The 72089-nt window shown below is 38.8% G+C and overlaps 1 protein-coding gene across 2 annotated transcripts; it reads right to left on the bottom strand.

The window, feature by feature from the left end:
- Nucleotides 1-23088: 23088 nt before the first annotated feature.
- On the bottom strand, nt 23089-61926 carry TMEM26 (transmembrane protein 26). Of its 2 annotated transcripts, none has more exons than XM_079794248.1 (6): nt 61789-61926; nt 45422-45500; nt 41309-41422; nt 39413-39633; nt 30296-30372; nt 23089-27489 (listed from the first exon to the last, which is right to left on the bottom strand). In XM_079794248.1, exons 1-6 carry the CDS (start codon nt 61863-61865, stop codon nt 27065-27067), a joined length of 993 nt encoding a protein of 330 aa, XP_079650374.1. In that variant the 5' UTR covers nt 61866-61926; the 3' UTR covers nt 23089-27064. The 2 variants fall into 2 exon arrangements, with proteins under 2 accessions (XP_079650374.1, XP_079650373.1); XM_079794247.1 differs by lacking the exon at nt 61789-61926 and adding an exon at nt 61225-61766.
- Between the last annotated feature and the right edge of the window lie 10163 nt (nt 61927-72089).

The raw sequence follows: 72089 nt of genomic DNA, 5'->3' as shown, positions 1-72089 counted from the left end.
TAAGGTATGGCTTAAATATATATATATATATTTTATGTTTACACACACACACACACACACACACACACACACACACATAGCTATAGTAAACTTACTTTGTTATAGTACTTAAATTAATATTTTTATAAGCTTCTGTCTGGCTAAACTCATGAGTTCCTATAATGTACTTTCTTGAAATTTGAAATCATTTCTGAGGACCCTTTGGTAAATAGCCTCATTATTTGTTCTAAAATGACCTCTAAGAACAGAGAGATATTATTGCAACACAAGCTGAGACTGATTTTTTAATTCCTTCTTTAAAGATACTTCCCCTCTGGTAACTCCACAGATGAGACAAAAAACAAGGTCATAATTACAGAATTTTACAACTGTTCTAACGGACCCCAGAGGTCATTGACTAAATGTTTATATGCTTTTTATTGTAACCTGTAATAATCAATTAAAAGATGCTTGTAACATGCATCACTATTTCTGATGACTTTTAAATAAAACAAGCACTTTCTTGTGATTAATTTTCCTGCCTTTTGCATAATTTCTCTCCAGGCATCAGAAAAAAATAAAAGAAGAAACCACTATAGTTGTATAAAGTCATTTATTTAGTTCTTAGTTCTTTAATATGCTCTTCTCACTCCCCCAATCTTCCCCTAGTTCCCCCCAAATAAAGGAGGATTTGAGTTGGCTTAAGGGAGAATTAAGTAAGTTTAGACTTCAGACAACCCCTCCCCATGATCTGACAATAACTTATCCTTCCAGTTGCAACTCTCATGACCCCTGTCATGAAATTTATATTCTAACAGGACTTAATCTCAGGCAGTTGACACATTTCTTATTGCTCTATCTAATAGGAATGATCTTTCTTCCTACCATGGCCTTCTTGTCTCTTGGCCTGGGGGACTCCCACTTGTCTTCTAAGACTCCCTAAGCAAACCTTCACCAAAGGCTTGGGTTGATAAGTACCTTTTCTTGACTCTCATAATATCCCATGAAAATATTTGCAATTTATGAAATGTATTATGTTTATGTGGTTTCTCCTCCCTGCTTAAAAAAAAAAAAAAAGCTGCGTCTTATTCTTTCTGTCACCATTGGAGAGCACAGTAAGTGTCCAGTTATTATTTACTGGGTTCATCAGTGTCATGTGTGATGGTATCATGTGTGATAACATTAAAATATTTTGAAGGGTAGGTAAACTGCACAAAAATAAGGATTGGAAAAACTAAGCTATGTAAAGCAAAAAAGAAAGTTTGAAAACTTGGAGATAGAAATTTCTAAAGACTTTGGTGCAGGATAATTGCTCTCTTGCATCTATGAGGCATTGAAGGGTTTCCATATAAATGATAGTATTTGTCATTCATGACATAGTTGATAAATGACATACTAAGTAAGATAAGAAGTTGGCTCTGTTTTGGTGCTCTTTATCCCAAACTTCATTGCCTTATGGTTCTCTGCTATATTCTGTATCTCAAATGTAAGTGATTTTTATTTTCACGTATTTTCGGGGTATGCCGTGCTGCACAGTCTCTCTGGTTTACAGATTGGTTTGGAGAGTGGATATGCTGTAAGTTAAATTATGAATATGGTGGTGGAAAAGAAACAAGACATTTTGCAAATTTACAATTTATTTGAGTTGACTTTGGGAATATGCCAGATTTCATTCTTTCTGCTCTAAACCCCTTGAAGGCAGGGACTGAGCTTTATTAGTCTTACCCCTGTTAGGCTATACTAAGCAGCACAAAATTAGTGCTTGATAAATGTTCAATGACTGCTCTGTTCATCTAATAATTCATGCATCAAGAATAATTTGTTAATTATTATCAGATATGATCTCTCTATTTGTTTTCTGACTCAGAAGTCCCAAGTCTTTCCAATAAATATATATATATAGATATAAAATATTTTGCTACTGATCATAGTTTCTTCAAAGATAAAAAATTGTTGAACGAAATTAATTACAGAAAGCCAAAAAAGGTCATTTGGGGTTTTAATTAATTCTCTTGCTTCCCTTCTAAACACTTTGATCTTAAAGTATCATGCTATCTAATCTCCTTAATTCTAAATCCCACTGACTGAAAATATTAATCTTATAGCAGACCCATGTGGGATGCTCCTTTGGTGGTAAAAGGGGATTGTGGGAAGGAGGCAGGAATATACACCATATCTCCAGTTTAGAGCTCTCTCGCAACCTCCAATCTCACATATACAAATTCTTACTTGACTTTTCTACACAATGTCTAATAGTTACCATATCCACTTATTTCCCCCCACTTAAATCATTCCTGGTCCTGTAGTCTTCCCCCATCTTACAACAACATCTATATCTTTCTATTTGGCCAATATCTTTATTCTTTTTTTTTTACATTTGTCTTTTCTCAGATCCATCTCTAAGCCATCAGGAAACTCTATAGGTTTTGCCTTCAAATGAAATGAGAATCTTGCACTTCCTTATCCTCAATAGCCAGCATTCTTATCCAAACCACTAACATCTCTGACCTGGCTTCAGAATATATTTCCTTGCTTCACCTTTCCCTTCTTATATCTAATCTTAACATGGCATCCCAATAATTTCTGTACAATGGAAGCCAAATCATGTCATGTCTCTGCTCAAAAGCCTCCCATAGCTTCCCATCTCATCTGGAGTAGAACTAAAATCTTTACCATAACACAGCAGCCACTACAGAATCTCATTTCCTACTGTCACTCTGGTCTTTCTGTTCTACAAACATAACACATCCACTCCTTCCTCAGGGCTTCTGAATTTACTTTCTCTCTGCTGGAATGCTGTTGTCCAGGTGTCCCCCTATCTCACTCCCTAATTTCCTTCCTGTCTCAGATGTTATTGCATTATTGAGGCTGCACATGATGGATGCCCGTTAAACATTCGTTGACCAAATGAATGAGCTTGTCAATGGTTAAAAACAAAGAATGTCCTTGTTTATCAACTTAATTTCTCCTCACAATAAGCCTGTGATGATAGTGGGTCAGGAATTCCTGGTTCTGTGGTAAAAAAAAAAAAGAAAAACCAAGACTTCAAAGTGTCTTAGTACTCTTGTGATTGCAGGAAACAAAGACACACAGGATCTAGACAAACAATAGAAAGGTCTCAGCATTATGACATAGGGTGTCTCACAAACCAGACTGTACATGTGCAGCCAAATCCCAGGTAGGATCTCATATCTCAGGTAGGATGGGAACACTGCCAAGATGACTCTCCCCCTTGCCCAGGATGGCTCAAGAATGCACTAAGCCTCAGTCTCCCTTTCCTATATTCGCTCTTCTCTTCCTCTCTGCCACATTATTTTCTCTTTGCAGATTAGGCTTTTCTGCTCCTTTGCCCACATGGCAGAATGAAGCTTTCCACATTTTCCTTTTATCAACCCTGCTGCGGGAGAAAATCTGATGGGTCAGATCCAATTAGCTATGAGTAAAGAGTATGCAGACAGACAGACATAGTTCCCAAAGAAGTGGGGATCATTCTGAGCTGACCAAAAAACCCTTCAAACTATCTATTGAAAAGTGAGAAAGACATTTTGCCAAAGTAACACATCTAAGTAGGCTGGACTTGAACAGGGGTCTTCCTTTCCAAATTTTGGACTTTTTTAACTTGCCCACACATACTCTTTAATGAGTCACCCATGACGCTTCTACTGGTATATCCCTTTAATGATCATAAGCAATAATAATTAGGTTTTTTATTTTTAAAAAGTTCAAAATAAAATAAAATGGACTTAAAGGAAGAACAATATCAGTGTATAAGGATGGGGCCCTTGATATTCTGAGAACTACCCACAGTTACCCTGCTTCTGGGGAGACAGCTGCTGCAGCCAGTTTGTTCAGCCTGCTCTCGCATATCCGTGGCACTGGAGAACTTGGGGGAGAGAATTACTAGTATTTGCTTCTTTTGTGCTTCCAGAGAGTGTGCCCACCTAGTGGAGCATCAAGGGCATTGGTCTGGCATAATCCCACCGCTGGTGAGCATCAGCCTGCTCTGTAAAATATTTATGTTATCAAATGTATTTCAAATTCATTTCTCTGCAAAAAAAAAAGAAATGAAGGTAGCTCAGTGCTGCTATTGGTTTTTATTTTTTAAAAAAAAGTAATGTACTTTACTTTCTGCCCACAGTTAATTTAGCCCCATTGTGTCCTTGCCCCAAGTTCATGGAAATGTGACTTCACTAGGGAAGAATCCATGTAAAGATTGTACATTATACTTTAATGTCAGCAAGGTGGATGAGTTGACATCGTATAATGGAGAGTATATCACCCTTTTACTCAGAGATGTAATAGCAGAAACTGTCTTGACTGTGGCAACTGCCATAATAACTGCTCTGCTCATTTTTTATTGATGATGGATAAAAATTCTCATAATACTGAAGCACAGTAAGTTGCTGGAATATAGCTTCAGGCTGCCCCTGGGGCAGACTTTATTTATGCATCCCTACTTTCACTATTTGTAACGATAATAACAGTATTAATGATAATAATAATAATAAATATCAGTACTTTCTGAATTACAGAAAGAACAAGAAGTTTCGGCTATTTTCACCTCACTCCCCTGGCCCCTTGAATCTTCTTTCAAGATGTAATGCAAGAAAAACCACTATAATTCTCACCATTGTTCAGGTTGCTAATAGACCTGTGCTAACAATTTGAAACAGAAAGTAAAATCTGCCCACTGTGGGTTTTGCAACTATTATTGTAGGCTTTTTAAAAATTATTAATTTATAAAGTGCCCTGAGCCTTACAGCATATAAGCAACTGAGCAGGCTGGGGAAATAAAGTTATGTAAATCGCTATTAGATTAGTAGCACAAACCACAGTGACCCTATAATGGCTCAATACAGTAATTTCAGGAGAACAGACACAATAAGGAATTTTCAAACCCTCAAAAAACAAAGTATATTAAAAATAAATAAGCTTGTCTAAAGGCTTATAAAGGGAGTGTCAAGTGGAGATTGCTGGTGATCCCAAAGAATCATACAAAAATTCCCATACGGATAATTTGTGAAATTCTCCTTTGATATTTTGATGACTTTATTAAAAAAAAGTAATGTACTTTTAGAAATTAGAAATATTTATGAGAGAATAAAATTACAAATAACATAAAAAGGACAATTCACAATTGATAATCATGCTTTCCCTGAGCTGGACATACAAACACCTGGTCTTGTCATCACTACATTTATTGTTTGAAAGCTATTGAGGATGCTGTTCAGTACACTATGTTCAGTGTAACTCTGTTAGGCACAATGAGAGAAATTTTTCTCTGATCTTAGTATCAGGAACAGTGGTACTTCTGGGTAATGAAATTTGGTTAATTTTATTTTTCCAGTGGGCACTGGGAACTGTATAATTGACCAGGTTTTTTTTTCAGACTGGTTATGAGACAGAAAAATTCTCACTATTTGTAATGATAATAATAGTATTAATAGTATTAATGATAATTAATATATATTACTTATAGCCATCTATAAGTCCTTATACTGTTTTCTCATCATCATTTCTGAATCCACATTTTATTATATTTAGTTAGCTTTATACATTTACTTAGCTGTCCTACCTAAATCCCCACTGGAAAGAGTGTGGGGTTAAGGAAGAAAGTTGAAAATTTTTAACTCAGATGTAATTATAACCTATGATAAATTATACAATCAAATTTTTCTATATTTACAAAAAAAATTACTAAGTTCCTTTTGAGGGATCCATATCTCTAATGGTAAATAGCTTTGATAGTAGCTGTCAGTTCTAATTTGTATCATGTTTGTGGGTATAAGCATATTAATCCACATCATATATCACTTCACAATTTAATATTATGGGATTCTTGCTAAGTTTCTTAATATAAGTTTCAACTTATTCATCTACTAGTATAAAATGATGGTAGTTGCATGTACATTGAAGGCTTGTTGTGAGAACTTTAAAGAGAATCTGTATGAAGAGTAAGTCTTAATCTTGTTTCTCAGTTTTCTCACCTGTAAAATGGGTATACAATAGTACCTATATCACAAACAGGTTATGAAGATTAAACAAGTAGGCATGCATAATATTTTTAGGAAAATTTCCAGCACTGAATAAATACAACTGTTATTCTTGTATTTTTATTTTACAGAGATATTATCCTATACTAGTGACCTGGCACGCAAAATTGCGCGAGACCCGGGACCCCAGGGCTCCTCGATGGATTGCCCCAAAGAGGTAGGCCAGAGCCGGGGGCCCTGCCTCTGCAGTGCACCGAGCCGTGGGCCCCCCAGGCCTCGTGGGAGTGGCTGCCAGGCCCCGCCTCCACAGCGCACATGCAGCGTCAAGTCCCCGCCCACCCACGTGTGCCTCGTCATGCACACAGCCCCCCCACCCACACATGCCCGCTGCGCACACATCCTCCTTGTGACAACGTGAAGGCATCATGGCGTGAGGGCGTGACGACCACCTACGCTATTATTAGTATAGATAATAAAGAGTTAATATGCTGATTAGACTGAACAGCAGAACAACCTGCCAGATGACCCTTCTAGATAAAGCCAGGGCTGTGAGGGCCGAGCCTCTTACACGAATTTCCTGCATCAGGCCTCTAGAAAATATCCTAAATTGATTTTTTTCAACTTAAGATTTTAAAATATAGATTTACTCAAATCATGAACTACAGTAGCTTTCTTAAATGGGCTTAAAATGGCCATTTTAAAAAAATTGCATGGTCCACCATTGTCTTCATCAGAGTCTTTATTTACATTGTCCCTAAATGCTACAAGATTAGCTGCTGTTACAGCAGTAGTTCTCAACCAGGGAGATTCCCCCTTTACCCCAGGAGCCATTTTTGGCAATGTCCGGAGTCATTTTTGGTTGTCACAGCTGGGCAGTAGTGTTAATGGTACCTAGTTAGAGGCCCATGAGTAAGGCCAGAGAAGCTGCTAAAATCCTATGATGCACAGGACAGGTCCCACACACACACATACACAAAAATGATCTAGCCTCAAGTGTCTACAGTGCCACAGTTGAAAATCCCTGTTGGAGAGAGTTCCATGGCCAAAAGGAGAATAGCAGAGGGGACTGTCATGGAGCTGGTGGAAATCAAAATCTTTCTTACTCAATTACTGGTGTTTCTGGGTTATTTTTTCAGATTTTAGTTTTCATTTTTTTATTTTTTTTTTGTCAGAAGCCTGACAAAGATGGGGAGAAAATAAGGAAATGTGACACTACATATTTTAAAGAGTGCTAGAGGCTGCTTTAACCACCTTCCTCTAAATTAACAAACAATTCAATTTTAAAAAGTCATATAGGCCTGGCCTGTGTGACTCAGTGGCTGAGCATTGACTCATGAACCAGGAGGTCATGGTTCAATTCCCAGTCAAGGCACATGCCCAAGTTGCTGGCTCAATCCCTAGTAGGAGGTGTGCAGGAGGCAGCTGATTAATGAATTATCTCTCATCATTGATAGTTCTATCTCTCTTTCCCTTCCTCTCTGAAATGAATAAAAATATATTTTATTAAAAAATAAAAAGCCACTTTGACCCAAATTAAGACTCTCCAAAAGATCCATCAGAGTCCACATATAGCATATATTCTAGATAAACTCGTGTTTGTGAGTCTGTGGCGGTCTATGCAGAATAATACCCTTTGATAATGATGAAACATAACATATAATCTAAATACTCATAAAAAAGAAATAGTCATGGGGATGTACAATACAGCATAGCAGATATAGTGAATAATATTGTAATATCTATGTGTGGTGTCAGATGGGTTCTAGACTTAACGAAGTGATCACTTTGTAAGGTGTGTAAATGCCTAATCACTATGTTGTACATCTAAAACTAATATAATATCAAATGTCAACTATAATTTAAAAATAGAATTAAAATTAAGAAAGAGAAATGGATGAAAAAAATAAATTTAAAAGTAAATAAACTAGATAGGTATCAAAATGGAGAGAGGTCAACCACAATATTGAGTGAAAAAAGCAAGATGTAGAACAACTTGTAAGGGTAACACCATTTCTATAAAAATTCTTAAAAACAGAACAAAACATTACCAATTAGGATTGTGTTTGGCTGCATTTAAATAAATTTAACAATGGTGGCTTAACCAAATAGGGGTTTATAATTTTGTCCTGTAAGAGTTCAATTGAAGGTGATCCAAATGAAGGTGTCTCCAAGATGTCATCTGTCAGGGAGGGAGTGAGCACTCATACAGTTAACCATGTCTATTGGTCCAGAAGGGCAACAGAGTATATAACATGTGTAAATATGCTTAATTAGTCTACATTTGCTGGGGTGACCTGAAAAGTTATTTGCAGGTGGACTCAAACCTGCAAACCAGTGTCCCTTTCTTAAGGCTCATGGCTCATTCTAGCTTCTCTTTTATCCTCAGGGTTACAAGACAATAGCTTTGGCATGGCATTGCATCCTTGCTGCAGATCCAAAGAGAGAGACCTTAAAAGATGAATCTGAATATACCCCCTGTTATCAAGAAAACAATGGTTTTTTTAATAGCCCCACCTTTTAAACTTCTTTTTTTAGCCCCTTGACCAAACCTAGATCACATACTTCTTACCCACCCCTCCACTCTTTAGCTGCAACAGACTCGGGAGCAGGGATGAGTAGACTTCCTGGGCCACTGTTTCCTGGACAAGACCAGTGTTCAGATAGAGTGCAAAAAGGGAATTACAGCCCAACCGCCGTGGCTCAGTGGTTGAATGTTGACCTGTGAACCAGGGGGTCACAGTTCAATTCCCAGTCAGGGCACATGCCTAAGTTGCAGGCTGGATCCCCCGTGTGGGGTGTGTAGGAGGCAGCCGATCAGTTATTCTCTCTCATCATTGATGTTTCTATCTCTCCGTCTCCCTTCCTCTGAAATCAATAAAAATATATTTTTTAAAGGGAATAACAATGACTAGGTGAGCAATTAGAATCTTTAGCCTCAAATATGACATAATGTTTGAAGATAAATAGTAAGATATAAAAAATGGAATTTATGAAAGTGTGTGCTTCTAGGAAGGTAGAAAGAGGAATACAATTGAGTAGGAGTACAAAGAATATTTTCACTTAATTCCTGTTTTATTCATGTATTTAATATAAAAAAATACGAAGCAAATGGGATGAACTAATACAGGTTTTTTTTGTGTTTTTTTTTTTTTAATCTGAGTTTTAGGTGCATGAGTCTTACACTCTATCTTTTCTGTAATTTTTTAACATTAAGGAAAATCTCACAACCTTTGTTAACCTTCAAAATACTGGGGCTCGTGGTAAACACTTTTTGCCTTGAGAGAAAAAGAGACATGAAAGTATTTGCCCAAATAATGAGAGGAGAGACTGAGATGAAAATTCATGGAGCTCTGGTCCCACTGGCCACTGAACTGGACAATTCTTGGAAGCTCCAACTCCCAAACTCATATTGCATACAGTGTCTCCCAGGTGCATACTCTGAAACAATTAAGCTAGGATTTAAGCAGAACCATGGGGAAAAAAATTTAAGTATTCATGATTCATCTTGTTCTCACTGAAAGTCAGCATAAAAGCTTGTACGTACAATGTTTCCAAATAGCTGACTGTCCTAACGTTTTCTTTCATAAGAGATAGGTCATGCAGGATACTCATACAAGAGGTGCTTTTATGAAAGGCACTTTATCCACCCCACCAGAAAAAAAAAAGTGTAATGAATTATTTTCCAAAGCTGATGGTTTCAGAGCATTCATTTTCATGAAAGTCAAAGTCACCCCACTCAGTAATGAATTCCTTTTGGATGTGATTCAGACTTTCCAAGGTTACCAATTCAGGTTTTACAGAAAAAAAATTCTCTCTCTCTGACAAGAGCTATCCATGGGAAGTTGAGGGACAAAAAGTTAAGGAATTAGAAGACAGGATGCTGTGACAGGGCATTTGATGAGCACTTAAAGAACTTACTTTCATGCCAAAGAAAGAAGCCAGTTTAGAATAGGTTTTAATTTATGCAAATGAAGAAGTCAGAGAGAGGAAGACTTACTGTTTCAGTTTCACTTTTACTTGCTGCAGACTCTTGTCCCCAGTGACCTAAAGTGCTTGTTTGAAAGAGGAAGAGCTGGGAAGGGAAGGGAAAGGAAGGGAGAGGGGAAGTCTGTGTCGGAGAAACTGAGAATATCTTCTGTAAAAGACCCCACATAGTCCATGTCGCTATGTCTTTCTCTTATTATCTTAATTGTCTTAGAAAATGTGGTAAGGGTTTCAGTGTGGGAAGGACAAAAAAAAATGAGTTTTCTTTTTCCCAGCTTCATTCAATATAGAAAAGAACACAGAGACATAATGAATCCCAGTGCCACAGAAACTCAGCAGCAGTTTTCTTTGAACAAATGTGCACAACCTACATCTCTCTTTGATTACTCTAACATTCCTAAAGATGGAAGCTGTGGGAGCAAAGCAGCCCATGCCCAATGAAATAGAGTGGTAATTTAATCACATTTCAATTATGCCAATAGATGTTGTTGTCATCTTATGAAAGTGGCTTTGGACCCACTGTCAGGGACAGCAGAACCCACTTTGCCAGTCAAAGCTAACTTTGGAAAATTTCAGACCAATGGGAAAGGCGAATCTTCTCAGCTTTTTAAGTTGGTTTGTGCTTGCTGGTGGAACAGAATCATTTCATAATGAATTCCTGCCTGGGGATCTTAACCTTTGGACTTGAGCCCCTGATCAGCAGCTCCAAAGACATGACCTTTGCAAATCTTTTTACCCCTCTGAGCATTCATTTCCTCATTGGACTAAAAAACAAACAACTTTTCTTCTGAGTGGTTGTGAGATAGAAAGGACTGATGTGAAAGCCTATAAACTCTAAAATGTTGGGCAGGTAAAATTATCTTAAGGGTATTACAGATATTACATGTTATTAGCAGAAAACTGAACATGTTTAATTTTTTTGTTTTATTTATGAATTTGTTTGTATTTTGCTCTTATGACAGGTCATTTTGGTCTTGAATTTGCCATCCACTGGAGTACAATTAGAACAACCTGGCCCTTCTCTTCTCCCAGCTTTTATTCCTCAGCTTTGAAAAAGGTAAGATCTAACATCCCTTCAAGCTCAAAGGCTCCAAAGGTATGTGACTCAAAATACAAATAAAGAGCAGAATCTATCTTGAGTAAAATCCTGTGTGGGCAACATTTGAAAGGAAGTCAATAGCATGATACGAAGTGAAAGAGCATTTTTTTAGGTACTTGAAAGCTAAAAAATAGAAATTATAATCATTTGCTCTGGCTTCTCCAAGAAGTTGGAGAAATGAGGTCTGTATTCTTTGGAAGGTTCTGATTGAAAAGAAGGTTTTTATTAAGTTTTAGAAAAGCCATAAGGCAAGGATGAATTCTGTGATAGCTGCTCAAATATTTCCTGGACATTATCCCTTTCGAGGGACGGGAGCTTTGATGAATGTGGCTGTCATCCCCAGAGTGCCATGTTCTGTCTAATAAATGGATCCGTGCCTGGATGTTTAGTCTTCTATGGAAGAACACAAAGATTTGAGGGTAAGCTTAGTTGGCTTGGTGCTGATTTTACATCAGTGCAGGTGGGTGTGCGGTTTTATTTTTTATTTTTATTATTTTTTAAAATTTCTTTATTGATTAAGGTGTCACATATTTGTCCTCATCCCCCCATTCCCATCCCACACCCCTCCCCACGGATGCCCCAACCCCCTGTTGAACTTAACCATTGGTTAGGCTCATATGCATGCAGGGTGTGCGGTTTTAAAACACAGATTAGCAGGCTGCTGTAGACAACCAGTGCTCAGGAGGTGTGTGCAGCAGAACCAGTGATGTCCGAGTTCAGTCAGATCTGACTCCACTGTCTCCAAAGTGGAAACAGCGGCGGATCCAGAAATACCAGCCGTTGCCACTCATGCCTTGACTCTCAAGCCAGAATAAACTGGGCTAGATTTTTTTTTTTTTTTTTGTCACGTCTGATTCAGCAGCATGCAGCTTAATGGGCTGCTTCCCCAAAGAGAGAAGTGGTGGACATCTGCTCTTAAAAATGACTGGCATGTTCCCCAACCTAGCATTTCCTCTAAGGCTTTTATGCCACATATCACTTAAGTATAATTTTAAACTTTTTTGAAAAATTGCTTGCAAAGAGTTCATGAAAGAGATTCTAATCTTCAAGTATAGACCAAATATGTCTTTCTTCTAAGATTGTTTGGCTATCATTGAGATTTCTAGAATGGGATGACCCCAACTACTCTTCCCTTCAGCCCAGTGAATCTGTAAAAAAAAACGCTCACTGCCCCTCACATGTGATAAACAAGCATCCTCTACCTTGGACATCTACTAGGAATACACTTTAGATTGTTGTGAAGGTCCATACAGTGCTTTTAAGATTTCCATGGTGCTTTCACATGAATAGTGTCCCACCACGTTAAGCACAGAACTATAGCTATGTTCAGACAGAAGCCTCTCCAAAATAGCTGCATCCTTTGAAAAGAAGACAGCAGATTACAGCCAAAATTGTTATAGGTGCAAGATGAGCTCTTGCAATGTTTGAGGGATCCCTACAGTGGCCAGCCCACAGAGATCAAGAGCCATCAACCTACAAAACCTGTTTTCAAAAAAACAAACAACTTTCATTTCTTTCAAATCAGCCCTCTCAGATCCCCTTTCTTTTTTACATCCCTCTCATATTTCAAAGTGCATGTTGGGAGCAAGGCTGGGGTCTTCAGGTTCTACACAAAACCCATAGAGAACCAAAACAAGTCCTTCACTGGCGTGAAGATAGGTGGTAGGGACCAAAGTTTATGGAGGGTATAGCAGCATTTTTTTTTCAAAGACTGTGGATATAAATTTTCTCAAAAGATAGGGCAATATCTTACTCATTTGTGTATCCCTCACATAGCTAGCAGTGGCTTGTATGTAAAAGGCATTAAAGGATATTTGTTGATGCCATTGATCATCCACAGAATAAACCATTATTTCACATGTATCATTAGAGCCTCTATGGGACACAGAAAGATGAATAAAACAAGGTCCCAATTCCAGAGTCTATCACAGCACCATTTAGTCCAGACTTCAAATTTACAAAAGGTCTGAACCATAGACATTTTTCATTTCTTCAAATGAAGATATAAATGCCTTCATAGAAGTAATACTGACTAGATTGGGAGCAGAAGTTGTCCATCAAACAAATTTAAGTTAAGCCACAACTTTTGTAACATTTTTATGTCTTTTATATTTAAATATTTAATTTGGAAATTACCCCATTTATGTAAACTTTATCTACTTATCTATTATCTATCATTTTTCTATCTATTTTTATATGAAATGAAATATTCATGAAAGAATGGCCTCCAAAGTATTCATAATGTCCATTGTAGTAAGGTGGACTTTCAAGTGATTTTTACCCTCCCCCTTTTATTGTTCTGTACATTTGAAATCTTACATTGGACACATATGACATATAATCAGAGAAAAGCAACAAAAGTGTGTTCATTATGCAAAACAAGAAATAGGATTCAGCAAATGTGTGAATGAGGCAAGTCAATCAAAATGCTTGAGCCAAAATGACTGGGATGGTGGTTCTATTAACAGAACAGAAACTGAGGGTTCAGGAAAAGGAACTGAATTGGAAGAGGACATATTCCAAATCTAACCATGGACATGTTGAACTGGAAGTGCCAGAAAAGCATCTCCTTGGAAATGTGGGAGAGGATTGGGAAAAGCTGGTGATATACACTTAAGGGGCCATTGATGGGAGTGAAATGGCAAAGGGAGAGATTAATCCAAATGGACAAAATAAAAATTGTACATTTAGAGAGTGAAGGAATGAAACAGACCCATAGCTATAGAAGGAACCTATCACCAAGGGAGTGGAGGAGGCCACAAGGAAAAGGCATTTCACAGCACCGAAGGCAGAGGGTTAAGTGAATAATGGCTGTGAAAGCCTGTGGTATTTGAGGATTAGGCCTTTTTCTACACTCATGCAGAGGAGTAGGTGGCATAATGTCCTCAAGAATAGTTAACATTAGGAAAAGCTTAAGAAATGATAACAAATGAGTAAATCAGAATATATATAGTACGGATTTAGTTTTGTAAAAGAATTCTAGATATAAATAAGCACAGAAATAAGAATGCACTCAGCAGTAGTTTTGGAGCAGCTAGTCACTGGGGACAGAGATGAACAAGACAGGTACCCTTGACCTCTACATTATAGGTAGGGTAGACAGTGAATAAATACACATATAAAGATAATGTTGACTAGCAATACATGCTATGAATAAAATAAAGATCGATGTGATGGAGATTATTGGGAAAGGGGGAAATTGGTGACCTTTCTGAGGGCCTTGCATTTAAGCTGGAATCCAAATGAAAAGAAGAATCCAGCTCTCAGAAAATGGGACTTGGAGCTGGGGGCTCTTCCAGGAAGAACAAAGTCTCAAAGACAGAAAGAAGCTTGTGAATTCTGGGAACAGACAACATTTCAGTGTGTCTGGAGCTACATGGTTATTATAAGATATGGCTCATGCCCTCAGACAGATGACAGGCTTGGCGGAGACAGACATATAAACAAATTGTTCCATATATTATGATAAATACTGGGACAGAGAAAAGTACAAAGTGCTGTGAAAGGAGAAGAGTCAGTTCTGGAAGCAAGCAGATGTGATCGTTGAGCTAAGCTTCTGAAGCTTTTGGGGAGGGTTGCCAAGTTGGTGACCACTGAGTGGGAAATATTGCTAGAGGGAGAATTTTTGTAAGGAGCAGGGATGGTGTCACCAAGGCAATATAAATAGAAGCTGTTAGGTTAGTAAATACAGGAGAAACTGCGTAGTTCCACCAGACCTGAGAAGAAGAGGGGAAATCTTCTGGGACCCCTGACCCATTGCTTATCCTGTAGACCCTAGTCCAAGACCACGATAAGTGATAAATCCCACAGCTCTACACCTGCATTGTCTTACCTGGTGTTCTCATCAGCATTGCTTCTTCTTCAAAGGAAGCCCTAGAAATTAGGAACCCAGGACCAGAGAATGTCTCTGCTATCAGATGATGCCCACACTCACTCTCCTGGGGTTCCCATAGGGTATAGAACAGTCTCCTCCTCCCCTGGCATCAACTCTGCCTGGAGAAATGGGCCACCCCTGAGAAGTGAGGGGTGGATAAACAAGAGTCGGTAACAGAGTGGTGGCAATGAGGACATTGCTGAAAAAGAAACAACAATTTACACAAACACATAGCACTGTACAGAATAAAGACGAGTTTAGGGGAGCATGAGTAGTATGTTATGGTGGCAGCTGTGTGTGGAGGGAAACCAAGTTTAAAGGTTTGTGACCAGCTTGTGAAAGGTGTTAAATGATTTCCTTGGAACTTCGTGCTTGATCTTGTTGGCACTGAGGCATCATCAAAGCGTTTTAAATAAAAGAGACATATGCTCAATTGTGCATTTTAGAGCAGCTCTGAATGCGGTTTGAAATATTATTATGGGGTATAAAACCAGGAGGTTGGATGACCAGCCGAAAAATGACTGCAGTCACTGAGGCAAGGAATGATGAGACACTGAATTAGGAGAGTAGCAGTTGAAGTAGAGAGCGTGGCTGCAAGACTGAAAGGAATTATAAGCAGCATAACTGAAAGAATTTGGGGATTACTTTCATAGGAGGGATAAGAAAGAAGAGCGAAGGGTCAGTGTTAGCATAGGGGCCTAAGTGGCTGGAGATGCTGCTAACATTGTATGGGGTACAGAGAGGGGAGGGGAAGGGAGTACACGGGGCATTGGGCGTATTAAGATATGTATTCTAACCCAGCCGGCATGGCTCAGTGGTTGAGCGTCGACCTATGAACCAGGAGGTCATGATTTGATTCCCGGTCAGGGCACATACCCCGGTTGTGGCTTGATCCCCAGTGTGGGGCATGCAGGAGGCAGCCATTCAATGATTCTCTCTCATCTTTGATGTTTCTATCTCTTTCTCCCTCTCCCTTCCGCTCTGAAATCAATAAAAATATGGATATATTTTTAAAAGATATGTATTCTATATATAGAGTGTATGATACTTAAAGAACATCCAAGACTGGGGCTGCAAATTCAGGCATGGAGTCCAGGAAAGGTTGAAGTTAGATCCCAATAAAAAACCAATACTTATAGGAGTTTGTTGAAACAAGAGAGCTGATAATATAATTATAGCTTTTGACCCAGCTGTTAGCTGTCACTCAGGTCATATGGGAACCTTTGAATAATAGGGAAGAACATTCTTTGCCAGAAGGTAGAAACAACCCCCAATACCCCAGAACCAGAGCCATCTGAATTCTCCTGCTATGCACTTGGCAGAAGCTGAACAACAGCATCCACAGAGAAAACATATTTTGTCATGTAGATCCAATTTTCCTTGCCCAAATTCTTAGTTTGGATAGAAAGACTATATGATATCTGACATATGGTTGGTTTAGGAATTTTTGTTTTCTTCAATAATTTGATCAGATCTGCATATGATCCATTTGATCACTTACCACAATCAATTGTAAATTTAGTAAATATTTAACAAAAATCTAAAAAGCTTACATACACACAAGTTAGATGGGCTATGGCTACAAACTTGGAAACAGATGCACATATTCTTTCAGAAGTTTTCTCTTTCAGGGTTCCTTCATTTCTTATCTCTCCCGGGGAAATCAGCTTGACTATGAAATTCAATGTGAAATTCTTCTATAGTTTGTTTTAGTGGCACCATAAATGCCTGAGAGGGTGAAAGTGTCAGAGCAGTTGTCACAAAGTATCACATGGTACTCATCAATATCCAATGAAGTGTTTTGGTCAGTTTGATTTTCCTGTGGTCTTAAAGGTCTAGTCATTATTTCACTTCCCTGGGCTTGTTGCTTCCCAAGATAAGTAGTATTTGGCATGGGTTAAACTTTTGATTTATCTAAAGCTCCTAAAAATCATCCTTAGTTATAAAAGTAGTCTTTTGCTTTGGTGAAAGTGATGTGTTTTGGCTTTATTTACAAAATGCTATCAGAATACCCTGTACATGGCAGTAGGCTCTGTAAGTTGGTGAGGTTTCCTTTTATTCATAATTGTTTTCAAAATTATTAAAGGATCACATACTTAAAACCTGCAAACTATAAAAAGTATAAAGGTAAAAAAAAAAAGAGAGAGAGAGAGAGAGAGAGAAAAGGTGAGAATGTCCAGGATCATTGGACACATGAGCGTTATTTCATACACTTAAAGCTATGGATTATTTATAAAAAGAGTGACATTCTAACCTCATGGTTTGTACTCTTACGTTTACAATATCTGTAGTTGTTCCTCATCAGCACTTATGGATCTATTTTATTCCTTTTGAAAGCTACATGGTAATATGTTGTATAAATGTCCCACAACTCAATAATGACCCTATTGGTGCTACTATAGAAATTACTATTGGTGGATACTATACTGCTTTGAACAGCCTTATAGACACATTTTTGCATACATTTATCTGTAGAATATATTCTTAGAAGTTGAGTTGCTGGCTCAGATGATAAATGAATTTTTAATTCTGACTGATATTGCCAAATTGTCTACCAAAGAAGTTGTAACAATTTGCATCTTCACTAGCAGTGAATAAAAATGCCTGCTTCCCCCAATCCCCTTTAATACAACATTCTAAAATATTTTGAATCTTTGCCAAACTGATGATTCAAAAATGGTATCTGTGGTTTAGTTTGCATTTCAGAAGTGGTATTTCATTGTGATTTGATTTGCATTTCCTTAACTATTTCTTTTTCAGTGAACCATATACTTATATATTTGGCTCATTATTTCAATGTGTTGTTTTTTTTCTAATTTGTAAGAACCCATTCGCTCATCAAGAAAATCAATGCTTTGTTACATTTGTTGCAAAAATACTCAGTTCAACCTGTGAATTCACTTATGGTGTTTTTATGATGTTAAAAGTTCAACTTTGCAACTTGAAATTTATGAATTGTCTAAAGCTTTATAGTTTTATGTTTTTCTTTGAAAACATTCTCTATATTGTAAATATAAAAACAAAGTTTTCTATGGTTTTTATTTTTTCATCTTAATGTTAAATTCTTTGATCCATCTGAAAGTGTTTTGGATAAAAGGATTGAGGTAAGGGTCCACTTTGATATTCTAAAAACCTTAAACCAACTAGAATACTCTAGCACACCCTCATGATTTATCACATAGCAAAATCCTTATGTAATTTAGTCTATTTCTTGACCTTATTCTGTTCCATTTTTCTGCCTGACAGAATCAAATTCTCTTGGTTATTGTAGCTCTATAATATCCTACCTATGCCGAAACCGGTTTGGCTCAGTGGATAGAGCATCGGCCTGCGGACTGAAGGGTCCCAGGTTCGATTCTGGTCAAGGGCATGTACCTTGGTTGCGGGCAAGTCCCCAGTGGAGGGTGTGCAGGAGGCAGCTGATCGATGTTTCTCTCTCATCGATGTTTCTAACTCTCTATCCCTCTCCCTTCGTCTCTGTAAAAAAATCAATAAAATATATTTAAAAAAATATATCCTACCTAATAAAAGAGTAATATGCAAATTAACCATCACTCCACTACACCCACAAGCCATGCCCACCAGCCACACCCACCAGCCAATCAGAGCGAGTATGCAAATAAACCCAACCAAGATGGCTACAGCCACAGAGAGCAGGAAGGAGGCTTGGGTTTCCCAGGCAATGGAGGAAGCCAAGCTTTCTGCCTGCCCTTGCCCTCCACTAAAGGCTACAAAGTTTCAATTATAGAAGGTAAACAAATCCAAACAGAAATGGCGGCAGCCACGGAGTTGGAAAGAGCGGTGGCTAGGGTTGCCCCCTGGAATGGAGGAAGCCAAGCTTTCTGCACACCCTGGCCTGCCCAGGCCTCCGCTTAAGGCTACAAAGTTTCAATTATAGAAGATACATAAGTCCCAGGAGAAATGGCTGCCGGCCATGGAGCGAGCAGGAGGCTTGGCTCCACTCCAGGCTACAAAGTTTCAATTGTAGAAGGTAAATAAATTCCAAATATCAGGGCCTCCGCTTGGGTTGCCAGGGGGTGTGGCTGGCCTGCAAACCACCACAGGCCCCTCGCCCAGGCTGCCCCATGCCCCAAGTGAACCCCCACCCTGATCCAGGACACCCTTCAGGGCAAACCAGCTGGCCCCCACCCGTGCACCATGGCCTCTATCCTATCTAATAAAAGAGTAATATGCAGATTGACCATCACTCCAACACACAAGATGGCTGCCCCATGTGGTCAAAGATCCTGCCTCCATGTGGACACAAGATGGCCACCACAAGATGGCCAGCAGGGGAGGGCAGTTGGGAAGGACCAGGCCTGCAAGGGAGGGCAGTTGGAGGTGATCAACCCTGCAGGGGAGGGCAGTTAGGGGTGACCAAGCCGGCAGAGGAGGGAAGTTGTTGGCAAACAGGCTGGCAGGGGAGCAGTTAGGCATCAATCAGGCTGGCATGGGAGTGGTTAGGGGGTGATCAGACTGGCAGGCAGAAGTGGTTAGGGGCAATCACAAAGGCAGGCAGGCGAGCAGTTGGGAGCCAGCAGTCCTGGATTGTGAGAGGGATGTCCAACTGCCCGTTTAGACCCGATCCCAGATTGGAGAGGGTGCAGGCTGGGCTGAGGGACACCCCCCCACCCCCATGCATGAATATCGTGCACCGGGCCTCTAGTATTTAAATATAATGAAAGCTCTCTCTCATTTTTTCTCCTTTTAGTATTTTCCAGGTATTCTTCATGCTTATCCTATCTAATAAAAGGGTAATATGCAAATTGACCATCACTCCCAGACACAAGATGGCCGCCCCATGTGGTCAAAGATGGCTGCCCCTGTGTGGAAATGAGATGGCCGCCACAAAATGGCCTGCAGGGGAGGGCAGTTGTGGGCAGTTAGGGGTGACCAGGCCAGTAGAGGAGGGCAGTTGGGGGAGTCCAGGCCAGCAAGGGAGGGCAGTTGTAGGCAATCAGGCAAGCAGGGAGGGCAGTTGGGGGGGGGGGCAGACCTGCAGGGGAGGGGAGTTGGGGGGACCAGGTCTGCAGGGGAGGGCAGTTGCGGGGGAGGACCAGGCCTGCAGGGGAGGGCAGATGTGGGCAATCAGGCAAGCAGGGAGGGCAGTTACGGGGGACCAGGCCAGCAGGGGAGGGCAGTTGGTGGGGCAGGCCTGCAGGGTTGGGCCGTTGGGGGGGGGCAGGCATGCAGGGGAGGCCAGTTGGGGGTGGGACCAGGCCTGCAGGGGAGGGCAGTTGGGGGGACCAGGTCTGCAGGGGAGAGCAGTTGCGGGGGGGGAGGGGGACCAGGCCTGCAGGGGAGGGCAGATATGGGCAATCAGGCAAGCAGGGAGGGCAATTAGGGGGGACCAGGCCAGCAGGGGAGGGCAGTTGGTGGGGCAGGCCTGCAGGGGAGGGCCATTGGGGGGGGCCAGGCATGCAGGGGAGGGCAGTTGGGGGGACCAGGTCTACAGGGGAGGGTAGTTGCGGGGGGACCAGTCTTGTAGGGGAGGGCAGTTGGGGGGGACCAGGTCTGCAGGGGAGGGCAGTTAGGGGGGACCAGGCCGGTAGAGGAGGGAAGTTGGGGGTGACCGGGCCAGCAGGGGAGGGCAGTTAGGGGTGACTGGGCCAGGAGAGGAGGGCAGTTGGGGGCAACCAGGCCTGCAGGGGAAGACATTTAGGGGCAACCAGACTGGCAGGGGAGGGCAGTTAGGGGTGACCAGAATGGCAGGGGAGGGCAGTTAGGGGCAATCGGGCCAGCTGGGGAACAGTTAGGCATCTATCAGGCTGGCAGGTGAGGGCAGTTGGGGGGGACCAGGTCTCCACCTCCTCCAGCTCCTGGTGGGATCAGGCCTAAACAGGCGGTCGGACATCCCTCAAGAGGTCCCAGATTGGAGAGGGTACAGGCTGGGCTGAGGGACATCCCCCCCGCCCCCCCACCATGCACAAATTTTGTGCACTGGGCCTCTAGTCTATAATAATAAAAGCGTAATATGCTAATTTGACTGGACATCCTTCCGGACGAAGGGGCTATGAGGAAAGCCCGGGTCCTGGGTGCCAGAGGGAAGCTGGTGCCGGCAGCAGGGGGAAGGAAGGCCTACTCTTGCATGAATTTCATGCATTGGGCCTGTAGTTTTATCATAAAATGTTTAGAATCAGCTAAATTGAAATTTTATTGATATCACTATAAAGATTGTTTTAAAATTATACATCAATTTAGGAGAAATTAATACATTTTAAAATAGCATCTTCTTAGCACTCCCCAAAAGAATATATCTTTCCATTTGTTAAATTATTCACTGATGGTCCTCAAAATAATTTTAAAGTTTTCTTTACATGGATCTTATACATTTATTAAGTTTATTTCTGTGTATTTTTCAGTTCTAGTTCATTTTGTATGGAAATCTCTTCTTCAAATACATATTCTGTGTGGTTTGTTTATATAGAGAAAAGCCATTGATATTTTCAGGATTTTAGATTATTTTTAACTAAGGCCCAGTGCACGAATTCGTGCACTTTGAAAGGAACTATGGGTTGCAAGGCTGCAGTGGGCACAGGGGCGGGTCTTGGCCCATTCTCCATGTCCCCGCCCAGTCCCTCCTGCTGTCCTCTCCCCCCCCGGTCCCCTATTTGCCAGCAGCCCTGCCCCAGCCGCTGCTCCCATGCACTGACGGCACTGGCCCCACTTGCACCTGCTTATGGCGTAGAGCGATTGGGGCCAGTGCCAGCAGCAGGTGCGAGTGGCAGCTGCTGCCCTGATCGCCCCTCAGGAGCAGGAGGACGTGGAGAAGCCCTTAGGGGCAATCAGGGCCGGCAGCCACCGCTCGCACCCACTGACGGCGCCAAGCGATCAGGGCCGACGCTGGACACTGGCAGCTGGTGCAAGTGGCAGGCGGAACTGTGGTGCACAAGGGCAAAGAATTTTCAGTAACCACTAGAGGCTCACACCGATGAGTGACTGGCGCCCCGCCTTGGTCTGGTGCCCCCTCTCACCTGCTCCACCATCCTGCCATGGCCTACGTCCGCCATGTTCAATGCTTTGCCGCCTGTTGGTCAGTGCACGTCATAGTGACTGGTTGTTCAGTTGTTCCACTGTTCAGTCTATTTGCATATTAGGGTTTTATATATATACTAGAGGCCCATGCATAAAATTCGTGTACACAGGGGTTGGGGAGGGGCATCCCCTTAACCTGGCCTGTACCCTCTCGCAGTCTGGGAGCCCTAAAGGGATGTCTGACCGACAGCTTAGTCCCGCTCTCTGCTTAAACAACAGTGGGACATCCCAGCAGTGGGACATCCTTAGTGCTGCTGTGAGGCAGGAGAGGCTCCCGCCACGGCCGTTGTGCTCACCAGTCATGAGCCCAGCTTGTGGCTGAGCAGTGCTCCCCTGTGGGAGCACACTGACCACCAGGGGGCAGCTTCTGCATTGAGCGTCTGCCCCTGGTGGTCAGTGCGCATCATAGTGACTGGTTGTTCTGCATATTAGCATCATAGTGACCGGTTTATTTGCATATTAGCCTTTTATTATATAGAATAGATAGTTCCTTTGGTTTTTATGTGCTTTTCTTTGTTATTCAAGACTCAATCTTCAACAAAGAAATGATAAAATTGGCTCATCCTTTCTAATTTCTGTACCTCTCATTTCTCTTGTATGAGTGCACCAAAAGGAAAAAAATAGTGATGTATTCATGATACCTTTGGCTATTCAGAAATTTTACAGCTTTACATAGAAAAAGCTGTCAGTCTTTGCTTTCAGAGCTTCTGAGATTCACATCTTTCTTTGAGAGATATTTCCCATTCTGCAATGCTAAAGACACATTCCATGTTTTCTTCTAATATTTTATAGTTTTCAGTTTTACATTTAGATTCTTTAATCCATCTGGAATTTATTTCTATATATTGCGTGAGATAAAAATCTAACTTTATTTTTTCCAGATGGTTTGCAAAATTTCCCAACATCATTTATAAAATTGGTCAGTCTTTCCTCACTAGTTTGAAATGCCACTTTAGTCATACTCTAAATAGATTGTGTGTTTTTTTTAAACCAGAGCTTACAATCTAAATGAAATGAATTACAGTAGAGAACAAAGACAAGTCATTCAAACAAAAAATGAACATTGAGATAAAGTTGTAAACAAACTATTTAATGTATATATAATAAAATACAAATGTCATTCATAGCAAAATAGTATAAATATGAGTAATTAAGAGAAAATATTCATATAAAATATTCAGAGGCTGAACACCCATAAGATATAAGGTTATAGCGTTTGATTATTGAAACATTGTTTAGAATAACTCCCATCATATGGAATGTTATTTGAAGCCTGGGAGCTATAAACATCCTCCAGCTGCCTAGTTTAACCCCAAATCAGATGTTTCTGACAGTGGATCAGAATGTCCTTTAAGTAAAAAAGCCAAGTCTGAAATTAGAAAAAGTGTAACAATCTCCTCTTATAAGTCAAGATTGTTTGGTTTTTCACTTACTTCTCTGAGGCTCTGTAATATTTCAGTATCTCACTTTCCTGGCAATAGAGTGAACGTGGACAGAGACTTGGCCTCTTGCAATTGTTTCTTTTAACAGGAGAGTTGATTAAGAGTCATTGAGATTAAATGCCAAAGATAATAAAAGTCAGTGTTGAACTCTGAAACCTGGATGGAAATCCCAAAGCACGTGCACCTACAACTCATGTCTTCCCACGGCTTTGAAAAGTTGCTATTGAGTTAATAATCAATATTATAATAGAGAATCCTAATTTTTCTTAGCCACGTCTTTCTGGTCTACAAATTCTAAGGCGTTGCTATGAATTTCAACAAAGCCGGTTGACACATTTGTATTTAATCTTCATTTTGGAAGATTAAAAAGAATGTTATTGACAATGCAAGTTTTTATTTTCATATGTTATCTGTACCAGCTTCAATAAAAATTAACAAAATCATCAGAGACAAAAACAGATTACTCATCTTGCAATGCCAAGTCAGGGCCTCTGAGACCCATCTAGGGAGGGGAAACAACACCAACAAGGTGGTTGCGAGGTGAGTTTTTACACAGCATCCTTAAAACATGCGTACTGTGTTTTCTCACAAGTGAACTATGTTCTGAGGGAGAGCATTTGATTGAACTTTAATCAAGCAATTAAAATACAACAACAATAACAAATAAGTCAATTTCTTCAGTGGTAGGGGGATTGGCGTGTGTCTGTAGGGGGTGGTACGGAGGTATGGCCTGCATCACAGGAAACAGATGATCTGAGGCACTTATCTTATTGCAAATTAAAAGGAAACAAGTCCCAGGATGTCAACATATGGGACATAACTGCTGTTCTAGCCCCTGCATAGCAAACAATTGGATGTTGTCAAACATTACCATGTTTGCCAATCTACAATAAAGAAGTACGGTAACAATATATTTTTAATTTTTCATGAGGGGGCCTAGAGATAAAACCTGGACTTAGGTTTTATTTTTAAATAAGCTAAATGAAAGAGATGTTCTTTCTGCAATAAAAACACTAAGTTCAAAAGAGCGGGAGTGCTGGCAGTTAGGGGAACAAAGGGTGCCTTTGGCGGATTTTCCTGGAAAACGTTGCTGGGACCTGTTTCTGTTTTCTCACCATTGAGTGCTGAGATGGTCCTGGGTGCTCTTTGCCTTCTTGGGACTCCAAATGAAGCTAGAGTCCGGACTTTACATTTCCAGGCCTTCGGAGGAGAGCTAATTACAAAAGACTTTACTTCAACGCTAGAAACTCATTCACAAAGCCAAGCCAAGTCTCAGATTTGAAAGCATTTAAAAATATCCTTGCAACAGCCCGTATTACTTTATACTATCTATTTTTAGAGCCCCAATGTTTGTTTTGCTGGAAGAAAAAATTAAAACATGAAAAGTATGCCATGAGCAAATCTGCAGTAATAAGTAGCACATACATGTTGTGGAGGAAAACATTCACCATAAAAACAGTCAACATAAAAACAGATTCTGCGAAGGCGGTTTTATAAATAGCAGCTATTATTTTGCTTTCAATTGCGAAGCATTTTAAATAACAAGCCCTTAAAAGTTGTCAAGTTTCTTCCTTTAGATAGATATGATTTCCTGATCTTTCATAAAATTATTATGGAAAACTATAAATGGATCCCATTAGTTTCATGTGTAATTTTACAATCATATTGTTAAAATTAGAAACACATGGGAGAAAAGAAAGAAATAGAAACATGATATCAGGCACTGAAGAAGCCAATAATTGGAAATTATTAATTTCTCTGTATAAAAACAGAAAATGCCTATGGAACTTTTTATCAAATGTTTTGAACAGATGTCATGCCACACGGATTTATAGATCAAATTGTCCCAATTAATTGTAAGTCCCACCCAATTTAGGGACATAACCCTGCCTTATATCTTTAGCAGGGTCTCTTTGAGTTCCTGAGCATAGTGACAGGAGGAACTGTGCTTTGAACCCCAAAAGGACGGTTTGGGCACTGTTTGCCTCATATAATTACTGGGATACAGCCAGGTAAATTTCCCACTGTATCCTTAAAAGCAAAAATTGTTTTAAAAGGTTCTGAATCGCCTCCATCTGATTTGAATAGCAGTGTATAAAGGAAAAGTGTGACTATGTCAGTATTGGGGAAATGAACTCTTAACGCAGGGAAGAATGGTGAATTTCCCGATTTCCACAATGCTGTGCCATACGTCTTCTGACCCCGTCACTAATCAAGGGCTGCTGGCAGTGTGTAGGGCTGATGTAAGCCCAGTCCCCAACATCCTCCCTGGGACCAAAGGCCATCTCCAGTAGTGGCGGTTCAGACCGCAGGCAGACACCAGAAACTAGGGTAACCCTTAAAGGGCCCATAGCCCCGTTCTGCACTGCTTCAGTGCTTCCTCGCATCAGCCCACATGATTTGACTTGGCTATACAGAAAAGGGTGAAGTGCAGTTAAGAAAATACTGACAAATACCGCCAATCACGTTCCGAGTGGAAATTGTGACTTCGTGGCATTACCAGTATTTCCTGCCTCGCAACCGGTGGATCTGGAACTGAAATGGCTTGCTGTGAATTTTGCAGTGCCCAAGCCAGAAGCAATAAAATTTCTGTACGAGCATATGCGCCATGACAGAATACCACATCAGTCCAGAAAAATGATTTTCCTGGGAAGGTCTGTGCAGAGAAGCTGGGCAGAGATTTTCACTGTTTCTAGCCCCCAGTGAGGTAATGTTAAAGGCACATTTCCCTTTATTTGTTCTGCATTCACTGAATGTAGTTTTTTTCTTTTTTTAATGTCAGAGGGACATTGCAGAAAAGATCAGATGAGACAGTCTGACAGGGGAGCCAAAGTTGAAAGCTCCTCTGTTTTCAGGTAACAGCCCCAGACAATTTGTCTGCACGAAGTCTCTCGAGGGCATGTCATTGTAACCCTGGCCATAGCTTGTCAAACAGTTCAAGACAAACACATCACTTAGTTGTTGAACAACTCTAACATCTGATACCATCACACGAATTGTAACCATAGCCACTAATCAAAGTTCTTTCCATTCAGTTTAAAAAAGAGAACTTCTCAGCTTTGGCTTGATTACCTAAAAGTAAAAGCCTTTCAAAGTGAAAGGCAACCAACATTTATTTGAGATCAATAAACATAGCTCGTCAGAATGCATTGATGTAGGCCGAAGCCCTCATCATGCTCTGATGAGGAGACAACGGCAAAGGGTATTTATGAGAAAGGAAAAGGGAACAATTACATCAATAGAAGAGAGGCCTTTCTATTGGTGCAGATGACACAGTGCCGCTGATTCTAAAAATGTTTTTAATTTTTGGTCAGGTAGCCATCAGCCCAGTAGTCAAAATATCTCCTTTCTTATTATCCTTGCAAACACTTCTTTGGGACACGTGGTTGCTTTAGGCTCGTCCAGAGGCGGTTTGCCTGTTTGAACATCCCAAAGGGTGAGGTATACGACCTGCAAGGAGTTCCCCTGGCGTGGCAGCTCCGGCTCCGTTGTAAAGGGGCCCCATTTATACCATTTTGACAGGTTCGGGACCCTTTTGTTGTTCTTTGGAAAAGTATTACATGTAAGGTTTAGAAAAAAGAGGGGGGGGGGCGGATTCTGTTCGTAAGAAGAACTGGGAAGTCAAGTATTTTAGGGGCATGCCGCTGTCCATCACTAACTACGGGGTGGGGGGAGAGTCCTCCGAGGTGCCTGGCGAGGCCCGCAAAGGCACAGCCACGCCCTCCTGAGAATCGCCCTCCCAGGCCCCGGGGGAGACCCCACTCTCCCCGGGTTCGGCTGGGCCGCCCCGCTCTCCTTTCAGGACCTCTGGCCGCCTTCGCAGAGAGGCGCGGGCGCCCAGTGCCAGGACAACCAAGCGGTAGAGGTGTAACATCACCACGAGGAAGTTCTTAACCGCAAAGAACACCAGCATCTGGTTGAAAACTTTGAAATAGGCCATCAGTACGAGACGCACGATGAGGAAGGGGCCGTCTTGTATGAAGACGCTGATTCCAATGTTCCACAGGTCGGCACTGTATTGGCAAAAGAACAGGCTGGGGAACCCCCTCGCCCTCACAGACAAGGGGCACACGACATGCTGTACTGAAAACACAAGACACACCGATTAATGTATCTCTCTGAAATGTCAAAAAGTAAGACAAGAATGAAATGGGAACAAGTCTTCAGCATTGGGCGCCCTGCTAGTTCAAGGCTGAGAGTGACTCCGGAATTTCATTCAGTCGGAACAGGTGAAACATCCGCGGGCATTGTATAGTCAATGATATGTGTTGTTTCCAATTAAACACACCAAAGAAAGCCAGTCCTCTAGCTTATGCCTATGTAAACAATTCGGATCCCCTTCTAGTCCTCACCCTGGGAAAAGCACAGTTAACCAGGATAGAGAGACCCAAGAACAGAGGAAACCACCACCTTGGTCCCTGGGTCTGCAGTGCGGGGAGGCTGCACAGCGGGTGCCCTGGGCCCTGTCAGGGGGCCTGGCTGCCTCTCCTTGGCTGCCTCAGTTTTTGGCAGGAAGACGCTGGGCACGTTCATCTGCCTGAGCCTCATTTTTCTCCTTGGAAAAATGGGATAACAATGACATCTGTGAGGAGAAAGTCCCCATTTCACTGATTCTTGTTTGTTTCCATTAGACTAATGCCCCTGGCTCCTTTCTCCTTTCTCACATTATCTTCTCCTTGGGATACTGAGGGACTTCCCTGACTGCCACATCTGGAGATGCAAGAGAGTAAACATGACCCAGAACCTTCGGGCTCTTCTCCTTGAGATCTACCTATTTGTGGGTTGACTCACGTCATCCTCTGTGTACATTGTGTTGTGAAAATTCACGCACTTATCTTCAAATTCAAACTTAACTCATGTTCAACATTTTTTCCTAATGGTGGTGAAAAAAACTAAAAAATGGCCATTGTTACTTTATTTTGTCTAATTTCCTTATGGTTTTGTTTCACAGTTTACAAGAAAAACTGGATATAATTACTGATTTTCCAGTTGAACAAAATGAGGTCTAATCAACAAATGAACCTTTTTGTTTTAATTTCTAAAATGTGAATTTAATTTAGGGTCAAGGGCAGAAAATAATCTTTTAATAATAATGAAGCCTTCCATTTGGAGCTTTCAAACAAAGAATGCCTGTCTGCTAAAGCCTGCAAATATTATGAAGCTGCTTTCATATGAATATAATGTTGTTCCCTGGAAAATACAATAGTAATTTAGTTAGAAGTAACATTTGGTCTTTGTTTTTCAAACAGCTGCATAACATTATCACCCCCTGAAAGTTTACACAATTTCTTTCTTAAATAAAAATTTTCTTAGCAAGACTATAAACCACAAGATATGGGAGGGTGAAGACCAGCAGATTGAAAGACAATAAACAACAACAACAAAAGATCAATAATAGTATTTCCAAAGAAGTTAGAGTCAGGAAAAGGCTCCCAGCAGACTTCCTAAGAGTATTATTGTTCCATAAGTAGAGTGATGGTGCCAAATATTCTGTCCAAAGACACCAGCCGATCAATGGGTATAGGACACCTGGCAGGGCACATTATGACAAATCTCTCTCTCTCTTGTGTGTGTGTGTGTGTGTGTGTTATTGGCATATGTTTGTTTGTTTGTAATTATTAACTGGTAATTAGGTTTTTGGTATTTCCAAAAAGCTACAGCCACTCTTTCCATCTAACCTAGTGACAATTTTGTTTCAGAAAAGTAGATGCTAAGGTTTAAAATGACCTCTGAAATGTCTAGGCCTATCAAAGTGAGCCAAAAAAAGATGCAGAAAATTTTATTTTTTTATTTTTATTTTATTGAATTTATTGGCGTTACATCAGTTAATAAAAGTATATAGGTTTCAGGTGTACAATTCTTTAATCCATCATCTGTGTATTGTATTGTGTGTTCACCACCCAGTCAACTCTACTTCCATCACTATTTATTCCCCCTTTACTTTCTTCTACCTCTCCCACCCCCTTTTCCCTCTGATAATCACTATTTTCTGTGTCAATGTATTCTTTTTTTCTTTGCTCAGTCCCTTCATCTTTTCACCCATTCCCCCAGTCTCTCCTCTCTGACAGTTGCCAGTCTAGTCTTTGTCTCTCTAAGTCTATTGTGTTTGTTAGTTTATTTTGTTCATTAGATTCCACATTTAAATGAAATCATATGGTACTTGTCTTTTCCCTGACTGGCTTATTTCACTTAGCACACTGCTCTGCATGTCTATCCATGCTGTCGCAAAAGGTAAGATTTCCTTCTTTTTTATGGCTGAGTAGTATTCCATTGTGTAAATGTACCACAGGATTTTTTTTTTTCCTACTCATCTACTAATGTGCACCTGGGAACTTCCAAATCTTAACTATTGCAATATACTTGCCCTAATATTACTTATGAGGGTGCCATAAAAAATAAATCAGCAGCATTATTTACAATAGCCAAGATTTTGAAGCAGTCCAAGTATCCACCAGTAGACACATGGATAAAAAATCTGTGGTGCAGTTACACAATGGAATACTACTCTGCTGTCAAAAGGAAGAAAATTCTCAACCCTAGCTACTATGATTATCATTTCCATTTCATGGATAAAAAACTGACACACAGATGTGTTAACTAAGTTACACGAGGCTTTACAAATGTTAAATGATGTGACCACTGTATGAAGTGAATGTGAAGCTGTGCTCTTATCCTCTCAACTTTCTCAGACTCACCGTGTATCAGAGTGAATCTGCAAATGGCTTTCCTAAGTTTTAATCTACTTTTCATCTAAACTGAACTGGAACTAACACTGAGATATCAAAAGATAAAAATGATAATTCTCTTAAATGCCACCTTAGCTTTATTATAATTTATGATCAAGAGTTTGTAATTTTCTGTTTCATTGAGAAAACATCAAGACACTTACCTGCCAGGTCAAGTGGAAACTGCAGCATGCTCCAGGTCCAAATACAAAGGATGCCATAGACTAGGCTCGGGTTATTCCTAGAATGCAGACAAACTTTAAATTAGCAATTAAAATATGATCACATGCAGAAAAGAGAACTCTTTTCTCTTTCTTCTCATATTTTAGTATACCCTAATAAATCTTATTATATATTGCTGATATAATAAATCCATGAAAAATCCATGCATAATTACAATGGAATAATGTAAAAAAGGGGGGAAAACACAGAATCAGAGAGGTTGGCCTTAACCACCTCATGTGCCAACATCTGTGTGAATTATGGCAAAGCCATATTGCTGTCTTTAGTTTTGCAAAATCATGCCAATATTAAAGGAGAGAAAAGCTGGGGAAAATGTTAGATGTTGACCTGGAAAATCAGAGTGCTGATTTGAAAAAAATTTCAAGGAGAAAAAATGAAAATTGTTCTAAGATCCCAAGATTTAAATTTTAAAATACATCTCAGAAGTGCTAGATGATGCCCAACAATTAAAAGCTCAGCATTAAAAGAAAGCTATCCTCAGTTGGAAAACAAGTGGGGAGATAAATCCAATTATCAAAGACTTACACCAGATTTTAGAATGTAAATCAAAGAACATTACTGTTTTATTTACCTCTGTATCCCCAGTGCCTAGAACAGTGCCTGGCCAATAATAGACACTCACCAAATATCTATGGAAGAAACTTTTGAATGTACAAAGAAGGACCCACACTTGGCAAATAAACAAATGTCCTAGATCTAGAAGAATAGTGTGGAAGACTAAAGTCATAAAGAATAGAGGTTACAAAAATACAAAACATATTTCAAAGTATCAAAGTCACTATTTTAGCAAAAATTCAAATGAAGTTATTAATTTCAGGTTAGTGGTGTAATAACAGATCTTGTTGCCAACTTCCCTGTCAAGATGGGGTTTTCAGATTGGAGAAAGAGAGAAAAGTATCAGAGAAGAGTAATTGAAACCAAACTGCATGAAGTGATTGTAAGGAATACCTTTAAATGCTTCAAGTATTGAGTGGCTCAAAAATTAGATCTCAAAACTCAGAGAGAGTTTGTAAATGAGAATTCTAAGCCATCATTATCTGTCTTGGCAGTTAATGGTGGAGACAAGGTTGGTGACAAAAAAAAAAATTTGAAGTCCTAACTTTCAAAATGAAGCAGAAGGATATCTTAAACTACAAAAGGCACACTTACTATTAATCCCTAGTTAGATTATATGTGACTATTTAAAAGATTTCTGAGAGCTTTACTAGGAATCAGCACAAGTAACCTGAGAATAATTAGCACTCCACTATGATTATTTTCTCTCTCCTTCTTTTAAATAGAAGTAGGATTACCAGGCAGGTAATGATATATAAATTAATCATTGACATTGGGATTTTACCAAAGCTTATGAAAAGCCTCTCATAGTGTTCCTATTAACAAGATTAAGAAATATTTTGGGTATGAATATAGTTAGGTGGAGTCCTAACTGCGTAAAATGACTCTCCAAAGGGAGCTCTCTAATGGGTTGCTGCAGGCTCTGCCTTTGATCTTGTTCTACTACGTATTTCATCAATGACTTGGTTGCCGACATTGATGGAAGGCTTCCCATATGCACATATGACATGGAGGTTGGATGGGAAGCTAAAACTCCAGGAGACACAGTCAGGATCCCAAAAGATCTTGACTGGATAATCTAGAATAGGATAAAAGAGGTAACATTTCACAGAAACAGTCATAAAAACACTCAAATATTTTTCTTTACTATTATCTAATTATGAGTGTACAGTGCTACATGATTTATGATTTTCCAAAATCAAATGCAATCATAAGTTGCTTTACAAAAAGAATAAAGACTAGCATTTTAAGTGGAAATGCCTAAGGAACACAGTCAATTACTTTCCCTTCTTTGCAATGTCAATGTCTATCTATAGTAGACCTTCAACAAGTACCTGCATTTTTAAACAATTTTGCTTATAGTGTCTGAACTATGTTCAGGCAGTTTTATAAGTGTTTAACTCTATGATCACACTTCATCCTAATACCAACTCTACAAAGTACATTCACTATTTTTCTTACTTGACCAGTGGGGAAACTGAGGCATACAGAGTTGAAGTAACTTATTTGAAGTCATGTGATTATAAGTGTTGGGTGCAAAAATCAAAACTAAATAGCTGATTTCAGCATCCACCCTTGTAACCATTATACTATACTATTTCCATAAAGGAAATGGAAAGTTTTACTCCTAGTCTACAATGTTCAGAACATATCTGAAATATTATGTGTTTTACTTTGTTTTAGGAGGAACAATTAAAAACTTTTTGGTTCAAAGGAGAGAGACAGTATGGTAGATAACTCAGAGCCATGCTATATGTGGAGTAGTTCAAGAAACTGAAAACTAGAGAAGATTCTTTTAAAACTTTATTTTATACATTTAAAGGGCTATCATGTGGGAAAGAAATTAAACTTATTTCTTGTGACTTCAGAGAGCCAATTCAGGTTAAAAGGTCTTCAGTTGCACCTATAAGAATCCAAATTTCATCACAATAGAGAAAAATTCTTTCTAATGATATAAACTTAAAATAGAATAACCTGCCCCTGGGGTAGTATATTCTCTGTTAGCAAAAATTTCAAAGAAAGGCTGGACAAAACTTATTGAGAAATTTTGGGAAAAGATTTTATAATAGATGTAAAATAGGTGGTCACTTTTGAAGTTTCTTCTAATCCAAAACTTCAATAATTCTACCAAAAACTCATGTACAATTTTCCTTTAAGCAGCAGAAAGTGATGGGAAAGCATTAGCTCTGGTACTAGGTTGCTCAAGTTCAAATACTAGCTCCATCCACCCTCACCAGAGAGATCTGGGCCTCCAATCTCAGACTGATCATTAACTAGCTACATGGATATGAAGAACTAACTTAACACCGATATGCTGTAGTATATCCATCTTTGATATGAAGGTAATAATAATAGCTATTGTATTTTATATGATCATTTTATTAAGTATGTTGCTTAAATACATTAAACATATAAAGCTCTTAGAACAATGCTCCATAAAGACTATGAAAGATCACTACAAGTTAGTTACTGCCTTTATTTTAATTTGAGCTTAAGACTTTGTCAACTTCTCTTACCTGTCACTGTTCCGCTTAAAAAATGATGGAAATGCCCATCCAGCATGGCTTAGTGGTTGAGCATCGACCTATGAACCAGGAGCTCATGGTTCAATTCCCTGTCGGGGCACATGCCCGGGTTGTGAGCTCAATCCCCAGTGTGGGGCATGCAGGAGGCAGCCATTCAATGATTCTCTCTCATCATTGATGCTTCTATCTCTCTCTCCCTCTTCATTCCTCTCAGAAATCAATAAAAATATTTTTTAAAGTACAATATATTTTAAAAAATGATTTAAATGATGGTATCTACTTCATAGTGCTATTATAAAGACTAAATAACTTATCACAACTAAAACGCTTGGAACACAGCAAGTAATAAATAAATATTATCTAGTAGTTGTTGTATTTTTATTATGTGAGCATACTTCTTAAACTCTTTGTGTTTTAATTTTATTATACAAAATAGGGATAAAAAATATACTAACCCTAGCCCTAAGTAACCCAAATTTTAACCCTAAATTAATGAATGCATGTTTTTTGCATATGCAAGTTTTATCTGAGCACACACAAAACATGGGAGAATGTGTGTGTTGAAAAACTTCTTAGTAAAGTTATTAAAATAACTTTGAAAATGATGGCCAGATAATTTTTAAAGCAGATAAATTTGTATTATTAAATCAAACAGTAAAAGTTACTCAGAAAGGTTAAAGGTTAGAATATAAATAAATCACTGAATTTAAATGGCAAACACTCAAAAAATTGTATAGGAATTTTGGAGTGAATTTGTCTAACATTGTCTGCATTGTGTAACTGTCTCCCGCAATTGTCTTGCCCCATTTTCTCATGTGTAATCTGTCTCCATAAATGTCAACTGAAAAGCATGTAAGCAGACAATGGACTCTATTCATAAAGAGACAAAGGCTCTAGAGTCATATAATTATAGACGTGAGCATCACTTCTATATTTGGAAAACTGAGTGGATAAAAGACTGGAATTTGGTGCATCATATATATTAAGTGATAAAAATGAAGTCATACATTGCTAATTTGCTTAACTATTTCTTTTTGGAAGTGTAAATATTCCTGTAGATAAGAGACAATCAGTGAATAAAATTCATCTTGCTTTTATAAAAAAACCTCTTTGGAGGTGGACGATAAAGGAGAGAGAGAAAAAACAACAACAATAAAATGAAATATTAATTTAGCCCGGAAGAAATGTTTCACCAAGCAAAAAAAAAGCCAAATAAAAGGAAAATAGTGTAAACATAACAAAACCCTCCTTTGTGTGGTCAGATACTCACAGTAAAATAACAGTAATGCTACTGGAACAAATTTGTTCTTTTTAATAAATGATCTGTGCTCAGAAAAGACTGAACAGACTGATCACTAAATATGTAATGACCACTTAACTCTTCCTGGCAATGACATTGAAATTCAGACTTGTTATAGTGTTGGAGGGTGGCTGTAGCAGAATGAGAAAGTCAGCAAATCCTCTCCCCAACAAACATACCTAACACTGGACAAATTGTTAAAAAAAAGAAACAAAAACCACTTTACATCTCTGGAAGTCAACAAAAGCAAATAATAAATTGAGTAACATTTATTCATGAAAATCTGGGAGAACTTTAGTTAAGAGCAGTGGAGTCTGAGGCACTCTTGCCCATGGGATGTTCCCATATTCTTCCAGCTTGGCTATGTCAAAGACAATTTGGACCCAACTGAGTTAATAAGGCAAGGAAGATTGTATTCAAGACTGTTGCAGTAGTGGAGAGAGATTGAATTCACCTCTACTGAAACAAAAGACAGGAGAGATGTTAAGCACTGGGTGAACTAGTATAAAAGTCCTAAAGGACATTAGAGAGGGGAAAGCAGTGTAAGACCTGTACATTACAAATTACAAAGCACCCCTGGCCGATGTGGCTAGGCGATTAAAGTGTTGGCCTTCCCTGGCACCAAAGGGTCATGGGTGCCATTTCTGGTTAAGGACATGTACCTGGGTTACGGGTTAATTCCTGGGCCTGATTGAGGTACATGCAGGAGGCAACCAATAAATGTGTCTCTCTCACATCAATCTCTCTCTTTCTCTCTTACTCTCTCCCTCCCTCCTTTCCATTCTCTCTAAAAAAGATCAATGGAAAAAATAGCCTTGAGTGAGGATTAACAAAAAATTTTACAGAGCATTGTTGAGAAAAATTAAGGAGCATTTTAATAAAATATGAGATAGTTAATGTCTTCCATAGATTGGAAGACAATATTAAGATGTCATTTCTTCACAAATTGATGCTTAGATTTAATATAGTTCTTATCAAAATTCCCACAGAATTTTTTGTAGAATTTGACAAACTGATTATAAAACTTTTATGGAAATACAAAGGACCTAGAGTAGCTGAAACAATTTTTAAGAAGAACAATGTTAGAAGACTTAAAGAATTCAGTTCCAAAACTTACCATAGCACTCTAGTAATCACAATAATGGGGTACTGGCATAAAAATGGACATATAGAGTAATGGAACCCAATAGAATGCCCTTAAAAAAAAACCAAACTCTTACATATATGATGAGTTGACAAAGATGCCAGAGCAATTTAATAGGGAATGAATAGACTATTCAACAAATGGTGCTAAGAGGATTGGTCCTAGCTGGGGGAAAAATAGTACTGGAACAATGCCCAAAACAAAACAAGACAAAAATGAACTTAGAACCTTACCTCACACTATCCCCCCCAAAAAATAAGTCAAAATATTACAGAGGAAAATATTTCTAATTTTAGGTGAGGAAAATATGTTTTAGATATGACACCCAAAGTAATACATAAAAGAAAAAAACAATAGATACATGGGACTATATCAAAACTTTTTAAAGTGTTCTTCAGATGACATTAAAGAATAAAAAAACATATGTATACTGGGAGAAAACATTTACATTTATACATATAATAAAGGATTTGTATCCAGAATATATAAAGAACTCATAACTCAATAATAATAAAAAAAATCAATCCAATGAAAAATGGGCAAAAATTTGAACAGACACTTTACAATGGAAGATATATGAAAGTCTAATCAGTACATGGAAAGATGTTCAACAGTATTAGTCATTAGGGAAATATAAATTAAAACCATAATATGATCCTACTATGAACCCACTACAGTGGTGATTATCAAAGACTGAAAAAAACACACGTGTTATTGAGGATGTGGGGGAGGGGGGAAGGAACTCTCATTGTTGGTGGGAATATAAAAAGGTACAGCCACTTTGGAAAAGTTTGGAAGTTTCTTAAACGTTAATCAATAAAACCCAGTCATTCTACTTCTAGTTATCTATCCAACAGAAATGAAAATAGATCCACCCAAAGGCTTGTAAGTGAATGCTCATAGCAATATCATTCTTAATAGCAAGAAAATAGCAATACATGTATATCGACTATGAAATGGATAAGTAAAATGTGGTATATGCATGGGATACTATTCAGCAATTTTAAAGAGGCTAACTACTGATACATGCAACAATGTGAATGAACCCCAAAACATTATGCTATGAGAAAGCCAGTCACAAAAGACTACATATTTCATGATTCCATTTACATGAAATTTTTTTAAAAAAACAAAAAGCATATCGATGGTTACCTAGGATTGCTAGTGGGAGTGAGAATTGACTACAATAAGGAATCTCAATTCTGGTGATGGTTATACAAATCTATACATTTAGTAAATATCATTGAACCATTGAATTATAATAGTTGACTTTTATGCTATATAAAGTTAAGTAATTAAGAAATATTTGCAGTATGTAAATTTATTAAAATAAATAAGGCAGATTAACTTCATATGGGCATAATGAAGTAAACTGATTTAGGTTAAAAAAATTAGATTTGAGTTTTTAGTCAGGATATAGGAAAGAGGTAGATATTATTGGAATGTACTTCCATTGTAAAGTGTCATTGCAAGCTTTTTCCTAATCAGTCCAAACTATGGAATAAAATAAAATAGAAAATAAAATACTGTACTAATATAGATAATGCTAAGTAAATTATAATGAAGTAGCCTCCTTTGATGCTACATGTAAACATCCTTTCTGTGTATATTACATTTATTATTTGTGATTTGTCTTTTTGAGACCACAGGGAAAAGCTATGCCATAATGGGAGGGGTTTAAATCTCTCCTTTGAAGAAAGGGAGATTAGCAGTGTCAATTCTTGCAATATAGATGGGCCCTGAGGTGAAATCAGAATTTGTAAGGTGAGTTTTAGGAGAGAAAAAGCTCTAGGTTCTTTCTGGGCCTTGATTTTGGAGTCTGAGTAGAGTAACAGAAACATGCAGGAATTGAGTAGAGACTACAGAAGGTCACGGACACAATGCAGTTAGATTAAAAGTAAAGTTTCTTCCATCTGAGACCATGAAACCTGAAAAGAAATTTAAAAACCGAAACCATGGCATAATTTATTTGATCCCATCTTCAGGACATGATATAAGCTTAAAATGAGGGGGAAAAAAGATTTGTGAAACATTCTGATCAGAAGAAATTGCTGAATTGAAATTGCCTCAGGTGAGATAGGACTGTATATTCTTTCACTCATCACTTGCTCACCATTTGCTCCCCAATCTCTGACCAATACATTGCCTGGCACATACTAGATAATCAGTCAACAGAGGGTGGAAAAATGAATGTATATTTGTATAGTTCCTGAGTACCCTATTTCCTACTTTATATTCCTCCCACCCCCCTTGATATTTAGCATTTATGTGTTTATTTCTATAGAGATGTAGTTAATTATCTTTATATTCTCATGTTCCTGTCACTGTACCTATAGTTATTTATTGTTTTTATGTACTTGGTAAGGATTTCTTTGTGTTTTTCTTGTAACTCTATTGTATTGTGTCCTAATGTATCTGAAAATTAGTTATATGATGAAAATCACTGACCCAATGGAAGGTATTAAAGCTACGAAACTAAAATAAACATTTTGAAGATATTGGATCAACTTAGATTGGATTATTTTTAAAATTCTATGCCCACTTAATGAGGTATAAGAAAAATAAGTATAGTGAGACAAGAAATGATCATGTAAAGGTAACCTGTGGTTATAGATATACTTTGCGCTATAATTGGGGTATTAAGTTTACTCAGTTAGTGTATTTTGTTCAGCTTTATATTTCGTTGTTTGAGAAACACAGCATACAGTAAACTGTAGCATTAACAGCCAGCCTCATTGCAATTTATTTTTATAGCATGGTGCAAAGCAAACCAAGCTGAAAGTACATTCAGGCACTGAGATTTAAATCCCTTATGGTAAGAAAGTAGTTCCATAAACAGATGTGATCATGGATTCTGAGTTTGTTTGCTTGTGGCAAAAATAAAGTACCAACTCAATAAGTTTTAATTTATAGGCATCTACTCCAGAAAGCCTTGGGCACTTTGAACAAAACTGACTAAAAATAAAATTTAGTAAAATGAAACCTAATATTCCCCATTCTCCATTCACACCAGGGAATATAAATTTCCCAGCTGGATCGGGGAGAGGTTTTGCCAAGTCTCTTCCAGGTACTTTCTTGGAATTATAGCTGTGCTGTGCTCTGGAGGAGGATCTTACTACATTCCTGGACACTTGAAAATGTGAAAGTGCAGCTAGTGGCGGTCATCCATCTCCAGAAGATGTTTAGGTGACCATGGTCCTGCCCAACCTGTGGTCCTGCAGACATGCAGAGCTTATCTGTCTCACTCGTAGGAAATATTACTTGCCCCTTTTCTCTGGCAGAAGCCTCCTTTTGTATTAAAGTCTATCTCTGTCTCTATCTCTATCTCATCTCCACTGGGCTGGTACCCAATATGTATCTGCACAGCATCAAATTCTATGATTCTACCATGTGGCATATAGTATACTAAAAATCCTTATTCATCCAGAATAGAAATGATGGAACAAAGAGACAGTTGTGTGGGCTCTGACCTTGAAAAGAAGGTCTTTTCCTAGCAGGGCCTTTCAGTGCTTACCTCACAGTTGTTTCTGCCAAGGTCTCACTTGTGAATTCCAGTATGTCAGCAGCTGTCCCCACAAACAAAAGGAGAAGTTCAGAGAGTTGGTCCCGAGTGATTGTGCCTCCAATAGGTAGAAGCCATCTTCCAATTATTAGCATTAACAGGAATGTCTGATGGAGTCCCAAAGTCCAGTCTTTCTCACATACTGTAGATAAGTTATTTACAAACACTTTGGCCTGTTTAACAGAAATGCCATACAGACAAAGGGATTATGAGTTGCCACCGTGGAGAGAGACACTTTCTTCACCATGGCTTTCAATCAAGAGTTAGCTTCCGTGGAAGGTTACTTTCAGAGGATGATTCTTCACTTGCTGAAGAAAATAAAACTCCTTTAACTGAACACCAAAAAATTTAAAAAAGCTAATGTGGTCCTTGAAATGAGCAGCTTTATAACTAAAAGTAATTGAAACCTTACACTCACTAGTGGGATTCTTCTGAATGATACTTAAAGAGCCAATTTCATGATGTTTTAAAGGTCATTTTTTACTTTATTATTCTCTGTAAGTATAACACATATCAAATTTTTTAAATCCCCATGTTAAAATTAAAAAATTCCCTATATTTTTCTTTCAGCAATTTTAAGTCTGAATTTACAAATCTGGGAATATCTTAGTATGGTACAAATCTTCTCTCTTGTTTTTATTGTTTTAATGCACTATTATATCAAATGAGAAAATATATAATAATGTTTAATCATTACCTAAGTGTAAACAAAGAGAATAACTATAATTTTTTTCTGAATATTTGACATGCTATTCAAAAGTTCAGAAGCTAACAATCACATTATATTCTACCTTTATTCTTGGACTCTAAGAAAAATTTACATTCCATTTATGTATTCTGGATAATATTTCTTGCCCACTTAATTTCTAAAAAAGTTTTTAAAGTATATCATTGACCCTAAAAGTTATGATCTTTTAAAGACTACAGAACATAGGTCTCAAATGGATTGGATAGTGATTCCAACTGATTTATGCAGTAATTTAACTATGTTTGTGCAAATCTGTTTATCCCGTTAGATCACTTGCTAATGTCAAGTGCAAGGGTAGAGGGAAAATAAAAGACAAGTCAGAATGCTAACCTGATCAAAGCCATGCATGAAGATCAATAATCTTTTATTTGCACACTTCTTTATATTTCTTCTATGAGACTTTACATACACCTTACTTATTTCTTACAGGGAGCATACTAGCATGGAATATATTAATATTTTCAATTACCAGATAAAAAAACTGAGATACAGAGACTTAAGTGGTTTGTTCAAAGTGATATTGGTAAGTTGTGATTGGAGCTTAATTAGAACCCAAGGCTAGTTCTATTAAACCTTACAGAATCAATAGCCTATCTTATTGTTGAAATCTGGTTCAATGGTAGAGGCCTTGGCCTTGAGTCTCTCCCATATATTATTTTCTAATATGGCCATGGTTAGTTTTCAAAATATCATGTATGTGAATAACAAAGAAGTGATTCAATTTTGGCTGGAAACCTTTATTTTATTAATATGAACATCTAAAACAATGTAAGGCAGATCCCAATCTTATATCATCCCTTAACAAATATATGTATCTCACTTTATACATGTATTGTCTGACCTAAGAATTAAAGGTTTGTTAATACTTCAAGTTAAACATATATATTGATATGTGTGTGTGTAAATATACATATATATGCCTATTATGCATGTTAACTATGTTTAATTAAACCAAAAAATACAATTATTTTGCAAATTCCTGAGTCAAACAAACAATGAGCAAATTTCCTTAGAACGAGCTGAAAGGTGTGGAGCACACTATCCTTGCTAGGTGAGAAGCTTTGCTAGATTCTTTTAATATACTGTGGGGAAGCTCTTACCGTCTCAATGAGACTATCGCCTCCATGGGCTTCTTCACTTGACATCAGAGTTTGATTGAAGTCTTCTTTGCTACTGGTATTCTGTGACATTCCTTCAGATTGGCTACCACAATACTAAGAATTTTGTAAAAGGCAGTATGTCAAAAAACAAACAACAAAAAAAAAACAACCCACAATAGGTAAAACTGAAAATACCTTCAATATATCTAAGAAATTATGAGCAGATATGTGGAATTTAAACAGTATGCATAAACATTCCCAAAACTCAGATTATATGCTTGAGATAGAAAACCACTTTTTAATTGGTCAATTATATGTCTTATTGTTCCACAAGTCTATGAGGATGTTGACTCTCTGAGTTCATTGTAGAGAAATGTAGTATTTATAGATTGATCAATAGGGTTCTGTTTTGAACCCTGAAACAACTGGAAAATAAGCCAACAACCAATGCCAACATTAAAACATGCCTGATCCTGGTCAAAGCATTCATTTTAAGAGTTTGTTTCTTGTCCCAAGTAGCCTCTTTACCTAAATACCATTTTGCTTAAGTAGATGATCCAATTATTTTTCCATCTTGCCTGTTAAGCACTGTAACAATAAAAAAAATTAATGTTAGCCCACCAAATTATAGATTTAGTGTCAGGTTAGAGGTTAACTTAAGTTTATAGAAATTTTGATAATAGACCTAAAATAGATTTCTTGTTCCTCCTTCTTTTTCCTTCATATTGCATGTAAATTTCTGCAAGTGAGCTGTGCATGATTTTTATCCAGCCAGATGCTAGGAATCTGAGGTAGAAAAAGTAAGAGAGGAAAGAGGTGGCACTTGAAAAATGTAACTGTACCCATGATTATTTCACAAATGGGTAAAAAAAAAAAAAAAATAATAATAAGGTTTAAGATTTCTTTAAACAGCTGCAGGGCTAACATACTTTTGAAACACACTCCACCACCACCACTCATCCATGATCACACATTTGGATTTTCAGAGAAACTATTTTTTAAATACTAAAGCTGTAAGAAGTGTATTTTTCTTAATTATTCTGGATACTTCATCAATCATTCTATGAGCTCTTTTAAAAGTAGAAAATAAAGTCTGTCAAGAGGCTATTTTTTCCTACCCTCCATCAAAAGTACTAGTGTTATGGGTGAGATGACAAGAATAATTAAGAAAAATGGCCATGTGCCATATCTCTAAGAGTAAAATACAACTGTTTGCACAATTTTTTCCTAATATTGCCAAGGCTCTGAGAAAAGATAATAAAGATAAAAAATTAAATACTTGAACCAAGTAACAAATTCTAATTGCAGAGTAGTTTTGTGACTAGTTAAAAAACAAAAATTTGACCAAAAAACTTTGATTTTTTTATATCCTTGTCACTAAAACTCCATAGACATATTTTGATTTTAAAGAAGTCACCTGCACTGCAGTATAAGATAACTTAGCAGCAAACAGCTGTCATCCATATTATGATGTTATAACCAACCCGAGTCCCTCTCCACTCTCATAATTCTACTTATAATACATTGATGAGACTTCCCTTTAAGTGGCAGCTGTATTAGGACTTCAAAGAGCAACTGGTTTGACTCCTTAAACCTAATCTGACTTTATTGTTTTTATGGTAATATTGTTTACATCAGCACCATGTAGGTGAGTTCAGGTAGATGACCTGGGTGCCAACAATCCACTTTTTTATGGTTTATGTCTTAAAAACTCTAATTAGCTTAAAAAATATTCCTTTGGGTCAAACCAAACTGACTCCATCAAGATCAGCAAGTTTCCATTGTGTTAACTGTACCACTTCATAAGTAAGCCTAAGCGGTAAGGTCATAATTGTTGTCATAATCATTTTGTTTCCATTCATGCAGACCTTGTCAGATTCAGAAATAAGAGTACATAATTGATCTTCGAAGAGGAATGTCTGCCTGAAGTAGGTCAGAATGTTTTCCTAATGCCAAGTCATAGGTTAGAAGATTTAGGATTCAAAGTAAATGGAAAAAGTGAAAGGAAATTAAATTACTCTTTCCCATCAAGAAGAATTTAGATGATTTTGATGGTAAGTCCTCTAAAACATGGAACACATAACTGAGAAAGGCAGTGTGGTTAACCGAGTCAGGGTCAAGCCATAGGTTCTAAGCCCCAGAAAGCTGTTGATTAGCTGCATGGCCTTGAGAAAAGTACTTAATCTTTTTGAGTCTTGGGGTCCTCTTCTATAAAACAGAAGTGTATATACCATGCCGAACTCATGTAGTTGCTGGATTTATAAATGAGAAAACATACCTGAAAATACTTTGACATAAATAGGAAAAGTGATTATTATTCAAACCAACATTTCTTAAATGAATGGACAAAGAAAAGTCCTTTATTCTGCCATTTCTTATCTCTTTAAATGCAATTCCAATATCTTTTAGTCTCTTTTTCTCTCACTTTTTTTTTTTACCAGGTATTTCCATCTCTGCCCACACTGCCCAATCCAATCTTTGGGCATTCCCTTTAATTCCTCATGTCAATATGAGTCAGTTGCATTGCTACTAAAGGTCCAATTTCTTTTGTAGTATGAAAATTAGAGAGGTACTGCCCATGGCTAAAAAAATCTTTTTTTATTAAAAAGAGAGCTTTTGGTTGCAGGCTATTTGTTGTAATGGGATTTGACCTGTATATCAATTAACTGTGCCATACACTTATATTATAAAAGCATTTGGGGAAATGAATTGTTATTGTGGATGATAGCCATGTCATAGAATTGGATATGAAGGGGAAAAATGATTCAAATCGCCAACTTATTTCCATACCCCTGAAAGTAGTAAGCAGTAAGAAAATTGAAACATTCCCCTAACTCCCTGTGGTACAGTTTTTAAAAGTCATGATAACTTGAACCAACCAATTTACTGTTACAGAAATACTTTTTCTACAGGGATAGAAATATCCTATCACTTTAATATTTTTTTAAGCAGGAGATTTAAGGCAGATAGATGTTTTCCTTAATGCCTGTATTATTGGTATATGCTTGTGGAATTTTTCAAAAACAGTCCACAGAGCTAACTTCCCCTCTGTGTGCCTAAAATTTGGAGTGTTTTCTTTCTAGGTTCCAATATCTAAAACATATATAGGAGACTTAACTTTGCTATAAAATGATGAATGGCAATAAATAAATCTGAGGAGGGGCAAATTCTCACAGATCTTACCTAATGTATTTTATTAGTGAAGGTAATAAAATAACATTATATCATAACTATAGTTTATGTGTAAAACATAGTCTTGTAACCCCAACCCTGAAGATGTGAAGTCTAGGCTGGTGTCTAATGGATGTTACTAATACTTCCCTGGTGTTGTACATTTGCATTAGTAGGAAGAAATGGCTGAATCCAGCGTAGAGCCTGCTGCATAAGCTTGCCCAAGTAAGAAGCAACTCACTTAAAAATCAGAACCTCTGTCTGTGTATAGACTAGGGTCTCTGACTGAAAGCCATTGTTTATTTTCTAGGTCAATGTGATTCTAATACATATAGTCCACATTTCCTCATGGCGGGTCTTATGAGTCCTCTTCTTTAATGTTATTTGGGGGCTCTAGAGCAGATTTCCTATTTCATTAAAGCAGCTCATGGGGCCCTCAAAAGTGAATCTCCTGTAATCTGTCTGTATTTAAGATAATCTCACATAGACCCTCCAAATTTGATTGCATTTATATAGCACGGTAAAGATGATGGGGTTTGTTTTTGTTCTTGTGGTTCCTAAAAATGTCATTTTGTAGGATGCCAGATTATGGAGCCCTGCACATTCTTAGCCCCATATAGGAGCTCATGGACCCTGCAAGGGTTAAAAACAAATTTTTACACCCTCATGTAAAACTCTAGCATATTGGGAGGGGGGGTGTGTCTTAGGAACAAATCCTAATACAAATTCTTAATTAATGATATAATCTTAAATCTTGAATGTACTATTTTTATTGGTTTTGACAGATCATGAATTTGCTTCCATTTGTTGATGACCTCTTTTTATTCAGTTCTTAATAAATCCAGTTCTTTAGAAAAATACATCTCTGACACAAATCAGATTAGAATATGAAAGTAGTTTATTGCTGAATGTTCCACTTTTCTATTTTCCAAAAGGATGTACCTGGTTTCCATGTTGCACTTCAAGAATCCACAGTGATGGAACGATGTTAATCAGATACACAAATATGGCTGGTGAAAACCTGTGAAAGAGGGGGGGAATATAGTTCAGCTTTTACCAAAAAAAAAAAAAAAAAAAGGGGGGGGGTGGAAAGAAAGAAAATAAATGCACATACCCTGACCACAGTGAGTCAAATCTTTTCATCTCAAGTGTTTACTTCAATGGGGGGAAAAAACATTATGTGATTTCTGCCATATGGATTGTAGAAAAACAGAGTAACTGTAAAAGGCACTAGCAGCTGTCATTCTCACTGAATTTCTAATCCAATTAATAGACGTTAATTTTAATATGGTTTAATGAGGCACTGCCAATTAATTTCAGGCACAAAGCGGGATATTTTGTATTTAATATGTTTTACAAAAAGCAAATACAGCATGAGTAAATCTTCTCGGATTTTTCAGCATTGCAATTTCAGGAGCATTGACTACATTTTTCAGCATTAACCTGGAATTCTGAGAGCTCAAATAATAACATCCTGCTAGAACACAAAAATCAGATGATAATGAATAAAAATGAGCAAAATCAACTGGCTTTATCTGTACCTGCTAAAAATACACACAACAACAGAGGAAGGGTTTTGTATCTTTTTTAAAGACTATTTATATTCATTACTAGTATTTTCTGGCTCAAAATTCAGAGGGCTATCCAAAGAGTAGGCTTTAAATTCATTCACAGGTTCAAATGCCAATTTTGACCTCTCAGTTTGCATCCTAATCCACAAAATGAGGACAGTCAGTGTATTAGTCAGCTTGGCCTGTCATAACACAGTTCCATAGGCTGGGTGACATGAACAACAGAAATTCACTTCCTCCCAGTTTTTCATATTGGAAGTCCAAGATCACGGTTCCAGTATGGTTGAGGTTTGGTGAGGGCTCTCTTACTAGTTTGTGGATAGCCACCAAAATGCATTTTACTTTAGATTGGACTCCTATAGACCACCTCAAAGTCAAAATTGTAAATAAATGTAATTTTATTAAGACACTTGAAGTACACACATGTACTGGTTTAAAATGACCTGAAAAATAGAACTGTTAATTGCTCAACAAGTAGAATTATCTGAGATGTAATGCTACTAAAACTGTACTATTATAATCCAGGAGAGAAAAGTGAACAAATCTAAATGGAAAAGAACATTTAGAATGGACTTTTTGAAGGCTTTCAACCCTTTCACTAATATCTTTCAACTTATGGGGAGAGGAAGAGAGGAGGGATACAAGAAAGAGAGCTCTTTAAAAATAGTCAATATTTAATATAGACACTCTTCCACCTTTGATTTCTAGCAAAATCCAATTTTGAAACAAAAGGTTATTGGTCACTTTATTAAAATCTGACTTGGAAGATGGCTGGGCTTCAGAGAGCTATCAAAAGCCTCCAGTTTGAACATGCTATTAAGAAGGAAAGAAACAATTAATTTTTTGACCTTCCATATCAAAGGAAACATCAGGAAAGACTATTTCCTTTGTCAGATTGGGAAACAAAATAGTCAGAGGGACAGTTGCAATATGTAAATGTTTGTTTGGATACCTCTAATGTTAGCTAGACCGCAATTTTGTTGACCCTTTTGAGACTGATTTTGGGATTAACTCCCTGACAATACTGTTACAATAATAATCTAGGGAAACCATAGATTGAAAATATAACAGCTCTTGAAAGAGGTTAAAAATAAAACAAACAATTACCTATAACAATTTCTTTTATTTTCATTTCCTTTTTAAATAATTTTCATTGATTTCAGAGAGGAAGGGAGAAGGAAAGAGAGATAGAAATATCAATGATGAGAGAGAATCATTGGTCAGCTGCCTCCTGCACACCCTCTACTGGGGATCCAGTTAGCAACCCTAGCATGTGCCATTGACTGGAATCGAATCTGTGACCCTTCAGTCCACAGGCCAACTCTCCATCTGCTGAGCCAAACCAGCTAGGGCCCTATAACATTTCTATGTATAACATTTATTTCTAAAATTGGAAGAAATACTATCCTGTTTCAATTTATTTCCTCTAACTTGGACTCTAGTTATGTTAAAACAAACACACAAACCACAAAAAACAAACAAAACAAACAAACAAACAAAAAACACCCCAAAAAAGTCAAGATCCAAGCTTTTCTGTGTTTCCTACTACAGAAAATCTAAATCCCATAATCTGATATTCTAAGCTTCCATTATTTAGCTTTATCTCCACTTCCCCTTCCACTTCCCTTACCACATCCTGTCAAGCTGAGCTACTTGAAACCCACTGTGTAGATCCAACCTGCTATGTATTTAAAACAAACAAAACAAAATGTTTTGGAAAGTTGCCCTCACTGCCTTCCCTCTTCATTAGACTTATTTGCCATAAGTGAAAAGGGGGTAAAGAAGGAATCACCTTGAGGTCTCAAGAATTAATCATATTCAAATCATGAGTGTCAGAGTCCATGGTTTTTCTCACCATATTTCCCACCCTCTTAACCCAATATGTAGTACCACGTACTGACCAACGGCAAATCAGAATCAGGAGCTTCCTTCTCTCCTCCCTCTCTGTCTAATCCCCAGTAGCAGGCTGTAGCAGTTGTACAACTCAAATTCTTAAAAAAATATGGAGAAAATAAAAGTCTCTATTAACTAGAGACGTATTAAAATATGTTATTTTGACTATGAAGAATATATTTCAGCCATCTATGTTTTGTTTGACCATGGGTCCCCTTTAAGAATGAAGTGCTCTGTGCTCCTTCACTTGATTAATCTACAAGAGAGGTTCTAAAATGGCTTTATGGCAAATGTCCCTCCAATTTATAATTTTCTGTTTTGGAATACCCTCCCTTTACCTCTCTACCCATCAACATCATACCTGTATTCCAAGGGCATACCAGGAATTAATCTTAACTTGTATTTCTCCTGGGAGCCAACACATTCTCACTGTTTTATAGTTATTTAAATATGAGACTTAGATTTCCTAAATTCCTTGAAGGTAGATCCTGAATATTTAATCTTTATGTCCCTTCCCTCTTCCCTTTCCTTCATCTTTTCCTCTCCTCAGTGGTATCAGGTGTCTTACTAAGTCTTTAATTAATGCTTGTTAAACAAATGCTTATTTGCTTAAAAGTTCATGAATTTATGAATAAGGAAGGACTGAACAGATGCAGTGAATGGAGGCTACTGGCATCTACCAGGACCTTTTATTCCCATTTTAGGAGGTCCAATGCCAAGTGTGCTTCTTTTGTTGTGCCCCTTGAGGAATTGTCACACTGCAGTAGAAAGTTCACAAAATTAAGAGACCCAAATTTGAATCTTGCATCTTTCATTCATTCATCTTTGGAAAATTGCTAACTTCCCTGAGACTCCATACCCTTGTCTATAAAATAGGGATAATAATATCCACCCCGTAGGGTAGTTTAAGGATTAAATGAGACAGTGTGACTTATGTGCCTGATATTGTACTGATATGGAATTTTTGGACTGGGTCACACGGTGTTCCCCTGGGCAAGATGGTCTCCTGGGCTCTTGTCCAATGGAGGCGAAGAATGAAACCATGGACGAAAGGTGGTATAGCAAAGGTGACATTTATTGAAGAACAAGTATAGACTCCCACGTGGATAAGGGGAAAGAATCTCACAGCACAGACTCCCACGTGGGGAGGGGGAAAGAGTCCCACCGAGTTCCCTTTTCCCCGGTTTATAAAGGCTGCAGTTTTTGTGCCTCGATATCTCCTCTGATTGGCTACCACTCCCCTTTGATTTGGTCACTGTAGCAACTCCTGAGTTCAAAGGTCAAACCTCACATGGGACACAAGAGGCCCTCCTACTTTATTTTGTAAATATAGACCTTTTGCTACTCCCAGTTCCCTTACCTTATGGAAATGTAACTGGTGCCTCTCCCAACTCCCTTGTCTTATGGAAATGTACCCTTTTGCAGCTCTGTAGCCCTGTGCTTTTTCCATGGACCCCCTTAATTTTAAAAATTCCCTGAACCTGCCCATTTCACCCCTAAAAATTCCTATTTCAGTATGTGCTTAATACACATGAGTTGCTGCCTTATACAGGCTCAGCTCTGCAAATACATGCCTGGCTGAAAGAGGATAGAGAGGATACCCATTTAGAAGACTGTCTTAAAATAACATAACCAATTCTATTTTTAAACGACGATTCTCAAAACTAAACCTATTTAAGACTCCTTGAATTAAGGAAAGTTGTTTGTGCTGCTGAGGACAACATTATACCTGACTTCACATTCACTGGACAGGTCGTGGTTTGCAAGGGCCATTTGCCCACCATGACCTATAAAATGCCACACCATCAGGGCTACCGACCTCTTGGGTACTGTTGCTTACTATTCTTCCTCGCCGTGCTACTCTAACAGTGTTTTTCTTTCAGTTCGGGATAAAAACTAAGTGCCTTCCTAACTCAGGCCGTCGCTCATATATATTCCTCTCCCTTGAAATACTTCTCTTCCTCGCCTTTCACTTGATTATTTCTTTCTCATAGTTCATGTCAGCTATATGGGACTCTACAGAAAAAATTTCCTCTCCCCTGCATCTAAATCAGATCTCCTTGTTATGCTTGTCCCCTCACACTCTTCACTTTTACCCCATATATTTTCAAAATTTATAATTATATATTCACGCGCGCGCATGGCCGTCTCCCAGCAATTCTAAGTAATACCAGCACAAGAACTGGGTCTATCTGCTGATCATCATATCCTCATCTCCTTCCACAATGCATGGCACGTGCTGGTGGGCTCCTCACAAATATGTAGTAATCGGATAAGGCCATGGTTGATTAAAGTTCCTATTTTCTTGCCTCTCTGTTGCTGGTTTGACTATAGAAGCCTCCTCTTGAAATATCATCATAAATTGATTTATCAGAGGTGTTACTGAAGGAAACTAATGATTCTGTTCTTGTGTGAATTTAATATTGTTCTGCTACTATGAAAGATTTAATATTTCAAAGTTACATTTTAGCCATTACTTATTATATTGAAGGTTTGCCATATTGTTGATCGTGCACTGTCAGTGCAATTTATTTTTGGAACCAAAGAGAAATATGCATTCTAAAAATTAAAAACTAGGCCTGATCCTACCTTGTTCTGTGTAACTAATAAAACCTATGCCCTTTCTCAGAAGCTATCAAATCATTTTACTCAGTCTTCATGTCTTAATGGCATCAGAAGTAAGTAGGTGCCAAGCATTTTGTATGAAGACTAATACCATAGATGAACCTAACTAACTAAAAAATAACTTAAATTAGGTTTCTGGATACTAGTTTATGAAAATAAGACATACTATTCATATACTAAAAACTGATAAATGTATGAGTAAATGAATAAGACACATCTAAATGGAAAATATTTACAAAATTGAGAATACTCTATTGCTAATAAGCTATCTTGCCCTTAGAAACCCAGATTTATTACAATACCAATTACCACTACCTTATCAGAATACAGGAGGTACCCAACATTAATACTTTAATGCCCAATTACTTTGCCTTTGCTCAGACATTTTTTCTAAATTACTGGTAAAACCTTCCTAAATGTATTTTTTTTACTCTCCACAGACATTTTTGTTTGTTTGCTTGTTTCTTATTTCACAGCCCTTAGCCAGCATAGCAATTCTCTCTAAAGTACCCAGCAGGAGCACCATCTTAAAGGATTTTTTCTCTATTTATTTATGGACTAATTTACTAATAAAATATATTTATAGGTCTTGCTACATGCTAGATACTGTTCTGAGCTCTTAAAGAGCTATATTCATTGTATTTCTTTTCAGTTCATTTCACCCAAAAATAAAATATTATTTATCACACAAAGTTGTCATTTCAGCGAATTATAATGTTTTTCACAAAATGATTATGTCATGACATTTAGCAATTTAGCCCTGCAATGAATTATATTTACTTCAACTCACCATTAGTCTAGAATTAGGATTCCATTTTCATCCTTCTAAATATGACAATTATTGTTGTTTTCTTATTGAAAAGTAACATTTGTTCATTTTGGAAGCATATAACAATATAAAAAAGCAAGTAGGAGAGAAAATTAACCATGATATCACCAACTAGCCTGTTTAGCTTTGTTCTCTGCAAACAATGAGGATTCTAGTCTTCCAATCATATGCATAACCCTGAAAATAGATAAGATTTAAGTGAAGCAAAAATAATGTTCCAAAATTATTTCTGTGCAAATTGTGATTTCAATTTCTCAGTATTTCCTACTCTACAAATAGGAGTGGACTTATAAGAATACTAGACCTACGTTTCAAAATCTCACATTAAACTGCCTTGAGTGTCCTCAATAAAATTTCTGGAGCACTTTATAATAATAGGCCTGCTTTCATGGAAATAAAAAAAGTAGGTCAAGATACCCTTTTGTGGGCCCCTAAACCCTGTTTAACAATTTAAGAATTGTCTGTCCTCCTTACATGTACTGTAGAGTGCTGTCTTTAAGGGGGCCTTAACACCCACCCGCTCCACCTGGGCTGCTCAGTTAGGCCTTTCTGTTAATGCAGGGGCAAAAAGTGGCCAATACGACAGCCTCAACATATGACCTACTTCTCTGCATTCCCTCAAAACTCACCCCGTGCTCTTGCAGAACACACAACCCTTGCATACCTGCAAAGTCACAAATCTGATTCCAGCCACCACCCACTTGTCTTCTTAATTAGAGCCCCCTCACAACCACCTCTCTCCCAGAGCCTTCTGTCTGTATCTGCCACTAAAGAGGGAGGGAGGCCACAATTAAATGGCCATAAGCTCATGACAATTACACCCAAATGGAGAATTGAATATGGAGTGTGTATGTTTTAACAGGTGCTGACATCAGATGATAGAGTTGTATTGATGTCATGCTCTCATATCAGTGTTTTTCTCCCTCTCCCTTCCGCTATCTCTAAAAATCAATAAAAATAGATCTTAAAAAAAAAAAAGGAACAGAAGAGACAAGGAGGAATTTTAAATGGGTTGGGAATACTCATTGCAATGAAATCATTTTTTATACTTCCAAAACTCTTTTAAAATGCCTACATTTATGTTTTGTTAAGGGAAAACTACTTCTGAAGGTGAATATTAATAATAATTGTCATTGTTTGTTGATGCCCATTTTAAAAATAAAATCATAATCCCAAATTATGATATAAACCAGTAGCAGCAGTACTATAGACTTCACTTAACCTAAAATGCCCCAAGAGGATATCTAAAACAAGAACAAGCATTATTAAAATTGAAGTTGCCCACATTCAAACCTCAGCAGTATGCTTCACTATGAGTAAACTAGTTGTAGGAACAAAATATGCATCAATTTTAGGATGCATGTACTATTTTTCTCATAAAATTTCTGAGGCAAAGCAAATCATGCCATCTTCCTAAATGAATTGGTTCCAACTGAAACCCTAAGTACTGCCATCATCATAGTCCCTCAACCGGAAAAGCCCTTCTCTCTTCTCTCCTCTCTTGTAAAACCACCAGCTACTTCAAAGCCAGTGAATAAATCACAAGAAATTTTATCTGTCTAACAAGTTCTACCATACTGATTGTATCTTTATTCTACAGTCTTTCTGCACTCCTGAACTTAATTTGTGGAAAAGTGTTTAGTTATCAGAGTGTTGTTCTCATGTAACTGCTTATATTGTCTTGTTCTCATACAACTGCATAGCACCTAGTACAATGAATTATTGTTTAACTAGAGGCCTGATGCACGAAATTTGTGCAAGGGGCTCAGCCCTCGCAGCTGTGGCTTCGTCTGAAAGGTTGTTCAGCTGTCTGGTCTAATTAGCATATTATGCTTTTCTCTATATATAAAAGCCTAATATGCTAAGTGTCTGACCAATAGGTCGACCGTTCGGTCAACAGCTCCACCAGTTGCTATGATGTGCACTGACCACCAGGGGGCAGATGCTCCGACCGGTAGGTTAGCTTGCTGCTGGGGTCCAGCGGATTGGGACTGGGCAAGACGTCCCAGACACACTCTGGACCCCTCCCATTGTCCCTCCCCAGCCGGCTGGCCCCCATCGGCCAACATCGGGGACTGGGAGAGACAGCCCGATTGGGCCCCGATCACTGGCCAGGCCGAGGGACCCCACCTGTGCACGAATTCATGCACCAAGCCTCTAGTATTATTATAAATGAATAAGTGAACAGGAATTTTAATGGTCTTTGGAGGACAAACTGCATTGCTGGTATTATTTATGTAAAGCTTTAATTTATTTTATTCTATAAAAAACAATGGTATTTATTTCTGTTCTATAGAGGAGTTTGGCTTTCCACTTCAGCACCAAAAATAAAGACAACCTAGAATTTTTCCCCTCTTCTGTTTTCTTTTACATTCTGTTTTGGTTTATAAAAAGATGTCTGCTCCTGCAAGAGTGTCTTTGAGCCATGTCCCTATGCAGTCTGAACTTTTCTACATTTTGTTCTAAAAGCAAAATTATCCCAGTGCTCATTAGCAGGTCACCTGGGATTAACCTACCTAACTTTGAAAAAGAAAAAAATATATTGCCACCCTTTCTCTACTATAGGGAACCCTTGTCCCTAAAAATATATGTAGTTGTACTACCCACAGGCAAAATCTAATTTGTTTATTAAAAGCAGAGCATAACAATTAGGCTGATGGAATTTGATCCTGGGGTGGGGAATCCTTTCTAAGCCTCAGCTTTCTCATTGGTAAGTAAGAGCAAGAATAGTTCCACCAGGGCTATTGTGGGGAATAAATGAGGTAATATGCATGCAATGCCAATGCCTGATTCAATAAATATGAGTGCTCACCGGAAGCTAGGAATTATATTTGTGATTTATTATTACTAGTTGTGACCTTAGATAAACAATCTTCCCTTGCTGTGTAACAATGTCCTCATCATAAAACAATGATAAAGATGTAAACTAACCCATAGGGTCATTGTGAGGATTATGTGAGAAAATGAATGTAGAGCAGGCTGGGAGCATTGTCAGTACTCAATAATTGATACCTGTTACCACCTCCATTATTACCATCAACTTCATCATCATTCTCATATCTATTATTAACAGGCTGTCAGAAAATGGCACAGTCATTTTATTAAGAGACTATTTCAGGTAGATCAAATAGGTGTGTGGGACAGGAGACTCAATCAGGGAAATAAAAAGATAAAAAGAAATACTGCAAAGCATGAGGAGGGCTGACAGCAGTGCTGATGGTCGAGAGGACATCCCCCTCCCCTAAGAATTACTAACGTTTACTCTAATAAATGAACAACATTAAGGCAGTTGCACCCCCAGCTACCTCTTTGAGGTCAGTCAGACAAACTGAAGATAAAATATAATCCCCCCTCTCCTAAACAACTATGAATAGTAGGCTTATATTCAGAAAAAAAGAAACAAAATATGTCTCCACCTAGCATTTTATATTAACAATCTTGATGTCTTTTAGTATTATTCGAATGTGAGTTTCAAAGAAAGTGCATTTTTTGATACCAGTATATATATTAAAAAAACTATTTAAAAAATGGTTTTAACAAAGGATTTATGCACCCCAGGTTTAACTCTCCTGATACCAGTACTTCCAGAGTAGTGAGGAACATGCCCAGGGGGAGAATAATCCTTGATGTAAAGATTAATTTTCCATTGTTGGAAAAGAAGTTAAACTATTCAGATTTGTCCTGATGCTGTATGCATAATAATGCCACCACCATGAGAAGGGGAAATGCATGAAATTTAGCAGTGGTTCATGGGAGCTACCCACACTTTGTTTTTCTCCCAGTCTGGTACAAGAAGCTACAAAATATTATAAGCTTAATTTTCAGTTCTAAATGTCTCAGTTGAACATACTCATGGAGAAAGCAAGGACATTATTCAAAGGTTTAGTTTCTCAGGGGTCCCACTAAGCAGACATAATTATTGTTTTGATCCCTCCCAAGTCCATTGTGAAATAGAAAAATAGGACTTTTTCTTGAGAGTGAAGCATGGTACTCATTCAAGGTAGCATAAGACTCTTCTTTCTAAAGCTATGACTCAGGTCACTAAAAACAAAGTCATTTGCTGGTAACATTCAACATGTGCTTCCGAAAAGGATGCAAAGTGAAGACACCCTTTTGCATTGAGCTCAAGGCTCAGGAGGTAAAATGTGCACATACAACCGTGAATATTGCAAAACTCTGGAATCACATAGTAGGTGGTGTGGATAAATCCATTGCATAGTGGAAAGTGTTACTGGAATAACTAAAATACTAAGGAGAGATTTCAGGAAGTATGGACAGCAAGTGTGAACAAGGAGAGAAATAGTCTATCTGCTGAGAGAATTTCCAGTGCCCAAGTTGGCCATCTGGCAATCACAGGGTTTTCTTCCCAATCCCTTCATTTCATCTTCCCTGATATCCAAAAGGTCATCAGGAGAAGACTACTTTTACTTCCCAACTTCCTCTCTGGCATTTTTATAAACAATTTTGATCAGGAAGATACATGTGTCAAATACTATAGAATTACATCATATAGAGTTCCACACTCACTACACAAAACTTGTTCAAGATCAGACTTCATATGTTTTCTGTCAAATCCAGGTTTTTCATTTCTGCTCTTGAACTGTCTAAATACAATTAAGTAATCAAAACAGATTTCATTTGTTTTTTTTGTGTGTGTTTTTTTGTGTTTTTTTTTTACAGAATTTGTTTGAATTTGAAATCCATTTAGGATAGAATCTCTTCTTATTCCTATTTTATCTTTTTTGTTTTCAGTTGGGAGACCCCCTAGACATTTATAACACATGATGTTTCAAATGAGATGTGCTAAAGATGTAAAATTTAGAAGAAAATTTCCCCTTGGAGGTAGGATACATGGGGAGGAGAAGGGATAAGGAAAAGTAGAAAAGAAAGTCCGTGTCTGTCTGTCTTCTGGGGTTATGTCAGAAATGTCCCCAGGCACAGCTAGCTCGCCCCTCTCTCGAATTTTCATCTCCTTGGCTCTTCCATGTCTAGCTCCCTCTCTTCTTTAGCAGACTCAGCTCAAATGGCTTCCCAGAGAAGCCTCTCTGACCACCCTTCCCCCTGGTTCTCCTTCCCTCTATAAGCCATACCCCTAAGGACTTCATAGTTTGAATAATTTATTCATTTACTTGCTTACTGTTATTAGCTCACTCACTTGTTTATTTACTTCGATATTTTCTGGGCCCCCTGATTAAAATGTGAGTTATTTCAGGACAGGATTTTACCTGTTAGTCACCTGTGTATTCTTGGCACTCAAACAATGTCTAATACATATTAGATGTTCCAGATATTTTTGTTGAATGAAGAATGATAAGGCTCTGTATTGCTCCAGAGAAATCTGCTCAACTTTCCCTACACTCGCCAACCTCAGGATATCCTTTATCTACACAGTCTTTGCACTCCTCTCTCTTACCCATTTTTCCTGCTACAGATACAATACTGTGAGGTCCCCTTTTGCCCGCCTTCCCCTCCCCACCACAATAGTCCCCATCTCATCCTTTCTCCTCTAAATTGTTGGAGTCTTAATATCCCTCCTGTCCCAATTACCAACTAAGTGATCCTGAGTAAAATGATTTTTAACAGCTCTGTGCCTCTGTTTTCTCATCTAAAAATGGGTGAAAATAGAGGAACAAAACAATTGTAGCTTCTATCAGTATCCAATGGGATAATCTGTGTAAAACCTTGAAAGAACCTCAACATTAATAAATGCTAAATAGTCATAATTATTCTTATTCCCACACATTGAGTGCTTAATCAAAATGATACCTTTTATTTTAAAATTTTGAGTCTTTGTTTTCTGTTTCCTCTGCCTGTACATACAGTGTCTAACATAGTATCATGCTTACTAATTAGACAGTTCAACTAATAGTTATCTGATTGCACTTAATAAAGGAAGAGGGAAAGAGAGATAATGACAAAAGGTGCCCAAATAGGTGAAGTGTTTTATTAACTCAATTATGTTTACCTTGTGTTTTTGAAATTCCAATGGAAAAAGCTCAATGCTTAAAATTATGTACTTTTGCCAATAAATTCAACTTATATTTCTATTTATTCTCAGATGCTGTCTACTCTCAAGTGAACAGGCTTCAAATGTGTCACAATCTTGGTCATCACTATTGGCTAGAAAGCAACTGAAATACTGTCTTCTGTTTGATTTTTGCCTAAATAGTAATTCACAGGTCCATTGGACTGTTGCCCAGACAATAGAAAAACAAAATAAAGCAAAGTGGTACTAATTTCTATCTTATAGGAATGTAAGTAAATGGGCAGGTGAAATTAATAAGCATGAGGTGAAATGAAACAAATTCCACTAGCATACATTTATTGCACTTAACAAGGGGTGTGCTGTTGGCTTACCCTCTCCTATAGAATTCCAACAAGTGAAATTTCTCCAACTGGCAAGTTATCAGTGTTGATGTAATGCTGCCTGTCCCTGGACAGCTGAGCTCAGCAGCTCTAGTTCCATTTTCCTTTCCAAAGGATAGCTAAAGAAACATTCTTTGGATCAGTGTAATATGTTTGCTACATTTCAAGAAATTTTGTTCACATTTTCCTCTATAGCTCTGTTTATTGTTCCATGATTTTTGTAGATTTGATTTATTTGTGGCTAGCTGCCAAATATAGTCAAAAGAGCAATGTTCAAACTAGCCCAGGGTAATCTAAAGGAGGTTTGTAGATTTGATGTTCTAGAAAAGAAATTTTCACCTCATGTGTTGTACAGAGTTTAGTCCACCATTCAGGCATTACTTGATTGACTGATTGATATTCTATATGGGAGGGTTTCCCCTACTTCTATTTCATCTTGTTGACTTGTAAATAGATAATGTATTCAACTGATACGCAGGGTGTTTCTTTGACAAGTCCTTTTTACAAAAAAACTGAGACCTTATATACATAACTCTGTAACGTTATTTTCCTGACAACATATCATGGACATCTCACCAGGTCAATAGTTAAAATCTAGCTCATTTTTAATATCAGCAAACTACTTTATATTTGGGTATGTTACAATTTTCAACCAGTCTACTGATAGATAATTGGTTGCTTTTAGGTTAATTTTCCTCTAACAAGATGGAAATTATTATTTTTGTACATATATATTCACATATAGGTACTTCTGGTTCCACCGGGTAAATGACAAAATATAAGACCAATAAATACAAAGATACATATCTATATAATGTAGATCTCTATATAGATCTATATTGAAATTTTCCTATATAAATGAGTAGGTACTGTCATATATTTACTTTGTGTGTTTTTTTATTCCATCAGTCCTGATTTTCTGATGAAAACTTTTCTTAACTAAGAAAAAACAAAAAGTTATGCCTTGCCTTACCTAGAAAACGTCAGCCTAGGAATGAAAGATGTCCCAGGTCAAACATATTTTAATTATTACTATATTACATCAGGGATAATTTTCTATATATTTTATCATTCCATCTTCTGATTTCTTTTCTCAGATTTATGACAGAATAGCCTGAGTGCTTTGCCCACAAAAATTACCATATTTGCAGATTCAATTACAATATCAGTAGAATAGGGCATTACAAATCACATTTCAATTTAGATAATTTACAAAGACTCATTTGTCCCTGAAATTTTATAATAAGCCAAATCTATCAATTTTTTTCTTGTTTTTAAATATTAATCTAGATAATGAGCCAGCAAAATTTTTGTGAATTACATCATGAGCCTATTCTAAAACAAAGGTAAGAATTTTCTTTCTACTTTTTGGCTCTGAACCAATGGCTTATTGGCCAGTCCCTCAAATAAAGATGTACAGACAGAAAAGGTGTCCAATTAACACAGGATGCTTTTAATAAGAAGGAAAAAAAGAGAAACCCTAGGATCTAGAAAAGACCATTCCTTTTTTATTCATCAATCATCAATATGTTATTTCATAACTATCTATGAGATAAGTATCTATAGTTGAGAAAACTGAGGCTCAGAGAGGTCAAGTAACTTGCTCAATGCCTCACAGAAAGTAAGTAGGAAAGCCCAGATTTTACCCCATCACCTGTCTGAATATGTCCCCAGGCCCTTATTTGACATTGACCATCACCTATTTTTGCATCAACTTTTTTCTCCTCTCTTGGTTGTAAGTTACATGTTAGTCTGAATCAGCCATCAGTGATAATATAGACATGAAGGTCCATTAGCTATAGTATTTCTATACAACTGGAGGGAAATTTTGATTTAATGTGAGCTAAGGACTCTGGTTTACTCTTGGAGGGGTAGGAGGTATATTTCAGAGTCTGCTGAACTAATCCCTCTTCTGAGGTTGACATTTCTTCAGAAGCTCTAATGCTTGGTGGTAGAACACTTTTCAGATCTCAGACTTCATCTTCCTATTATTGAAGATGTTTTCTACCTTAGCATTTTAAAGTTACTCAGTAAAAACTAAGTCAATTTAATGTGACCTGGTGGGTGCACACTTTTCTCCCCTTTTGTTTCTTTAACACTAATACCATTGAGAAGCTAATACCATTTTTTCTTAGAGATATTCCAAAAGGCACACTGGAAAGTACCTTAACTACCCCCTGCTTATAAGCTGTTCATAGGGTGAGGGGACTGGGGTGGGGGTAGGGGGACAGGCAACAACATTCCAATCCTTATTGTATTAAATTAAGATCCTACTCAAATACTTCTTTTCATTGGTAATTTTAGAAAAATTTCAACAGTGAAAATTTTAAGCAAGATTTACATCATTTTAAAAGACAACACATTCACCCCTGCACTGTCATGAAATACAGTCTTTTGTAGTCTGATAGGTAAAACTATAGAGAGGGTTTTTTGTTTTTGTTTTTTTCTCCCTCAATATGGTGGCTAACTATAATTGCATGCTGTGTGTAATTCTTGAATTGGCTAGTACTATTTTTTTTCTTTCTCATAGAATTGGGTAGTTATAAAAAGTATTGACATATATGAAAACACAGCCTCACTGTATTTAAAAATTAGCACAGGAAGAGGCCGATCTTGGAGAAGTTTTGGGATGAAAATCTACTGGGAATGGAGGGATGAAGGTGGAGTTTCTTTGTAAATGGCAAGAGAATCCTTTTCTCGTTTGTTTCTTCTATTGTATTCAAGTCTTTGGGGGAGGAAATAAAGCATCACGCTGAGCCTGTAATTTTTGACACTGAGGTTAAGTCTGAACCACCCCCTGCTGGTCCCTCCACCAGCGTGGCAACCCATCTTGGACCAGATGAGCTGACCATTAGCCAAGCTCCAAAGCGACCAAACCCAGACACCTGAAGCTGGTGCCATGTCGGGCTCCAGGGGCTGGAAGGAAGCTAAGCGGCTGAAAGCACAGACTGTTGTGCTGTCAGGGTCTTCTCGCCCTTCACCGCTGTCCCGTGCACACAAGCTCTTGCCAAAGTCCCTGATGGCCAGCGAAGGGCATTCCCATACTTGCATGTATGCAGAGTACCCGCGCGCACAGACACACACACACCCCAAATTCAGAAAGCAGGTCACATGACACCCCTCTTGCCCCCAAATCCCCCATTTGGAGCACTTTCTGCAGAACAAGCAAGCGCTTCCTTTCTTTTTTCTCCTTTTCCAAGTTGCCAAAGCTGGGACTGGGTGACGCCTGGCTGTGATTGGAGTCTTCCCAGTGATGCCCTGGGACCCTGAGGTGCCCAAGGGACGCGCGCGCATCTTGCGCTCCTTCCAAGCTCCCAGCGTGAACAAAGGGGGTCTGAAACCCAGTAAAGAGTCGATGGGGCTTCGGGAGGAAGGCTCTCGGGCAGCCTGCGAGTACCAGTACCGTGGGGGACAGTGCCCCGAGACTCCGCGCCCTCCCATCCCCTCCGGGGTGCGCTCACCATTTGTAGCCTCGGCCGCGCTTGAACTTGAGGGTGAGCGCAGTCTCCAGAAAGAGCAAGAGGTTGAGCAGCGCGAGCAGCCAGTACCTCGGCTCCTTCTTCACCACGGCCACTCGCCAGACCCCGATGAGCGAATGCAGAAAGAACAGCAGCCGGGTGACCAGGGCGTTGAGCAGGACCAGTCCCTCCATGCCGGCGCGCTCTGCCCTCGGTCCTCTCCGTCCCGCAGACCCCGCCAGGGGCACCCAACCCCGCCTGTGCGCAGGAACCTGACAGCTCCGAGACCTGCTGCCACTGTGGTCCCTCCTCAACCTCCCGCTGGCTTTCAACAGGAGAGAGCGACTCGCCCCTCCCCCAAACTTCCTGAGAACTCTTCAAAGAGGGGCGCCTCTAAGCCCAGCTTCTCCAGACTGCTGGGCTTTCCCGGGAGTCTGGGGCTCGCAGTCCTGGTTCCTGGACGTTATTCTCCAGCGCTGCCCAACCCCCTCCCATTCCCGGGAGCTAGGCTCCATCCCTGCCCTCTATCAACCCCGGCCTCCTTGGAGTCCCTAAGAACTTCCTTACTCGGAGGGATCGGAAGGAGGAGAGGTGGACACGGTGCTGCATAGCCAAAAAGGGGGAGGAGGACGCATCTGGGTCATCTCCCCCTTGCTTGCCTCTGAAGGGCTTGAATTCACTCACACTTCTTACAGGAACAGGCTGTCGTGGTGACTCTCCGCTGGAAGGGAGGAAAGCCAAAGAATCTGCTGTCCCAGCAGTTTTAGAAACACGGTTTCTGCCCAGTATGGAGAACTACAACTTCCAGGGACTAGAGGAAATCAGACACCCCGGGCTTTCTCAGAGCTCCTTGAACCTCATCCATGGGTGACCGGGTCGCTTCTACTCTTTGGACACAGTGCTATTAAAGAAAAGAAATAGTCTTTATTGTGTCATCTGCCACTCTCATCCTCCACCCCCACCACTTTTTTTCTGAAAGCATGTTGTAGAGGAAAAGAGGGCAGAGGGGAAATTGTGGAGGGAGATAGAAGATAGAGAGCTAGGAGTTAGAATAGAAGGAGAAATTCATGGAGCAGGGAACGAACTGCACCTTGAGGTCTATGACCAATAAATTAAACTCTGGTCTTTCCAGCATCCAGGGCAAAGAGGAAACTGAAGTCAGGGTTTCCCGAAATACCTTAATGATTTCTGTTTCCCTGTTTGGTCTCCTACCACCTGTACCACTATTTACTTAACATTTTCCTTTAAACAAACTCAGATTTTTTTTACTGAAGTCATTTTAAAAGGAAACTTTATACCACTTGTAAATGGAAAATCAATAGAGTAGGCTATAGATGGAAGGTAATTACAAAAGTAAATAAAATGAAACGAAGTCACTGACATCTCCCTGGGCATTAATTATTGCTCTCCGGGGCTCTGTGCTTCAGGTCCCACTTTCTGGGGAGATAACTACTCACATTACTACCAAGCCAGAACGCTTTTTGGACCACATTAGTAAAACTGAAAGAAAAATGCAAAGGCAAACCTTTCTTGGTTAGGTTTATTCAACTTAAAATCCTACCATACCTTTCTTAAAGTTAGGTTGAAAACTCTGAATTAGATGATTAATATCTTCTTCGTTAAAATAAATAGGGAAATAACGCAGCCGCTGAAAGAAGTTCATTTGTTTCTGGTACTGTGCGTAGGGAGGAACTTCTCTTTTTCCTGTGGGTCTGCCTTCTCTCATCTTGCAGGAAACCCAGCAGTGATCCCCTGGGGCTGCTTGTTAGAGCGCCCTTCAATGTAGGCTGATGGCACAGGAGACCTCCAGTCCAGCAGGAGGCAGCACGGCATGGACCTGGGAGCCACAGCACCTGGCCAACTTGCTGCCTTGGACTCCTGGCTCAGCCACTTAGAGTGTTGTAAGCTCAGTTTCCTCATCCATAGATGGGGTACTAAGCCTATGGACTCATAGGCCCATTGTGGGGATCAGATAAGTTAATCCATATAAATCATCTGGTGGGTAATCAGTGTTTAGTAAATGTTGGTGATTATTGCCTGGACCAAGAAAGCTAGTCCAAGAGAGCTGCTCTTTGATGACCTGAGACAATAATAGGAGTGGAGCCGAGAAACGAGGCGTTCCTAAGGCCTGTCAAAACCCTCCAGCTGGGCACCACCAGGAACGCATCTGTGGCTGAGCAAGTTGGTTTATTACTCTTTCAGAGAAGAACACGCTCCATGGAGAACCATGGGGCATCTCAGAAAAAGGTGTGAGAAAGCTCAGCAAGGACTGATTAGAAAGGATTTGGGCTGGTGTTAGGTGATTTGGGGGAGGGCTTAACAAAGCGGGGCTGATTTCAGGAAGTGGGTTTAATTCTGTGGTTTGGGGTCTTAATAAAGCTTATTAGGTAGAGGAATGTTTGTTCATGTTCGTGGTTTAGACAATATTCATGTTTAGTGTGTATTTAGATATGATTGCAGAGTGGCCCTCTTTTTGTCTTGACCCATCACACTCACAAAGTGGCCTTCTGTGTTGCTGTTCTGTGAAATTTCGGGGTTCAACAGGAGGATACCAATGCCAGGTTGAAGGTACCGGACCAGTTGCTTGCTGTCAGGGGTAGCTTTTCTCTTTCTCAGCCTCCTAGGAGAGCTCTCTGGGAGAAGGGTCAGTCTGACATCTTCCACACAGCTTTGCTGTTCCATGTTTTGAAGGTTTAGATTCAGTCTAGGTTCTGTTGTCTCTGGATCAGAAAAACAAAGCCATTAGTAAAGAGAATGTGAAGGTTATTTATTTTTTTTCTTTTCTCCCAACCCCATTTTAGAAGACTGAAGTCTCTGAGAAATATCTTGGAACCTCCAACACAATACCCCAATAATTTTATAAAATGAAAATAAATTAAGCCATTTTTAAAAATCTACTCTTTTTAAAAAAGTTTTTTTTTTTAAAAAAGAGTAGATTAAAAGAAATAGAACATTTTTTAAAGCAATCTCAGCCTCATGCACCAAGTTCCTGTGGTATAGGCTGGGATTGCACAGAAGTGGAACCCACTCATCCCATTGTCTGAGGGGACAGCAATCACCAGGCCCCTTTCCCTTTCTGAATGCAAAGTGAACACAATTTTCAAGATTCTCTTCAATTAGAGTGATTTTGGTTGCACAAAAAAGTCCTTCTCAAGCTAGCTCAAGTAAAAGGAGTAGTTATTGAAATGGGTCACATAGGCCAACAAGAGAGCTGGAACCCTACAGAAATCAAGCACAGGTTGGTCTCAAAAGCCACAGCCTCTTAGTAAAGTTCATTCTTACCTTAGCTCCATTTTGATCCTATTCAGACATCACTCTTATATATACACATGTACTTATCTATATATATAAAAGCCTAATATGCTAATTGTCACTCTAACCATTTGACCATTTGACCAGTCACTATGATGTGCACTGACCACCAGGGGGTAGATGCTCCAACCAGTAGGTTAGCTTGCTGCTAGGGTCCGGCCAATTGGGACTGGGAGAGACAGGCTGAACACGCCCTGGAGCCCTCCCATGGTCCCTCCCCAGCCTCATTCGTGCACCAGTGGGGTCCCTCAGCCTGGCCTGCACCCTCTTGCAATCCAGGACCCCTCAGGGGATGTCAGAGAGCCAGTTTCAGCCCAATCCCCACAGGCCAGGCCAAGGGATCCCACCGGTGCATGAGCCTCTAATACATATATATGTGTGTATAGTTATATAATATAATTCATGGAGAAATATCATACACTATAGGAAAGTACATTTTATTCCCCAGAAGAATTATTCACAATTAACACCTTCTATTATTAATTTTTCTGGTAGTACAATTATATCTTTAAAAGAAATCTATGTTTCTCTCTTTCTTGATTTACCAACTTACAAAAATGTTGAATTCTCAGTTTGAAAGTTGGAGAGTCCAATACTTCTACAATGCCTTCTTTCTTTCTCACTCCACCTCTACTACCCAATTTTTATTAATAACAACGTTCTGTTCTCTAGCTGTAATTAAATCTGTCTTGTCAATTGGTTAATCCTAAAAATTGAAAGTCAATAAACAGTATCTAAGATATGTAATTATTATCCAATGTATTTTTCAGATATAATGAATATTTCCTCTAACCTTTGAAAACAGTGATTCTTTTCTAAAAACCAGTATTAATGATAAGAAGTCTGATGTTCATCCCATTGTCTTTTCTTTTTAGATAAATGTTTTTCAATGTCTGGAATTTTAAGATTTTTTTTTCCCTTGGAATGCTTATCATTTCAATGTATCTAGATATTGAACTTATTTTTACATGCTCTACCAGGTACAGTAGTCATGTGTCTTTATTTAAGTGAGTCAAACCTTCTGTTATTTCTTCAATAATTTCTTCTTTATTGTTTTTGTTTGCTTTTGCTGAAATGCTTATATTTTCTGTCTTGGTCTTTTTTTTATTTTTCAGAGAGGAAGGGAGAGGGAGAGAGAGATAGAAACATCAATGATGCGAGAGAATCATTGATCGCTACCTCCTGCACACCCCCTATTGGGGATCAAGCCTGCAACCCAGGCATGTGCCCCTGACTGCAGTGGATCCCGGGACCCTTCAGTCCCCAGGCCAACACTCTATCCACTGAGCCAAACAAGCTAGGGCTCTCTCTTGGTCTTTTTTATCTATATTCTAGTAGAGCTTCTTAATTTTATTTTCCAGATGTCAAACTGAACCTTCAGATGATTTCATTTTATTGTTCAACTCTATCAATGATTGTTTTAGTCAATATATTTTGCAACAAACCTTTCTTATTATTGAACTCTGTTTTTGTTTCACAACATCTTGTTTATTTTTGATGGATGCAATATCTTTTTAAATTATTTAGAAACTAGAGGCCCAGTGCATGAAATTCCTGCATGGGTAGGGTCCCTAGCAGCTGCCGGTTGCCAGCCTGGGCCTCCCTTCCCTAGCTGCTGGCTGCTGGCCACAGCCTTCCTTTGTTCTGCACCACCTGCTGGTGGTCAGCGCACATCATAGCAAGCAATTGAACTACCAGTTGAACTCCCGAGGGGACACTTTGCAAATTAGGCTTTTATATAGAGAGGTATTACTTATAACTAATGACATCTTTCCTGAATTATTTTGTTTTCATTTGTTGGTTGCTCAGTTTATTCAATTCCTTCCTTCAATTTCAGGATTTTATAATGTGGTAATCCTCAAATGATCTAATGATCTTTTGTTCATTCATATTTGCAAATAAAGAATTGGGCTGGCTAACATATATAGCTGGTATAAGTGTTCTGAGTAGCCATCTGCCTATGAAATGGAAGAACTGGTTATAGTCCCAGTACGTGGACAGGATACACTTGCCTGGCCAGCTTCCCTGTGGGGTGCAAAAGGAAAAGCCGGCAGTATTGTCAACATAAGGAGGGCTCCTTTGAAAGCTGGTGCTTAGTGCATCTCACTCAGTCCTTGTTGGAGCTGCCTTGATTTCTCTCTTCTACCTCATCCCCCAGCACTGGCTGCTACATGACACAAATCTACCCCCAAATGCTCTGATTCTCTTTACATCTTTGGTAGAAGTGTCAACCACCCATCTTTCTTTAAAGAACAGTTCTCAGATTTTAGCTTGAAATCATTGATGACTACATGAGGAAGCAGAAATGATTTACAACCATTTATACTGTTCTGAAAGTAATTATTGAGCAAATACTATGAGCAGAACTGCTCTTTGCACTTGCTGGTATGAATTCAGCTTTGGGAGCTCTCACAGAAAGAACTGTGTTCATATCTGCTATCTTAGGTTGTTTTCTTCTGTCTGGTTTCTCCACTGGCTCAATCCTGTCTGTAGTCTACCTTCCTGGAACTCCTCAAAGTTCCTGGTCCACCCCTAATGCTTTCTGGCACTGTTTTTATCACTTCCTTTTTTATTTTAAAAATCATTTCTATCATTTCAGAGGTGAAGACTTGGTTCCTAGTTCAAAAATTTGAATCAGAAAACTTCACAGATTGTTTTAATGCTCTGAAACAAGTGGATCAAGGGGGAACAGTACTGTAACTATTTCATATTATATATAATTAGAGGCCTGGTACACGACATTCATGCAGGGGGTTGGGGGGTGGGGGTCCCTCAGCCCGGCCTGTGGGGAGCGGGCCTAAGCCGGCAGTTGGACATTCCCCCCGCTCCCTCTGCCAGGGGTCCTTAGCGCTGATGCTGAGGCAGGAGAGACTCCTGCCACTGCTGCTGCGCTCGCCAGCCATGAGCCCAAGCGACACTCCCCCTGTGGGAGCACACTGACCACCAGGGGGCACCTCCTGTGTTGAGCATCTGCCCCCTGGTGGTCAGTGTGCATCATCACGACCGATCGTTCCGCCTCAGTTGATTTGCATATTAGCCTTTTATTATATAGGATTAGAGGAATTTGTGCACCGGTGGGGATTGGCTGGCCTGCCCTGATTGTGGCCTATTGGGCCAGGCTGGCCTGGGGGAGGGGACGTGGGAGGTTGCCTGGCCGGCCCCACCCCTGATCATGGTGGGGGGGCAATCAGGGGTGGGACTGGCCACGAGGGGTTGCACGGGCGGTTGGCTAGCTGGCCCCACCCCCTGGTCGAACTCCAATTCAAACTCTCAGTGGAGGGGACAATTTGCATATTAGCCTTTTATTATATAGGATAATGGAGGAAAAGCAGAGCTTTATTAAGTTAGCAATAATGGTAATAATTACTCTTCTTTAAAAAAAAGTAAAGTCAGCAGTACTTATCAATCTTCAGACACTTCAACAGCTAGCAAGGAAGAGAAGTCTGAAGTGCAGGTGAAGGATCTAGAGTGAGGCTGCCTACTTCAAGTTGCCCTCTTCAAGCCTTGGCTCTACCTCTTAACCGATGTGACTGTTGGCAAATTACTTATCTCTTTCAGCCTTGGTTTCTCATCTATAAAATAATAATGATAGTACCTTCATGTTTACTGTGAGGATAAATTGATATTTCAAAAGTGCTTAGAAAAAAACTGCCTGAAATATAGCAAGTACTCAGTAAATATTTATTGAATAAATAAGTGAAGTTATGAGTAGGTGTTGAATAAACAACACCCCAAAATAAGCTATGACTATGAAACATCAAATAATTACATAGTTTAAAAAAAGAAAGTTCATTCCAAATGTGAATTTAAATCATGATGTTTAGTTCATGTAGTTTGTTGGTTGTTTCTTGATTACTTGATTGGACATTTTAATCTATTCTGAATTTGTTCAAACAAGCCTAGGATTTTAGTTACATATGAAGATACAATTTATCATTAAATCGTGACCATTTTTAACCACAGGAGCCATAAAGTGAATTACACTGGAAACCATTGTGAGATGTTGCTCCTTATAAATGCTTCTTTAGGTATGATTGATGAGGTGGCAGTCATAATGCCTTAGTTCCAGTTCCTGCCTCAGTGTCTACCATTGTAAAATGGAGCTGGCAATGCCAACCTTGTATATCATGTTCCATAAAAGAATCACATGAGGTAATGAATATGAAAATGCCTTGTAAAACTACATTGAGATCAAGGTTAACATTTGACTGATAAATCATATTGATAGTGCATACCTTTGATATATGTGATGAGAATGGCACTTAATCTCTGTGGTCTTCCTCCCCAAAACCCATAACCATACGCTAACCATGAGAAAAATACCAGACAAACCCAAATTGAGGAACATTTTGGATAATATTCTCCTAGTACTTCTCAAAACTGTCAGTCATGAAAAACCAGCAATCACTGAGAAACTCTCACACACCAGAGGAAATTAAGGAGACATGATGACTAAATATAATGTGGTATCTTGGATGGTATCCTGGGACACAAAAAGGGTATTAGTGGAAAAACTAGTGAAATCCAAATAAGGCCTAGAGTTTGGTTGGTAGTAATATACCAATGTTGGTTCTATTGTTGTGACAAATGTAACATCCTAATATATAAAAACCCTGGGTCTGTCATGACTGGAGGCTCGACCAACCTGAAGTCAGTCCTGCAGTCAGCACTGGGTTGCCGTGGCGACCCAGCACTGACTGCTGAGGGGGCTGTGAATCAGGCCCAGAGAGAGGCCTGAAGAGAGAAGCAGGGTCTGATCCATAGCCTGTGTGGCAGCTGTTGATCAGCACTTGCCTCTCTCTTTCTCTCCGGGCAAGGCCAGCAGCTGCGCCTCCATTTCTCTGCAGGCCTCCACTGGGGCTGCTATCAGCCTCGCCTTTCTGATCAGGCCCTGTTGATAGGCCCAGAGACGCTGACTGGCATAGAAACAGACCATTCAGAACCAAATCTGGGTGAAGTGTGAAGAGACAATGGCTGCCTAGGAGGTGGAGCTTTTGACACTGACTGGCATAGAAATTGACCAATCAGAACCAAATTGGCTGGCAGAGGTGGGCAGTTGGGGGTGAGATCAGGCCAGCAGGGAAGGGCAGTTAGGGGTGATCAGGCAGGCAGAAGCAGTGGGGGCGATCAGGCTGGCAGGGAAGGGCAGTGGGGGGTGAGATCAGGCTGGCAGGGGAGGGAAGTTGGGGGCAAAATCAGGCCAGCAGGGGAGGGTCGTTGGGGGCGAGATCAGGCCAGCAGGGGAGGGCAATTGGGGGCAAGATCAGGCTGGCAGAGGAGGGCAGTTAGGGGTGATCAGGCAGGCAGAGGCAGTTGGGGGCAATCAGGCAGGCAGGCAGGTGAGCGGTTAGGAGCCAGCGGTCCCAGATTGTGAGAGGGATGTCCGACTGCCAGTAGTCGGACATCCCCTAAGGGGTCTCCAATTGGAGGGTGCAGGCTGGGCTGAGGGAACCCCCCCTTCATGCACTAATTTTATGCACTGAGCCACTAGTGGTGACATAAGATGTTAATAAATGAGAGACTGAATGAGGAATATACAGAACTCTCTGCATTATCTTTGCAAATTTTATGTAAATCTAAAACTATTATAAAATTTAAAATTTACATAAGAATAAAATTGACATAAAAATATAATATTTCATTTGTTTATTTCATTTATATATTTTTTATTAAATTTATTGGGGTGACATTGGTCATCATGAACATATAGGCTTCAGGTGTGGATTTCAGTTACAAGATCTGTATATTGCACCATGTGCCCACCACCTAAACTCGAATCTTCTCCTGTCACCATGTATTAGGACCCTCTTCTCCCCTCATCCCCTTCCCTTGGTAACTACCACACTGCTGTTTTTGTTCACGAGTTTCAGTTTTATATCCCACAGATGAGTGAAATCATATGGTTCTTAGCTTTTTCTGACTGACTTATTTCACTTAGCATAATGTCTCAAGGTCCATCTATAGTTATTTCATTTTATCTGAAAACTAGAGGCCCGATGCACAAAATTCGTGCAAGGGGCTTGGCCCTCGCAGCCGCAGCGGCTTTCCTCAGCCCTCACAACCCCAGCTTCATCTGGAAGGTCATATGGCTGTCTGGTCTAATTAGCATATTATGCTTTTATTATTGTAGATGGCTCATAAATTTAAAAACTTACCTTAAAAATGTCAGATAAAGGAATATTATGTGATATTTTGGGATACTTTTACCATAGTAGAGTCAATTATCTTTCTGCTATATCCCATGAATGGAATCTATTATTATTGTCATTAATAAAACTGTCTCAATGCTGACGGGTCCACAGAGTTTACCCAGTCCAAACTCCTTACTTTGCAAACTGAGGCCCAGAATGGACAGGTGACTTATCCAAAGTCACAACTAATTTAGTTTTTGGTAGTGTTAAGAATGTGAAACAAAATATATTTGTTATTTCACATAAAGTGATAGACAAAATATAAATATATATTTGTGTTATAAATATGTACATATACACATAGTATATATTATATGTTGCATTATATATATAATATTTTCCTTTTAATAGAATTGAGATGTGAAAGCATATGACAGTCTCTTTAGTGCATCTGTTAGTCTGGTGGAATTTTTTATAGAGTGTTAAGGAAACACATTCAGCTCAGTTAACTATTTCTTTCATTTTGTTTACTTTGGGTTTTGTTTGTTCTTTTTATTTTTCAAGTTTCTTTAGTTGTAGTTCATTTATTTGGGATTTTCTTGTTTCTTGAAATAGGCTCTTTAGCTATAAATTTCCCTCTTTCTTCTTCAAAACTGCTTTTGCTGCATCCCAGAAATTTTGAAAAGTTGTGTTTTCATTTTTGTTTCAATAGTTTTTGATTTCTTGTTTGATTACCTCTTTAGTAGCATGTTGTTTAGTCTCCACATATTTCCTTTTTCCAATTTTCTCCCTGTAGTTTATTTCTAGTTTCATGCCATGTGGTCAGAAAAGATTCTTGATATGATTTCAATCTTCTTGAATTTATTTAGGCTTGTTTGTGGCCTAATATGTGATCTATCATGCAGACTGTTCCATGTGCACTTGAAAAATGTATATTCTACAGTTTTTGGATGAAATATTCTAAAATGTCTATTATGTCAATCTGTTATAATGTGACATTTAAGGCCATTATTTCCTTATTAATTTTATGTTTGGATGATCTATCCATTGATGTATTAAAATCTCCTCTCTTAGTAGCACCATGGATTTCTCCCTTTATGTCCATTAATAATTGCTTTATATATTTAGGTGCTCCTATGTTAGGTGTATAGATATTTATGATAGTTATATCCTCTTCTTCTATTGAGCCCTTTATAATTAACTAGAGGCCCGGTGCACGTATTCGTGTACCAGTGGGGTCCCTTAGCCTGGCCTGTGGGGATCAGACTGAAACCGGATCTCCGACATCCCCCAAGGGGTCCCAGATTGCAAGAGAGTGGTTCTCAGAATTGGGCTCCATCCTCTCTGGGTCCGGGGTGTGGGTGAAGCAGATTCGGAGCCGATAGTGCCCCAGCAGCAACCTAACCCACAGCCAATTCCGCGAGG

Source organism: Cnephaeus nilssonii, assembly GCF_951640355.1.
Source record: "Cnephaeus nilssonii genome assembly, chromosome: 16".
Taxonomy (NCBI): Eukaryota; Metazoa; Chordata; class Mammalia; order Chiroptera; family Vespertilionidae; genus Cnephaeus; species Cnephaeus nilssonii.
Note: the sequence above shows the minus strand (reverse complement) of the source record. Positions and strands in the feature narration are given on the sequence as shown.

Excerpts from the sequence above, each read along its gene's own strand:
- TMEM26 (XM_079794247.1), bottom strand. The coding sequence starts at position 61,415 with ATGGAGGGACTGGTCCTGCTCAACGCCCTGGTCACCCGGCTGCTGTTC. Across the intron at positions 41,423-45,421 it reads AAGTGCAACATGGAAACCAG|TATTGTGGTAGCCAATCTGA; the intron begins GTACATCCTTTT and ends CAAAATTCTTAG. Across the intron at positions 30,373-39,412 it reads TTGGCAGAAACAACTGTGAG|GAATAACCCGAGCCTAGTCT; the intron begins GTAAGCACTGAA and ends TCTGCATTCTAG.